The sequence below is a fragment of the Nematostella vectensis genome, chromosome 8 (assembly GCF_932526225.1).
Source record: "Nematostella vectensis chromosome 8, jaNemVect1.1, whole genome shotgun sequence".
Classification (NCBI taxonomy): Eukaryota; Metazoa; Cnidaria; class Anthozoa; order Actiniaria; family Edwardsiidae; genus Nematostella; species Nematostella vectensis.
The window spans coordinates 2989613-3041867 of record NC_064041.1 but is presented as its reverse complement, the minus strand read 5'-3'; the positions used below and the strand labels follow the sequence as shown (position 1 = coordinate 3041867).

Sequence of the window (52255 nt, the reverse complement as noted above, 5' to 3'; positions counted from 1 at the left end):
AAAATTAATACATTATAACATTAATGAAAAAAGTTCCTGTTCAATGTTTTCTTCCAAAAGAAACAATTTTTTCTTCATTGTAAAACAAAAGATTAAAGAAAATATTATTTACACAGTTCACTCTGTAGCAAAGTTAATATGTAAAGAATTGAAATGTTATTAGAAATCATAATTTATTATTATTTTAAATAAAAAAAAATCGCTTCATCTGTAGTAAAAGTACTGTTTGAGTGCTTAAGAACCAAAGCAATATATACTATCAAAACAGCTTCAATAAAGCTGTTCAATTTTCAAGATCGAACAGCAAATTTATGACATGTAAATTTGTCCCGTTTCCTACGCTTGTTAGCTCGTATCCCATCAAGTAGTCTCAAGCTCAGTAGAATGATTTCCATAATCCCATGGAACACATTTTGGCTCCTTTGTTCCCTTTTATGGATTATAGAAATATAGAAATTATAGAACATATCCTCCAGTCATCGAATAAAAATTTAATGATCTCCTGGACATGACGGAAAAAATATGACGTGACGCTTCAAATAAGCCCATTTCACATCGAATAAGGCGGAGAATTTCTCTGAGTACTAAGTAACTTATAGCAAACAAAATATCAAGTGCGACCTTTTTTAAATTGATGCGACTTTTTGTAAAGTGTCATTGAAATTTGAGCTTTTCGTCCCTGAACTGATACACAGGGCAATGATGAACCAGGAAAAATTATCTTAAAAAGCCAAAATCCGGTTATGTGCACTTCGGCCTCACGTTATTTGTGTTTTGAAAATCAGTCCGTAGTACAAGGAACCTATAGCCATTGTAAGAAATTTTGTCCTCTCTCTATCTGGAATTGCGCGTTTTCCAGGTTTTTCCGTCATGTCGATCTCCTTGTTTTTAGATAGAACGATTTCATTTAATCCGATAGTTAGTGTGTACTAGTGAGTGATATACAAAACACAACAAAATAGAAAACAAAATACTATTTGGAATTTTACTATATGCTAGCGTGTAGTACGCCACAAACTGTTTCACGGATTAAATGAAGTAGCTTTAGTGTTTAGCAAAGTATTGAATGAGTTCGCATGCGAGTTGTCATGGCAACATCACAAATGAACTTGAAGTTCCATATGGCTGAAATCGAAACAACAAAGCCTCTTTTTTAGCCTTGTACCCATTTGGGCCGGTCAGTAGCTTCTCGGCAAAAGCAAAAGCCGAATGACGTCATAGCAGAACAAAGACCGTTGAGTAGCCTGGGGACGAGGCTAACCCTAATTCATAACAGGACTTATTTGAAACCAAACAAATATAAAGAAAAAAACGCAATTCTTAAAGCAACTACAACAGAAGAAAAACCCTTAATTTAACTTTAGTGAACTTCTAGACCAAAAATGACGGGGACAGCCTTAGTGAGAACTATTCTAGTTTAAGTAAAAGAAAATGTATTCGCGTCATTTCTATGCCTTATAAAGCATTTTTTTTAAATAAAGTCATTCTAAAAATTAAAACGTGTCTTGCTTGTGTGTGTTTGCTGCTTACTGGCTTACTGGTTTCGACTGAATTTGCGTGCGACAGAAAAAATATCTCAGTATGTTCGCTACGCTCACTCGTTCGTTTTTTTTATGCTGCGCAAGTCATGAATAAAAATAGTTCGCGCGCACCTTCCATAATAATCTCTATGAAGAGTTCCTGTCTATCCTCCATCTGATAAAAGGGCTGAAGCAGTTTTAGCAAGAGATGATAAAAGGGTTTCGCCATTTGTAAGATTACTGTTCGCGGCTAATACAATGATTTCAATAATAAAAACATAAACATGTCCGTTCGTCATTCCCCGAATATGCTTTTTGATGTGGCCATTAATAAGGAAACAATATTGACTACTTGCAAGCAATGAAGTCCTAAAATAATACTCTTTCTTTAGTATCAGGACTGTTGGAAGCCCTTCTAATCCATGACGCAAAATATGTAAGCATAAATAACTGAAAAAGTTACTATGAAAAGACATTTCATTCAAAGCCTGTAATAGCTACGACATCCATTTAAACAGCATATGTTTTCTAAATGTCTCGTTCACTTCTCTCTCCCCAGCCCTCAGCATCGACCTTGTAAAAAGAGGATTATATATATGTCGTTCCGTGCAGCGTTCGGGTATCTATAGTGGAACATTTTTGAAAAACAGGCAGTTTCCCAGGATTGCCGAGGGGGGGGGGGGATGCGCAGTCAAATGAGCCAGTTTTTGGCGGCCAAGTTGTTGACGCCGTACCCTGGGAACCAGAGGCTGGGATCCTCTTTTGGTTAGCATATAACTCTCGCTTCACTCGAACCTCTGGTTTCCAGGGTAATGCCGGTGATGAGTTGGGTTGAGTTATAGTTCAATCAATCAAAATGGTTTCGGCAAAGTTGAATGAAACCTAATGAATGTCAAGGAACAACTCCTCGATGTCATTTTTTCCCACTCAAGAGTCCCATTCTAAAAGGAACGTTCGATTGCACGCAGGGACATTGTACTGGTTTATCCCTTGAAATTTTTCTTTCAGAAACTAAATGAAGGACTTTAACCTAACTATAACTTATATCGGCCAAAGCATGAATACGTCTTCTCTCTTTTTGGCTTTCTTCGAAATTTTTCACTCTCTACAAATACTCGACGCCGGCGTATGCGACTCTTTCAACTGCTATATAAATAAATATAATTTTCATGTATATCCTTCAAACTGTCTTTTCGATGTTTTTCCCGTTAGCCAAAGTGCATTAATTTTTTAGCATATTCCATTTCTATTTCATTCTTTTGTTTGTAAACAGGTGCTTTAATAAATACTAGAAGAAATTGATTATAACGTCCCATTTTCCAATGAAAATCTATCTTTCTTACGGGAATTATCATCGTCATCACATATGGGTTTTTCGGCGTCCAAAATATGATGCCAGAATGTTTTCAACTTCAACCCAAAATAAAAAAATAACGAAGCATATAAGCTAGTTTTGTATAATAATATAATATTTTTCATGCATTTGTCGTTTTCTGACTTTTTTTGAAAATTTGTGCTTGATGGTCGGTTCTTGGTTCTTTTTCGAGTATCTATAGTAAAACATTTACAAAGTCTGCACCTTGTGGTTTAAACAAGATTGTTGATTGATGTGTTGGATTGAGTCCTCAATGCTGTTGCCGCTGATGAGTTGGGTTAAGTTGTTCAATCAGAATGACAAATGTTTCGGCAAAGTTGAATGAAATTTAATGGTTTTGAAGAAAGGCCTTGATGTCTTTTTTTTGCAACTCAAGTGTCCCATTCTATAAGGATCGTTCGATTGCACGCAAAGACGTAAGATTAAACTTGATTTATATACCTTGATATTTTTGTTTCAGAAACTAATGGCAGTACTTTAACCTCTATAACTTATGTGCTTTAACTTATATCGGCTTAAACATGTATACACCTTCGCTGGTAATACGCCGTTTCTCTTTTTGGCTTTCTTTGAAATTTTACACTCTCTACAAGCACTTGACGCCAGTATAAACGTCTTTTTAAACTGCTATATTTTTTAAATATATATTTTGTATGTGTATCCGTGAAACTGTATTTTAAGGGTTTCCCTTCAGCCAAAGTCGCATTATTTTTAAGCATATTTGATTTTTTTTATATCATTGTTTTGTTGTGAATAGGTGCTTTAATAAAAACTTAAAGGAATTGAGAGATTATACAATTTGGGTCTAGATAGTATCGTCCCATTTCCCAATGTCGACTATACATCTTTCTTGCTGGAACTCTAGGAAATCGCATATGGGTATTTCGACAAATTAAAATATGATGTTAGAATAATGTTTTTAACTTAAACCCAACTAAAGAAATAAAGAATCGTTTTAGCCCATTTTGCATGATAATACAATATTTTCCATGCATTTGCCGTTTCCTGACCAGTGGCTAGCTATTTTAGGACAAGTGTTTATTTGAATGTTTGTTATCGATGGTCGGTTCTCAAAAAACGCAACAACAAATTGCGTTGGAGGAATCTCCTCAGAAACGTCATTAGAGGGAAAAAATGTTAAACGGATCACATTTTCGTGCCGTTTTCTTTTTTTGGTTATATAGGTGTTTCTATGTTGTTCATTCTCTTTCTTTTTTGATTTCAACATTTCAACATTCCCCTATTAACAATGTTTTAATGATTGCATAAACTTTTCTACTCTTCTAGCTATTTTATTTATTTGCCTTTATATAATGAGTAGTTTAAAAAGTCCACGGAAAAAGAGGGCACAGCGCATTGCATTTTGGGTTATTCAACCACCAAACGATGACTTGAGTTTGCAAGTCTCGAATTTCGAATTCAGTTTCGAATTCTACTGTACACGCTGGTCATATGCACTAAGTACAAATACGTAAAGCGTGAGCCTATAATCTGCGTTCTTGCTTTTGTGCAAGTGGAAAGGATTGTGTAAGAGTTGATGGTCGGTTCCCAAACTCATTAAAAGATTTTTCAGAAGAGACTATTTAATATCATTATGAGCCTCCTTGAAGAAAATGGACCGTTTTACAATGCCGAAAAGAATCATGCGTCAATAAAAAAACAGCATGAGAAATAGTAAACCAATGCTAAACACACCGGCACCTTAAACTTCATTTTACTCAGAATACTTTACTCCTGAGTAAACATTTTCAGCGAACTTTAGGCGGCCGCGCGCCTATAAAGAAACAAACAAAAAAGTTTTCATCAGTCAGAATAACCATTTATTAATGAACGTTCATGAGCATATACGTAAACGGCCATAAGTACATCTTGAGACGTGGGGAAAATTTCAAATGGATATTCCTCCTCTTTTTGAGGCAGATGTTCTGTTCTTATCCCGTTTGCTGACGCACATTCTGTTTTGCTGGGGTACATATATAGCGCGCCCTCCGGCATCTTAGTGCTGGACTTCGAGGCGCCTCAAGGTAGGTAACGACTGCACCTTTCACCATGTTTTGCACCAAGATCTTGTCTATTCCTTTTGATAGATACCTATTCATAACGAATAGATATCGAATTTTGAATTTTAACCTTTAATTAATTTTCTCGCAGAGATCAAAATTTTCCTTTTCCTTTTTACAAATACTTATTTAAACAAGACATTAAAAAAGTGTTGAGCGACCGACATCTTCGACGTACTTATTGTAGCTTTTGGCTGGTGCGAGCTCGACTGCCCCAATTTTGGGAAGAAAAAATCAGTACCTGAATTGGAAACTTGTTCCCAATAGTTTTTTTTATTTAATCTTTGAAGAAACCTGGCTGTGACCAAAAACTTGTATCCTCTAAAAAAATTCTTCAAAATGTTGAATCATTTATCGAGTGTATTCTGTCTTTTAAATCCATCATATACATTGTCTTGATCAGACTGGTAAAATCACAAAAAAGAAAAAATAGTGAGAAATAATAGGTGCTTTTTTATTTTAAGTTTTTCTATGATGAAAGGTCAGGAAAAAAGATAATGTTATTCTGCAGAAGTGGAAATTATGAAACAAACCCAGTAACTCTGTCTCCGGACAGATCTGTAGACTCAAAGATGTATTTTGTTATTATTTTAAGTTCTTGGCTGAATTTACTGATATATCCACAAACATTGTAAAAGCTGCCGAAAAACATATCAGAAGAATATGCCTTTTGCAGCTAGTTCGTCCATGATTGTACTGAAGGGCATACATAAATTGGTTTGTTTAATTCTTTCCTGTTTCAAATCAACCAGAATACGGCTGGATTTAGGTTAAGATCTAGGTTAAGCACAGCGGCGTAGCCAGGATTTTTAACAGGAAGGGGCCCAAAAGGCCATTTCTAGGTATTTTCTCCAGTGGTTTAGATTAATACATTTACGGTATTTTTGGCTGCTAGAAGGGGGGGGGGCTTGGCCACTCCCTGGCTACGCCCCTGAAGCACCTTCGCAATTTTGTAAACAAGTTTGTTTGCTCTTCAGTGATAGTCACTTGATTTTCACTTATGAATCTAGATGTCTATTCATTTGCAATGAGTAAAAGAACAACTACATGACTGTTTAGCTGGAGAAGGCCAATTGCCTATCAACACGATCTGACAAGAACAACTTCATTTCACCCAAAATGAGAGCAACTCAGAGCAGCAGGCAATAGGTGCGCTAGAAATAAATAGGTTCATGACAGGTGTCAATTCACTGTGCTTGAGAACAAAATCCTGTCATGGCTTACACGCATCACTTATCCATCACGTATCTGGCGATGCTTCACAAGGAATATTTACCTAAAGATGATGATCTATCTTTTTGCTAATGTGGGGTTTTACACCTTTCGGCATGTGCTATCCAAATGCAAATCAACACGAGAACTCCGCATCTCGTATCTAATAAAGGTAAAAACGAGAAAATGGGATGGGCCTTCATTTCCAATACACGATTTGCATTAATGTCAGATGTTACTTGATTTCCAAAGAAACACAAACATTATTTTTGAGAAAAATCATATAATCATAGGTAGCATATACTGAGTTTAAGTGGCCACAACTCGGGCTTTTGGATGATGTCCGCTAAATAGAGGGTGTCCACTTATATAGAGGTTCGTTATATAGAGGTTCCACTGTATTGGATTAGATTCTTTGTCTGATTTCCACGTTAATAGAGGTCGGTTATATAGAGGTCCCACTGTATTGAATAAGAATCTTTGTCTGATTTCCACGTTAATAGAGGTCCGTTATATAGAGGTTCCATTGTATTGAATTAGATTCTTTGTCTGATTTCCACGACAATTTTCGGTTAAAATCCCTGTCTTTTCCTTATTTATATAACATCTCAATTGGCAGCCCGTAGATCTGCTCCCCTCCCCCCCCCTCAAGGAATATACTCCTTGTTCCAACAAATCTCTAGCAATTTGATTCAGGCCCGTACCCCCCCCCCCCCCCCCCCCACAACTACCGAAGTTCCACTTTCGGTTCAATAGGCCTGCGATTTTGCGAAACTATAAAGCATAAGCTAGATCACTCTGGTTTGTAGCCAAATCCGGTAATAAATGTCCAGTGGAGATACTGCAAAGGCATAAAACATCCCTCTTTGTTCTTTCGGGAGAAGAACAAAGAACTGACCCCCCCCCCCCCCCCAGTGGAAAAATTAGGTCCACTTTTTCGGATTCCGCACCCCCCTCCCCACGAAAAATCCTGGGTACGGGCCTGCTGATACTTATTATACTATTACTTCAGACTAAAACAAGATTTGAAAAAGAAATTCACCAGCTCTCTTTTCTATTGTAGTGTTTTTCACTGATTCGACAAGGCTTCAAAAGCGCGTTTAGAAGGCGAGTATAAGATTCACCACTCATGTCTGATTAATGAATCGTTTGTACAGGCCTATTCCCACATTTTGTTTTTACAACGGTTAACCGAATCGCTCTATAAAATACATTTTACTGTGCCATTTTGTTCCAAAAATTATAGCATATTATTTCCTATTTTGTTTTTTTCTCAATAATGAAGATTGCCAATTTATAAGTTTTAGCATAATTGAAGTAAGATGGGAAATTGCTAAGGGAAAAAAAAGTCAGTTTAACTAAGAATAACGAAACTTTAATTCAAAAAGGTATTATCATTTTCAGCTGCTTTTATGCAAGTGATTAACTACAACCGCGAAAAAGTAAAAGCAAAAGCTACGAAAAGAACTTCGCGACTCGTATCTAAAAAAGGTAAAAACTCGATAGTGGGATGGGCCTTCATTTTGCATCTGCTTTGCAGATGCTTCTTGATTTCCAAAGGAACACAAATATGATTTTTGAGAAAAAAGTAATCGTGAACTGGTCGATTCTCGGTGGCTTTTTGAGAAAGAGTATGTGCTAGGGTCACTGAAAGTATTTTTTTTTCGTTTGTGGTTCATAGCACGACCCGTCTCACTTCAGCATTAAACAGCGGAGACGAACTTGGGTAGGCGTGCAAGGTATGTAGCGAACAGATTTTTTATAGATCTTTTTTAGCATTTTTAAAGTCACATTTGCCATCTACTAGAACACGTTTCCTTAATATGTCGGTAACAGTTTTCTTTTGTGTATTCTAATATAATGTATGTAATATGTATCTATATATCCATATCTGGAAACGCGTTAAAAACATTTCCAACAAGTCTTTTACAAAACGCCGTTGTTTGTAAGGGAACACAATTTTACTACACAAAAACAAAACTAGCGTCACAATTTCAGTCTCAGGTAAGCTAAAAATACGGTGTTTCCGATAACGTTTGCTATTTGTATATTATACATTTTGTTGTTGCCAAAATGACCCACCTCTCGTACAAAAATCCTGACAGTACCCTCGGGGAACATACCTTTTAGATGAATTTTCCTTTCTCCCTTTTTTACAGCCGAAAGCGTTGTTGCCTGACTGAACCCAAGAGGTTCTGCATGTAACGTGCAGATGTGAAATTCTGCGGTGCTTGACAGTTTCTACTCTCCTCGACAGAGATACAAAAACAAAGGTGATGGCCAACGCATCAAACACGAATCACTCCCGCATCTACAAGCACAGCCCATTGCCAGTCCCTACAAAAGCTACATTCGCGGCTGTCTTCTTCCTCTGTGGAGCAATAGGATTTATAGGCAATACGTTAGTGTTAGTTTTCGAGAGGAAAAAACGCAAAGCTGCAGACACACCTTCAAAGCGAAGGGCCTTCGAGCGATCGCTTACTCTGTACTTATTGAAGAGCTTGGCGCTTACGGATCTTTTGTGTTCGCTTATGGGCCCTCCTCTATATTTAAATATGTTGTACGAAAACCACACAGAAAATTGGCACTGCGTTGTTAATAGTATCCTTATATTTTGTTTTCCTATTATAACGATCTTGAATCTTGTTGTCATAAGTCTTGATCGCTACATGGCGGTTTTCCACCCGTTTCGAACATTCACGCGCGCCTTCGCAAAAAAGCTTGTGATGGCTGCGTGGATCGTGGGTGCAATTCTAGCGGTCGTACTAGCCCTTCCGGTCAAAAACATGTACACAGAGCTAGACGAGAGTGTGTATACGTTCTTATGTATAGGGAGCAGCAAGGAAGTGTGGGAAAAAGTAGTTATTGGTGTCATTACCATACTAGTTTACTTGGTGCCAAACGCCATTATGTTTTACGCGGCTGTGACCGTATCTAGGTTTCTACGCAAGAGAAGCCGTGAGATTCAAGACTCCGCAAATATCCATTCAAATAATTCTCAGGGCCGGCGTTTTAAGCATACCAAAATGTTCATTAATGTCATTTTTGCATTTTGTATACCATACTCATTTTTTTTCGTCTATAACTTGGTAAAACGCTTTGCAGGGTTAGAATTAAGTTATGAGCTCGATTTTACGATAAGGATGTCAGGTGGTGTACTAGCGACATCCAATAGTTGTATTAATCCAATGATTTACCTCTTTTTTTATAAAGATTTCAGAAGAGAGCTTAGGAATATAATATGCCCTCGGCAGGTCGTGTATGATGTAAGTAGACAAAGGCAAGACCTTTACATGGCGGGCAGATCAGAAGGGCGCAATAGAGCCGGTCCGAATTTGCCAAATATACCCGAACAAAAGAACACTATTGAGACAAGGCTCTGAGTATGCATGAGGCTTAAGCTTTCCAGAAACACAATAGGGTAGATACAACCTTATTGTGTATAATGTTATTCTCATAAATAAAATACGTCGCTTCACTTGTTTGTGTGTGATCTTGTGCGATTCTTAAAAGAAAAAAAATTGACAACTAGTACCAAATAAATTGTTCAAAGCACTCGGCTATAAGTCATACAAGCATACCACCATAATCATTATAACCATCATTAGCATCATAGCGGAGCCCCTGAGGAGCCCCATAGTCATAGGAGAGTGGTATAGCTATACGATAAGGTTCCCGTGGTCACGATGGGATTCCTGTGGATTTTTCCCGTGTCGGTGCCTCGCTCTCTGACTGGTCGGAAATTGAATGGCGCCAAAGTTAGGACGCGCGCGTACAGAAAAAAAAAATTCTAATTTCCTTCATTCGTCGACAGTCAGCACTCATCTCCATATTCCAAAATGATGTGACGTCATTCCCGATCTTCGGGTTTATTTCGTCAATACACTTCGGCTTATTTACAGTCACACACCTATTGCCCTTCCTTCAGTTTATTCTCCTCAGAAATGCAGGAGTTTGCTATTGTACGAATAGTAATTATAGTAAAGTGTTCTCATAAGAATAATATTTACATTTTGACTGCGCCGAACAAACAGTCTTTCAGAACATTTTATCTTCAAGTTTATCTCTTATGACTTTGGAAGAATACTTAAAAAATAATAACTGAAAGTCTGACCATGTCTAAAAATCCTGGGTTTATCCAAAGTCATCAAACGGAGGAAAAAAGTATTGGATATTTTGAAGTATGGAATGGCTCCATACGTGAAACTGACGTTCGTGAGGACGTTCGTCAGGTTACGATAATTTCCGAGCGACCGACGACTGCATACCGAATAGGCGAAGTTTATTTTCCGCCAACCCAAGAGACACTGCAGGTTTTTTCGAGGGCTATTTCGAAACAGTGTATGTTCAAGTCCCGTTTGTTAATCGAGGTTCTTCATCGACTTTTCATCATTGTTTACGACATACGATTTCTACTTAAAACTTAAAAGTCTTCTTAAAACTTAAAAGGCTTTTTGCCATGGATACATTGGAACAGAAATCTCTGTGGGTGGAGGGGACAATGTTGACTCTACAGACCCCGAGAGTCCTGAGGAGAATACATGGCAGGATTTCTTCAAAAGCTCTACAAACCAACACCATGGATATGTTAAGTCGATAGAGGAAGCCATGGTTTAAGTGAAGAAATACGAGCTAGAAACCACGACAAAATTTTCTTGTTATAAATCTGACAAAATGTTTGGGTCTGGAGGTAAGCTAAGGCAAAGTTTATATAACAAAAGTAATGCAACTGACTCCATTCGAGAATCAATCAATCCCCAAACTTCCCTCCCTGAAAAAATAAATTGCCCCCGTCTTCCCCTCCCCTCCACCCCCTCCACGCATGCACACATGCAAGATACAAACATGAGTACCCCATACCCCAGAGTATGCAATTTGAAGAGAAGTGAAATATCCAGGAAGGGGGGAGGGAACCTTTGACCTTTATTTTTTTAAATAACATATCAAATGGTCTCCTGTGGGGGAAGGGGGTGAGTGGAAATGTAAAAATTGAGACCATTTTATTTTAGGGTTACAAGGTGAACTTTATTTATTTCACAGAGTATTTTTCAATTGCCACAGCAGATAAACATACAATGGTGGTACAAAACAGTAAAAGACTTTTATAGATAATAAATTTAAGCAGTAATCCTCCTCATTAAATCACTTTGGATAGAATTCCTTTTTCAGACAATATGAACTGGAGGTGATTGCATGCATAACTCTTTTTATTTGAAATATCTTGCATGCATAACTAAAATTACCTTTTACATATAAAAATTCCTAGTCAAACTAATGGTTTAGGCACTAAGAAAAATTATCGATACTTACCATATTTCTGTTTTGTAGATTGCAGATAACAAGACATCAAGCGGAACATTTCTGATTTCAGAAATGATGTTAAAAATGGTCTGAGGCCTCAGTTTGAAAGAAGAATTTACCTTTGAAGAATTTACCTCAGTTTGAAAGAAGAATCCAACAGGCGTTATCACCCCAAAGATGTGGATATTCGAAACCACATGTATAAGGCAACTGTAAAACAGATGCTTTCCAAAGTTGAACAGGAAAATCTTGAGGACAAGATTAAGGGTAGGAAAGAAGAGAATCCTGAGGATCTGTTATTCTTCAGACCTTGCTCCCTATCTCCTACAGAAGCTGTTTTTGGAAACACCTCTGACACAGATAGCAACATTGAAGCAAATATAACCGAAAAACTTTTATTTGCTCATCAAACAGCTTGGCAGAGGCATTTGATGGGCAGATACGGAAATGAAATCATGCTTCTAGATGCCACATACAAAACAATGAGATTCGACCTCCCACTTTTCTTTCTTGTAGTTACAACCAAAGTCAACTACACAGTGGTTGGGTCTTTTACAACCCAAGATGATAACCCTTACCGCCCCTGAGCCTAAATCCGCAAAAACCGACCAATCACTCCCAACTTCCCAGGACCCAAGAATGTTTATCACATTATTGGCTTTGATCTGATTGGTTTTATTAGCAAAAGTCTGTGTTAGGGACGTTACACTTTTGGGTTTGGAATTTAATATACTGACATCTTTGCTGTTTATTGTCAATTAAAGCATATGTATTATTGCATGATGATAACAATGCAAAATAAAGCAGACAAGATGTCGTCGTCCCTAAGTGCAAGCCTAATACAAAATAAATTCTGCTAAATAATACTATTGCTTTTTCGTTGGTCAGCAGCTTCTAAATGAGGGACGTGCCCGCTGAATTCACATCGCATGCTTAGCGTATAAATACTGCTGAACATGGGATTATTCCTTCTGTACTAGCTCTGTTATAAGCCCAGCAAAATCAGAATACCTCTGTGGTCAAGGATTTATTGAAATCAGTTGCGTCAACACAAAGAAAATTTGATGTTTACAAATGCAAGAGAAGAAAAAACCAAGGAAAATCTACTAAAACTTTAAAGAAATAACAAAAATAAAGAAGTCAGGCTGAGACAGGGGTAGAGAATTTCGCTTGATGAAAAAGGGAAAGAAATCAAAGAGCTGCTTCTGCATCCCATATATCCCATATCACACAGGGGTATATTGCACAACTTAAGCTTTGGAAAAGACAGTGGCAAAAGTGAAACCAAAGGAAGAATAAAAGCTGTAATTGTGGAGCTTCGAACTGCCCACAAGAAAAGCAAAACCTCTGGCAACAAGTGCACTTCTGCAGAAACAGCAGCAAGAGTTAAATAACTTGTCTTAGTTAGCTCTGACTAAGAAATGATTTTTGTTCTCAATCAGGAGCTTCGGACGGATGAGGAGAGGAAGCCCGAGAAAACATGGTAGGCTTGGCAACAGATCGCAAAGCCTGGAAAGACGCCTTAAAGAAAGTGTAAGGCATGAAACTCACAGACTATACTATGTTTGCTAAATTTTTAAGAAGATTTGCTTTCTGAAGTAGAATAATGGTAAATCAGTTGACTACCAGAAAAACAAAATGAAGACAAGAATAGTATGGTGCGCGCATATATTTTATCATGTAATTTGATTGACATCTCGATCTACAGCACAAATGAATTAGGCAGGGTGTTTCTAGTTCACGGCCATTTTTCATGCTAATGAAGGCAGCATTGCCGAAAAACGTCGAGATAATGCAATCCAGTGATTCAAGTATTTATATATATATCTATAGGCCTCTTTTAGGAAGGTTGACCAAAATGCCTCAATATTGCAGATTCGAGCAATTCGCGCGAACGTGCGTTTTACAGTTATATGTTATCCATACGAACCACGTACCATTTGGAAGATAAAAATATAGAGAATAGACCAAATCTATCAATTCTTAAAGGTTAAACGGACTTTAAGTTGCAAAATCGTTACGTTCAGTGGCGAAACCACGCGGCACGCTTTGTCTTCTAATAGTAGGGTCGTATCGCCCATTAAAATAATAACACTCATAAATGTTATAACAACCATAAATGTAATATCAGTCACCCATAAATGTAATAACAACCAAAAATGTAATAACACATCGCCCATAAATGTAATTAACAGTCAACAGCCTTATTCGATGTGAAATGGGCTTATTTGAAGCCTCACGTCATGTTTTTCCGTCATGTCAAGCCTGCTGCATATACCGCTGTACAGCCAATGGCCACGGCCTGTCGTCAGTTCGGGCACGTAACATAGGGGTGTAGATGTCCACTAAGCAACTAAGAAGCACCTATCATTCAGTGTTGATTTTAGGACTGATCGATTTAGGCGGTGTCATTCCAGTTGAACAAGTGTGTTTTTTTGTCATGTTAGTACAGCCCCGCCCCTGTGACTCAATGTTATCAGTGTTCAAGTTATAGATGATATTTGAGAAAACGTGTTAATGCTTTATGGAAATATATTCACTGAAACTCTAAATGCAAATATTGGCACTGTTCAGTCCATTAATGGTGGATAGTGACCGGCTTTTTCAAAATTTGTTTTTTTCAGATCTCAGAGCCGAAGAGAGGACCTCGTCGCCTTCTTCTATCACGTTGGACGCGCCAGGCCTAACACACCCGATCTCCCTACCCTATATGCCACGACGATATCTCACGCCTAAGCGCCTCGTCGATGTGGTGGAAACTGTGGCTCAGTCAAATGCAAATTTTGTACTGGACGGTCGCTTTTCTGTGCGCGTGTACCGCACCCACATGCCACATGGTGGTAGCTGGAAGGTCCACAGCAGGTCCCTGGGGATCGCAGATTTGCAGACGTGGTTGCGGGAAAAGAGGACGATTGTAAGAATAAAGAATACAGATGAAATGTGTGCCGCTAGAGCTATCGTGGTGGGGTTGCCGCACAAGACAGAGGATATACAGACATATCGACGGTTGTACCATACCGGGGATGGTGGGCGTTATCTGCTCGAGCAGGGCCGGCGTGCCAGGGTGCTCCACGAGGCCGCGGGGGTCCCTATTCGTAAATGCGGTCTCGAAGAACTGGCGGAATTCCAAAAGCATTTGGCGGGTCAAGGTATTGAGATTAACGTGATCTCCCGGCAGTACCTTAACGTCGTAGTATACTCGGGTGACTTGGTGGACCCCAAGCATCACCTATGGCTATATTATATCGGTGACCACTAACACTATGTGACCAAGGTACCAGGGGTACTGGGGCGCGCTTATTCCTGTTTAAAGTGTAAGAAGCCCTATTCAAACCGTGAGGTGCATAGCTGCGCGGAGCTGAGTTGTGGCCGGGAGGGATGCTCACCTACCCCTACTTCTAGAGGAGATGCCCCCCGTTTGGATTGGATGTATTGTGGGGAATGCAATAAGTATTTCCGGACATTGACTTGTTACCAAAATCATAAGGAGATCCGGGGGAGGCGGGATCAAAAATGGACGTTTTGTCAGCGGTACTATAAATGCAATGACTGCGGAAAGTCTGTTGACAAGTCAGCGCAGCGGGAAAGTGGTGATGAGCATGTTTGTGGGGAGAACCGCTGCAATATCTGTAAGCAGTTGGTACCCCAAGACCACCAATGTTTTGTGACGGTGGGGGAGGCGGTTGTACCAGCGCACAACGACGAAAACATGGATTCTCTCATTTTTGATTTCGAGGCTATGCCTTTAACAGACGAGCATACGGTGAACTATGCAGCGGTTCAGAAACTCTGTAGGCTTTGTAAAGATGCCCCAATGGATGTGATGGAGTGTATGAAGTGTGGCCGAATTCTGCTCCTGGCTTTTTTCAGGGGCAAACCAAGGATACACAGGTCTTGCCCATAATTTCAAAGGGTACGACTCATACCTTGTGCTGGAGTGGGTGTTTGCCAACAGGTACAAGCCCAGTGTTATCTTTAACGGGGGAAAGACATTGTACATGAACTTTTCCGCATACAAAGTGGACTTTAAAGACACACTAAATTTTATGCCTTTTGCATTGTGCAAAATGCCAAAAACGTTTGATTTCGAGCACATTGCATGCAAAGGCAGTTTTCCACACCTCTTCGATATCCCCGACCACCAAGATTATGTTGGAACCATCCCCCCTTTGGAATATTACGACCTCCCTGGAATGAAGGATAGGCGCTGAGGACCTGGCACGCTGGCGAGGTGGCCAGGGGCGCTGTGTTCGACTTCCAACAGCAACTAGCAAGTTACTGCCACAAGGATGTCGAGGTGTTGACTGTAACGATATCCGGTTTATACAACTTCCGGTGACGTCACACACCACGTGCGTAGACACGCTTGTACGAGTTTCGTAGACTTGTAGTTGTTGTTCTTTGAAATAAAGAATATAGTCGTCTCATATGTCTCGGTGTTCTTTCTTCGTTCTTCATCGTTCCTTCAGCTAAGAAACGATACATGGTGTCAGAAATAGAGGATTCACAATCTCTGTAAAAGAATACAGTGAGAAGAGAACCCAAAATGCCAGACGAAAGCGGAGAGTCGACGAGTGTGCCTGGGTTTGTACAAACCAACCTCCAACTACCGCAAAAGTTAGAGACGAGAGGCAACTTAGCTAACAATTGGAAGACCTTTAAAAGGCTCTGGATAAACTACGAAATAGCCTCGCAACTGGATAAACAGAGAATGGAGGTGAGAACGGCTACTTCAGACCTCCCAAGTGACCCGCATCTGGCGGGTCAGACCCGCAAATTAACCACCAAACCCGCGGACCCGCCAGCATAATAAAAAACCCGCTTATGTGAAAAATTTTTTGATGAAATCTTTTTCCCTCCGTGACACGGTGTTACCGTGTATATCAATCGAACGAAACCGCAAACAGCTGTTCCAGAATAATTTTAGCAAAACGAAAACGTCACTGAGACCCTCTTGTATCAAGCCGTTTGATTGGCTAATGTCAGAAGGACTGTCGCTAAGAGGCACTGTGGCTAATGAAGAGTCAGAGCCAACCAGGAAAGCTTTTTTAAATGCTGTATTTGGCGGAAACACATTGCTTTGTAACTTGTTTACGCTAGTTTCACACATGTGTTTAGTCTCTTAATATTTGCAGGTATTTTGACGTTTTTTCCCAATTTTCCACAACTTCATAAGTCTAGAATCTGTTAATATAAAGTTGATAACTAAAGTTGACAATGTCTGATAGAATAAAAGAAGGGTCAAGTAGATCCAGTGTCAGTAGTGAGTGCGATCGTGATGTAGACTTTGAGGTTATTGACTCCGACATTGCTGAAATTGAAGATAATGATTATGCTGTAAATCACCACCGAAGAAGAAAAAAAGGTTGCATTCCAAAACGGATTTTAATCGCGAATGGTCACGGCTGTTTCCTTGTATCCAGAGTGTGAAAGGCCAGCCACATAAAGCACACTGCACGGTTAGTATAATAACATACAGGCGGCAGTAGTAAACATAGAATCTACTATTTACTCTAGATCTATTACAATGTCAATTATGGTCAGGTCTGTTATAGGCCTGTCAGAGTGTCAAAGCATATATCTACATGTAGATCTATATATATCTTAAATTTATAATTTATAAATAAACATTTATGTTTATAGACCTGCAAAAGTAGATCTAATATTATACAGAAATATACAACATGTAAAATAAAAAATCCAGTACAATATTCCTATAGACAGGTCTTTTGAAGTGAAATAATTGCTATATGTCTTTACATAATATTTATGCAAATCAGTGATAAAACTCTGAATCTACACTGAAGATGCAAGCTCTTTCATTATGAACATTAAGTGTAAAAGTGATATTATAATATGTGGAATATATTTTTCAAACAGGGACATTCACAGGTAGAAAGAAAGGTTATTTTTTTTGCTATTTCTGTGTCAAGAATTTCTTTCTGTATTTTTCTCATTTTATAAATATATAATAATATGTACCTAATATGGGAGTAAGTATTGGTCCAGCAGGATATTCATTGTAAATATGTGGTTATTGGGTTATTTACAATTACATATATTCTTTCATCTTATTTTTTCTATAAATTGCTTATAAAGGTGATGGGAAAACTGGTTTTAATGTAGAAGGTGTGAGATAGTAGAATCCTTAGAGCTTATTTATTTCTCTCATCTGAACTTATTCAGAAACTGTCAGGCATTTAGATATATATGGTGTTTGTCAGACGATTTTTAAAAGTGTTGATATTGAAAGTAACTGAATATTTTTTGACAATACATAAATATGATAAATAGTAATTTATTACAATAAATTAATTCATACACTTTATGATTATACATTCAGTTATAGTTTTAATAATTACACAGACTGAGTAACTATAAGTTGCATGAAAATATATATATGTACATGTATACTAGGCGTATATAAAATTTTATATAATATTAAAAACATAATTTTATAACTGAATCACTTCAGGTGATTATCATATATAGCATGTCTTTTACTCATACATATTATTATTACAGGTGTGTGATGCAAGTTTCTCTGTCTGCCACCAGGGAAAGAGGGATGTGGATCGCCATCTTGCAGGGACAGAGCATAAGCGTGCTTCAAAAACAACCTCAGAACACAAGTCAGTAAAGTCATTCTTTGTGGCCGACAAGCAAAAAGATGCTGTAACAAACGCAGAGGTACTCTACACAGGGTACATACTAGAGCACAATCTGCCATTTGAGTCAACTGCACATGCTGGAGAGTTGTTTAGAAAGATGTTTCCAGACAGTGAAATTGCCAAAAAGTATGGTTGTGCTCCAACGAAAACAGCTGCCATTGTAAACTATGCCCTGGCTCCTGAAATGTTGGACCCTGTGGTACAGTACATCAAGACACAGCCATTCAGCTTGGCTATTTATGGCAGCAGTGACACAGGAACAGCAAGCATGTATCCTCTTGTGGTGCGCATATATGATGTAAATCGAGGTGAAGTGGCATCTCAGTTCTGGCATATGTGCCTGATATCTGACTGTACTGCTCAAGGTATTTTCAATTCTGTCAGTGATGTATTTCGAGATTATGAGGTTCCATGGGAAAATGTGATTGGACTTAGTCTTGACAATGCCTCTGTCAACATGGGCAAGCACAATGGCCTGTACAGACATTTTGAAAGAAAAAATGCAAGTGTTTACACTTTTGGATGCCCATGCCACATTGTGCACAACACAGCCAGCTATGTAGCCAAGGCATATGCGGAGGCTGCAGGGTTTGACCTTGGTGATTTCTTGGTGGACATCTACTATTACTTCGACAACAGCACCAAGCGTCAGGCCTCCCTGAAAGATTTTTGTGACTTCTGTGACCAAGATTACAGGAAGATCCTGAAATATGGGGCCACACGGTGGTTAAGCAGGGAGTTGTGCGTATCCCGGGTGCTAAAACAGTACCCTAGCCTGCAGAGTTACTTTGCTAGTCAGCCCGAATTAAGATCAGACAAGCGATTGTGTAGGCTGAGGGAATACTTTGCTGACCCTAAAACAGAGATTCATCTCATGTTTTTTCAGTCAATTCTGCCAGTCTTCAGTGAGCTCAACAAGCAGTTGCAGGGGGAAGAACCTCAGATTCACTGCTTGCGGCAAGGCTTATCCGATTTCCTGCAAAAGCTCCTTGGAAGGTGCATGCTGGCAACATCGTACAAGGACAAGGACCTGGATGATAGAGCTAGCATGAACTTCGAGAATGAAGACTTATTCCTATCACCAAAAGATGTCATGATTGGCTTCACCACAAGGACTACCATGCAGAAGCATAATCTTTTGCCAGAAGAGGAGAAGAAACTTGCACAAGATTGTCGAAAATTCATGACAGCTTCATTACAGTATGCATGCAAAAATTTTCCATTGAAAGATCCTTTGCTCAAACATGCTGAGTTTCTGAACTTTCATGAACGTGCAAACCAAACATTTGACAGTGTTCAATTTTTCATTTCTAAATTTCCCACACTGGAAGCTGCCATGGAAGGAAAAATGGATGCTCTGTATGATGAGTTTTGTGCGTATCAGGCTCTGGGCAATGACAGTCAGCTTTCTGATCTTTCACGTATCGATCACATATGGATGTATCTGGGAAAAATGGAGGGCAAAAATGGCCTCAGGTTTGGTCTGCTGGCACAAGTGGCACAGTATGTCCTTGTTCTGCCTCACAGCAATGCTGCTGAAGAGCGTATTTTTTCAACTGTTGAGAAAAATAAAACTAAATATAGAGGCAGCTTGTCAAATACAACAACACTGCCCTCCATCCTTACTTGCAAGACCAATTATTTCAACCACACCCATTGCTATAAGTTTAAGCCAACTAAATCTGTGCTTCAGAAGGCAATAAAAGCTGCCACAACCTACAATGCTGACCATAGCAGTACTTCTAAGTGAAATTTTATGAGAACTGGTTTATTTGTTAATTTGACTGTTCATCTAGGTCTATAAACTGCATATTTTTAGGTATTCATCTATTACAAAACTGTACAGTCATGTATATATGTATGTGTAAAATACTATATAATTATAATATTATGAGTCAATTCAGTACCTTTAACAATCTCTAGATTAAATGCTCAGAACAAGAATTAGTTTGACATCTACATGTAATTTTATATAAAATAAATATATTATATATCCTGGCAGATGTAGACTTGAGATTACAGTACTTATTATTACTTATTAGTACTTATTATTGTGTTGAAGTAGACTGCTGAAATAATGATTTTGTGAAATTTTCAAAAGTAATATATTTTATTATAATTCAGTTATTATAGATAAAATATTGATTTTAAGTATTATCAGTTGAAATAACTACTGTTATATATATATAAATATATATATCTTTAAAATTCATATAAATATTCTAAAGAATCTAAATATTTCATGGACGCTTTAATTTTTTTGTTTTTTAAAATTACATATCATATATGGATCTATTGTAAACTTGTTAATAAACTGTATTTTGGCACATATGACATCTTATGATTTTGCCTTTCAGAATGCATCAGAAGTCATGTTTTCACAACTATTTTTCAAAAATTTTATGGGGGGGATCCCCCAGACCCCCCCTGTGGGAGGGGGATACCCCCTCCCACACCCTCCCCACGCTCCGCGCACCTCTGGCGCAAAGCGCCAGAGGTGCTGCTCCGCGCCCCGCCGGCTACGCCGTCGAGCTCGGCTGCTTCGCAGCCCAGCTACCGCTCCGATGTGACCAGCACAGCCTTTTATAAAACTTGGGACCTATGCTACTTTCATTTCATGCATTGGTCCCGAAGCACTTGAGATCTACGACGGTTTGCCCTTTGCAAACGAAGAGGACAAAACAAATATCAATCGCATTATGGAGCTCATGGAAGCGCACTGCGTTGGAGAAACGAATGAGATCTATGAAAGGTATTTGTTTAACCGAAGAAACCAGGAAAATGGTGAGTCAGTAGAAAGCTTTATCGCTGCACTTAGATCACTTGCTAAAACTTACGGCGAATTGCAAGATGGAATGATTAGGGACAGAATCGTAGTCGGAATAGCCGACAACAGTATTAGGAAGAAATTGCTGACGGAAGCTAAACTCACCTTAGCAAAGTGTGTTGACATACGCCGTGCAAATGAAGCTACTGCTAAAAGGCTAAAGGAAATGTCCCAGCAATCCGGCGAAATAAGCGCTATTACCACAGGCCCCCGCGCAGAAAACAGGGTCAAAAGGGAGTAGAAGGCAGGAAACCAGAAAACCGCCACATATGGATAGCAGCAAATCAAATCCTCACCCCAAATGTAAATTATGCCATAGATTACACCCTAGAGCTAAAGAGAAATGCCCTGCTTGGCAGAAAACATGTGATACATGTGGAGAACTTAATCACTTCTCAGTAGCATGTAAGGCTCTAAAAGCAAGCAAGAAGGGTAAGAAACCAATACACAATCTTGATTATGAAAGTGACAGTGACTATGGTGCATTATTTACTGTGGAGTCTGTGGACACTCTGAACACAAATCCACTCAGCCCTATCATCTGAGTCATCAACTAGACCTCTTATTGGGTAATATAATCCCAACCAACCAGAAGCGAGTACCCTTAACCACTAACCAATCAGAAGCAACCCCAATGACTTCATCGGCGTCTGTAAACAATTTGAAGGGTATAAAAGGTGGCGCTAGCTGCTAATGCTCCACAGTCAAACCAAGACTCAAAAAACAAGATGTCCGACCAACCTACCACCTCAAACACCAATACCGAAATGGTTACCCTATTTTGGGGTAGTACGGTTAACGATAACCTAAAATCCATTAATAATTCGGTTTGCTACCACATGGAAGCAGTCAACGAAGAGGTTAGCGGCTACCTGCAATCCATTGCCTCGCAAGTGACCGCATTAGAGAAAGAGCGTGAGGGGTTCCAAACATTGTGCGAGGACAACGCCACATAAAACTCCAGTCTCTGCACTAAAGTGTACAATCTGGAAAGAGAATTACTGGACGAAAAGTCCATCAATGTGTCTACAATCCTAGAAAATGCAAGTCTCCGACACCAAGTCGGCTCCCTGGAGGACCGTGAGGAGAATTTACGGATGGACAACGACGACCTCCGCATGCGTTTAGATTGCGCTGACTACGCTGATTTTAAAGACACTAGTGATAAAGGAACACAAACCCCATCACCCGATGACGACGACGACGATAGCCACCACCCTACCGATTACGAGTTGGGGTACAGCGCCGCCGTCCGTAGGTACCAACCTATGCTGCTCAACCTAGATGCCCAAGTACACAAGTTCCTGCGAAAGAGGGGGCTCTACGAAAAACTCAACCGTGACGAACGCCGTCACCACTCAAAGCGAAATATCCGCCGTAAGCACGTGTACGGGGCTAGCAGCAAGTTGCACAATGTTTACCAACTCTACGACTTCGAGTGACTTTTCACACCTTGGCTTTTTTAAATGGAAACTATTAAATGGCGGATAAAAGATAAAGCAACACCTTTCAACAAACACTTTTTTATTACTCTATGTAATCACTAAATACACCCTCTACTAATAAAACTGAAAAACGGGACCAGTCTCTCTCTCTTTTTTAAGCCTTGCCGGGGAAGAGGTGGAATTCCTCCCCTATCCGGTGCGCAATGTCTCTGGTTACTTCCCAAACCTCAGCCTCTTTTCCTTGTAACATGCCAGGCAGCTCTTCGTCACGACACAGCTTTATCATATCCCTAGGGTCAACCCCACCTTTCACCAGCTCTTCCATAAAGGTAAACCAATGGTCCCACCGCATGGTAAGCCCCAGTGCTTTACCTAACCTTTGCACGCCAGTCCACATCAACTCAAAGTTGTCACCGACGGCGTCTCTGACGTCGTAGAAGCTCCTTATCCAACCCCCCTTGCTGGAGTACTGCTGGTACCGCAGCAACTTCCCCATTAGGTCCCACACCACTTTCTTGACAAAATAGTCCACACCGTGCAGACCCTCGACGGCGTCCACCACATCGTAGGCACCCAACCCGCCGAGGGGGGTGTCGAAGGCAGTCAGATCACAGAGGGGGGTGTGCCACTCTCCCTCTACGTCGTCGTCGTTGTCGTCGTCGTCACTGTCCACCACCACTACTTTTTCTGCTTCTTCGACATCGGTGTCACTTCGACGTCTTCACTTGGCGACGTCACGCCATAAAGGGGATATAAGACGGAACCTCTAGTAAGCACGCCATCAACGTTTTTTCCAGCGATGAAGTGCTTTTGCAACGTAGAGGTTAAAGAAGCAGGGCCTGCCCTAAAGTGCGGAACACCCATTGACTTCAAGAAAGACCAGTTGGGCTGCGGATTCTATTTCAACCCCGAAGACGCTTGTGCCATAAAAGAAGCCATCCCCGACGGGACCACCATTTCCGACTTCCCAGTGTGCGACCACGGACTGGTTTGCAACGCAGGGGTTAGCGGTGGCCAGTTCTCCAAAGGGCGTGTGTACTTCCAGTGTCCAGTAAAACCACCTAATAAAAAATGCGAACAGTTTGTGTGGGCGGAACCACCCAAGGAAACCGAGAAGAAGAAACCAGCACCGCTATGGACACCACCTTCCATGAAAAAGAAGAAGGCAGCGAGGAGCAGGAAGCAAGCCCTCACCCCACGCGTGGACGTAAACGCAAACGTCCCACCCCCACCGGCGAAGGGGGTGTACGTGGAGGAGGAAGAGGAGGAGGAGGAGGAGGAGGCACACACCTTCCCTTTCCCTAAGCTGAATAAAACTTATAGATAAGTGTAACTCTGAGGCTCAGCTTAGGGAAAGGGAAGGCCAGTGGGCTTATCGGCTTAAGTCTATCTACCCGCGGGGTCTTAATAGTGATGACTTTTTTTGTAGTAGGAACCCACGTAGAGATGTGTAAATTCTTTTTATCAGCGCGCGCTATTCTAGAAAATGTGCGTTTTTGTCAGTTGTAATGTTTTTGCGTCTCGCTCCACTATTCTGATGTAAATAAGCTTGTAACGATTCACCTTCTTCAGTCTGCCCTGAAGAAGTCTTATTAAAGACGAAAATTTGGCAGAGTCGATTTCCAGTTTTTGGTGTATTGTAAACCTAAAAATGATATATAATAATACAAGCTTGTTGTTTTCATTCCAGCGGCGAGGCAAACTCGCTGCACTTTTCAAGAAATCCACAAAGGCTGGCACCAATAACGGTCGTGAAACCAAATACTTTTTTAAAGACTAATTCAAAGACCATTAGAAACTATAATCGGATTTGTCTGCTATACTTTTAGTGACCATCAACATACACCATCACTTAATCTACTGAACTGTAACATGGTGGGGAACTTTATCATTTTAGTTTGAAGGTGTTAATGGCATTTCCGCTTCTCTTTCCTATGGCATAACATATATAGATTTTAAGATGAGCTTTTTGATCCACATTCTCTATTAAATGGTGAGGGATAGTCAACAAAGTTAATTGCTTGTTTGCAGTTCTAAAACAGGTGAAGTTGTGCATTTGAAAATGCTTACATACAACTAAGCTTTGCATCTCAAATGGAACTGCCTTTCTACTGGTGTAACATTCAAAAGATCTTTTTTTAAATTTGAGTTGCTTGAACACTCGCTAAAGATTTCATCATTACTAACACCGCAATTTAGATTTAGTGATTGAGGGTGTGATAATTGTTCGTCTTCATCATGAGTCGACCCTTCGTCAGATTCTCTGCACCATTCTTTAGTGTCAGAGTTAAAATTTAGGGCCTGGGGACCTCTGTATGTTCATGGATCTACCTACTGATCGCAATGTTCGCAGTACTTTCTATTTCTATTTCTATTTGAAGACTTAATAATGCTTTCCTACATCTTAAATTGCATCAAAGGGGTTTATCACGTTTTTCCCGCCATTTTTAGTGTTAAAGATATCTCTAAATAGATCTGTAGATCTTTTGGAGGAAAAGTAAACTAGAAAAAAAAAAAGTTTTATCAAAATAGTGATAAAACTCACTCAAGATAATAATAGACAATAATAGACAATTATTAGTTTGCAGTTTGATCGCGTGGGGAGAACAATCGCCTCTAAAATTAAATAAACAGTATGAAGGAAGATTTGAGGGAAATAAGGGGGGATTCTGAAGGCATTGGCGTTGTTGATTGTGCCATATCAATCAGAGAGAAGGCGGGGCGGTTTGCGGATGTCGTCGCCGACAAGCTGGACGACGGTTGTCTCAAGAGTCTGCGGGAGGAGGTGGGGACCGAGTTTGCCAACATCCTCACCATCATGGGCGGTGTTCTGGCCCGCCTCGAGGCCATCGAAGCAGGCTCTGCCTGCTGCGGCGCCAAGCAAACCCCCGCCGCGCTCGAGAACATGGGGGGGCCGCAAGACCCTCACCAAGGAGCAGAAAGAAGGGGTGCGCGCCAAGTACTTGGCTTGGAAAGACAAGCGCAAGAAGGAGGCCCTCTAAGAGCTGCTCACAGCCTAGGCCGACGACGAGAAGGTGCCCCACCAGAGGTAGACTGCGGTCTTTTGGATTGGAAAGCACCTTAGTATGTGAAAACAATCTGGAGGGAGTCCCCCATCCTCTTCCTCACTCCCACTTCCCTCACTTGGCTCCGGTAACACTTCCAACAAACGTCTAAGCCACTCATCATCATCATCATCACCATTACCATTATCATTATTACTTCCGTTGTAAGCCATGGCTGAGTCAGCCAAGGGAAACTGAAACGCTAGTGAAAATACATCCTCTTTTATAGAACTCACTAACCAATAAAACACTTCTTTAAAAGAGCCAATCACAGCCTATGTTCTATAGAGAACTATGACGTCATACACTATCTAGACCTCTGATTGGGTAATCCATCCAACAACCAATCAGAAATGACTACCACCCAGCCAATCAGAAACCTCCTGATGACCTCACTACTACTGTCTAGACCTCTTATTGGGTAATATAATCCCAACCAACCAGAAGCGAGTACCCTTAACCACTAACCAATCAGAAGCAACCCCAATGACTTCATCGGCGTCTTTAAACAATTTACCCCCCTTTGGGCACCTAGCTTAAAGGGATTAATTGCTCAAGCCAGCATATTGTATTTCAGTTATCTCTAGTCTTGATTGCTAGCACACGTTCACAGCTTCACTCTATAATTCTTTGTTCCTTTCAACGTTTATATATCAAGCTCATATTGTTTTTTCCACTGTTACGATGCCACGAGAAAAGAAATGTCCAGGCTGCAAGAAGCCAGTAAATGATCATGATTTTGGCGTGCCAGGGAAACATTGTGGCAATTCTACTACACGGAACGACGAACTGTTGAATTCTCTCGCCGCCGCTGTTCAAACTCTCACGGCCGAGGTTCAAAGTTTGAAGGCCGATCATGCTAGCAGTCGTCAGTCCCATTCCTTGCCGCCCTCCGACGTTGCTTCGTCGTCGCGATCTTCTAAAGATGTATCGCCGCGCCGTGCGACGACGGTTACTTTGCCCGAGCTTAGAGCCATGGATGACTTGGCCGACGCGGCGGATCGACGTGTGGCTCATGTTCTGCCCATTGCATCCAGTGAGTCCGATGAGGAAGCTGATATGGGTGCGTTGGCTTCCTCTCCGTTACGGAAGCCAAATAAAGCTGGTAAGTTGAAGTCTGGCAAGGAAGACCGTCCAACTTCAGAAGTTGTAGTTAAACAGTTGTGGCCGCAACGTTTTCTTTCCTTGACTCGTGCTAGTCAGGAGATTACTTACGAACGTCTTACCATGGCAGAATTCGTGGCGGGGTATGCACAGATTCTACAATTACGAGAGATCAGTTCGTTCGAGCGCGCCGAACGACACAAACATTTGGTAACGCTGATGTACCACGCACAGCTATACGAATGGGAGGCGGTGCTTGCCTTCCATGGAGCGGTTTTGCTTGAAATCGAACGTGGCTTATTGAAGTGGGGTGATTCCTTTTCCCACCTCGAAAGCAGAACCCTCCATGGTCAGCTACTTTCACCGCCGAAAAAGCAGTCTTACAGTTCAGGGCCGACATTGTTTTGTAGAGATTATCAACGCGAGAAGTGCATTCATACCAAGGATCATTATGGTTACGTCCGAGGCGAACGTAAATGGGTAAAACATATTTGTGCGGCTTGTTGGGTACAATCGAGAAAACAGGAATCACATAGAGAGGATTCATCTGATTGTCCGCTTTCAGGGGAATCAAAAAACTAATAAACTTCGCCCTTGGTCAAGACATTGGGGGCGTTCCTTCCGTTACTGTTGCTTCATTTCCGGATATGTCGTTTTGTGCTTTGAATGCTGATGCTTGCTCCCAGCCGCTAAAGGCTGCAGTTCCTGACTGTCGTGGCTTTTCCACGGGCGCTGATTATATTCATGATGTGTGTTTTCCTCAGCCGGTGGAGGCTGGTGTTCTAGACTGTCGTGGTTTTTCCACGGCCTTTCCTCGTGACTCTCAGCAGGCGAAGGATTTTTATTTGTACGCACATGAGTTAGTTTTTCGTTCTGGTCGCCCGAACTTTGTGGTTTCTCGCCTGCCCGTTCCAAGTTCCCTAAAGATCAATACTTGGAGGACTTTGTTGTATGATTATGACGACCAAATGATTTGTGATTTCCTGGAGTTTGGTTGGCCGGTTGGTTTCACTGGCGATACTGTTCCTATTTTTGATGCTCGCACTCACCGGGGTGCGCTCAATTTTGCGACTCAAGTTTCAGAGCATTTACAACGTGAAGTCTCGCTTGGTCGTGTCGCTGGGCCGTTTACGGATCCTCCCTTCGGGGGTGGATTTGTTACTTCACCGTTGAACACGGTTCCCAAGCGAGATTCTGAAGAACGTAGGGTAATTGTGGACTTGAGCTGGCCTAAGGGCGGTTCAGTAAATGATGGTATTCCGTGTGATAGTTTTCTGGGAGATCCGTTCGTGACTTGTTATCCCACTATAGATGACATTGTGGAAGCGATCGTGCAGTTTGGCCCGGGTTGTTTTCTCTATAAGAGGGATCTGCGGCAGGCGTATAGGCAGTTTCCTGTGGATCCCGGCAATTACCGTTTACTTGGGTATATTTGGAATGGACATTATTACTTTGACACTGTTTTAACTATGGGGTTACGCTCTGCTGCTCAGGCATGTCAGCGCGCCACCTCAGCGGTAGCTTGGATTCATCGACAGCAAGGAAAAGTTTTATTTAATTATTTGGATGATTTCATTGGGGTTTCTGAGGCTAGCTCTGCGACTTCCGATTTTGAGCAGTTGGGGACTCTTCTCTCCTCTCTGGGACTGATCGAATCTGTTTCCAAAGCTTGTCCGCCTTCATCGCTCATGCTGTGTTTGGGAGTGATGGTAGACACGAATTCATTTACGTTGTCAGTTAGTCCTGAGCGGCTAGCGGAGTTAGAGCTTCTCTTACATGATTGGAGGAACAGCAAAACTGCTCGCAAACGGGAGTTACAATCCCTAGTTGGCAAACTTGTGTTTGTTTCAAAGTGTGTTCGTCAGAGTCGGGTGTTTATCTCGCGCTTATTAAGTCTGCTACGAACAGTTCAATACAATCATCTTCACGTTAAGTTAACCGCGGAATTTCGCAAGGATATTATTTGGTGGTGTCATTTCCTGCGGGAATACAACGGAGTATCTATGATTAAAACTACCTCTTGGAGTTCTCCGGGGGAAGTTTTTTCTACAGACGCTTGCCTGGTTGGTTGTGGAGGCGTTTGTGACAATGAATATTTCCACGCTTCATTTCCGGATGTGGTTGTTGCTCAGTCCCTCGATATAAATTGTTTGGAACTTCTCACTATTGTGGTGGCGCTTAAGTTGTGGGGTCAACGGTGGACGGGACTCCATTTAACCGTGCGCTGTGACAATCAGGTTGCTGTCACGGTATTGAATTCTGGTAGAACTCGCCATCCCTTCCTGAATTCCTGTCTTCGCGAGATTTGTTATTTGTCAGCGAGTTATGATTTTGAGATCAGAGCGGTTCACCTACCGTCTGTGTTGAATTGTGATTCAGATTTGCTTTCAAGATGGGGCTCCGTTGCCTCCACTGTTAAGGAACGATTCCTGGAGAGTGCTCGTTGCGCCAATCGTAGGGGTGTTACAATCTCATCGGACCATTTCACATTCACGACTCCTTGGTAATTCGCCTTCCAGTCGTAACTTATTCGCCCGCTCTTTCTTGCAGATTCCTCGGCTTTGGCCTCTCTGCAAAAGGATCTACGACAGACATTACAAGCTGCTTATAGCACAGGGACATATAGTAATTTAAAGACTCAATTTAAGGCCTTTTTTCTATTTTGCTTATATTTTGACTTGACTCCATTACCAGCAGACATAGATACGGTCTGTCTTTATGTACAGTTTTTAAGTCGTTCGATTGCACCACCTTCGATTCGTAATTATTTAAGTGGGGTCAAGTTATTACATCTTTTCGCCGGTTATGACTATGCATTTACTAAGGATTTTAGTTTATCCCTAGCCCTGCGGGGAGTTTCCCCTAGGATACCACATGTACCTCAGAGGGCTCCACCGGTAACTCCTAGCCTTTTATTGCTAGTTGCGCGAACAGTAGATTTTCAACATGATGCTAACTCTTCTACATTGTATTGCGCATTTCTCTTTGCATTTTTTCTTATGGCGCGTATAGCTAATATCGTACCGCTTTCTATTAAGGCATTTAATCCTACCCGCGATCTCACACGGGGTGATGTTTTGTGTAACGAACACGGGCTTATCGTCACGTTTAAGCATACAAAAACTATTCAGTTCGGTCAGCGTCGATTACACATTCCTCTGTTACGTATTCCAGGCTCGTTATTATGTCCGGTCGCTGCCTATAACAACATGATTCGCCTGGTACCCGCTTCTGCACGCAAACCGCTGTTTTTATTGCTTGGTCATTCAGGCCCGTTTGCTTTGACGAAGTCCCGTTTTGTTACCGAATTTCGGCTGGCGCTTTGCTCAGTGGGGGTTGCTCATGCTGACTCATGTCGGGGTCACTCATTTCGACGCGGCTGTGCCTCTTGGGCGTTTAACCACGGAGTACCAGGGGAATTGATACAGTTGTATGGTGATTGGGCTAGTGACTCTTACAAATTGTATTTAGAATTTAGTAATCAATCAAAATTGGCGCTTGCTTCCCAGCTACGTGCTTCCATTCAGGCCAGTAGTTAGGCCTTCTGCACTGTTTTGTTGTTTGGCCGGTGGTTTGGTGGCAGAGAGGTTTATTATTATTATTTTAGTTTTTCATTTATCAGTTTGTAGTGATTTTATAATAAACTTCTCTTATGCCAAACACAAAACAGTGTCAGTGGTTTATGTTGGGTTGAGGAAGCGCACCCCTTGTGGTGAGCGCAGGGTCGGGGCCGCAGCGGGATCGGCCGCCGCCGCCGACGACTGCAGTAAGATCAAGAACATAGCGCATTACTTCCGGCACACATTGGATCAACGAAGAGGACTTTCGTACCGAGTACTTGAGCGACGACGTGGCCGCCGCGTTTGAGAACATGGGGGGGGGGGCGCAAAAAAGCACCCCGAGGGCTCCAAAAACCGCCTCAACGCTGAGCAGGCTGTCGCCTGGAAGGCCCTCACCAAGGAGCAGAAAGAAGGGGTGCGCGCCAAGTACACGGCTTGGAAGAGCAGGCACGAGAAGGAGGCCCTCGAAGAGCCGCTCACAGCTGGTGGGGACCGAGTTTGCCAACATCCTTACCATCATGGGCGGCGTGCTGGCCCGCCTAGAGGCCATCGAAGTAGGCTTTCCCTGCTGCGGCGCCAAGAGCACCCCCCGCGGTGAGCGCAGGGTCGGGGCCGCAGCGGGATTGGCCGCCGCCTCCGACGAATGCAGTAAGATCAAGAACATAGCGCATTACTTCCGGCACGCATGGATCAACGAAGAGGAGTTCCGAGAAACAGTAAACAGTAAAGGCAAGGATGGAACGATAGAGAAAGTATCATCGCCGCAGTGTTTTGTCACCTACAACAAGCACTTGAACTTCATTTGAAGTGAATGGAGCAAATCAGAGCTTACAACAATGGCGGAGCGTAGTTTGAATCTGGCCATGAACACTAAACTCTGAAAATCAACCTATTTTTGTGAAGTTACACTATTGATATCTAGTTGAATCAATTGAGCAATATTAGTAGGTTACATGTTATATATTTTGTGACTTGAAAATGTATTGTTTAAGGAAAAAGTTTTAGTATAAAACAACAATTGTAATATTTATCAATTTTGTTAAGGAACTACTTCCCAAATACTTTTCTTAGCTCATGAAGTGGACTTCAAGCACTTATCACTAATCTCATGAGTCACTGTATTTTTTGTGTGCACTTCGGTGGTATATTGAGAGACACATAAAGAAAAGGCATAGATCCTCTGCCAATCCCCAATTAGCACTGGTCATACAGTAGGGACCACCCTTGCGCATTGGGAACCCGTGAATGCGAGCGACATCAAGATATATCTCGCGATAAGACTGCTGCAAGGAATAAAGTCTGTACCATCAGAGCGTGATTACTGGGCCACAAGCCTGTTTCTAGGGGTGAAAAGAATCAAGGATGTAATGTCAAAGAACAAGTACGTGAAGATAAACTAGTATCTTCAACAAACAGGAAAGAGTTTCCAGCTGAAGTCAAGTCCGCCAAACTCACAAATCACGGCGATGCCTATGTGATGCAAAGGCAAGGGGATCCACGCCACAGCATGGAAAGACAAGAAAAACATTTATTTCTTAAGCAGTGATAGCCAGCCAGAAGGCCAAGAAACTGTTAACAGGAAAGGAAAGGATTGCACATCAGAAAAAGTGTCTGCGCCACCGTATGTTGTCACCTACAACAAGCACATGGGTGACGTGGACTATGCGGACCAGAAGCGGGGAGACTACAAGATCCCCATCAAATCTCGCTAGTGGTATCCCTATTTGTTTATATTTCTGTTCGAGACAGCGGTGGTAAATTCACATATTCTACGGAATTTGTCCCCAAACCACAAGAAGATAATGCAGCTGGACTATCGGCTAGAACTTATCAAGGGATTGATCGGCGAACTTGTCGAGAAAGCGCAAACGTGCTTCTACAGAGATTGAAGTAGTTGACGGAAAGTCACATTTCCCAGTGGAAGTGCCAATAAAAAGATGTGTGCACTGTGCTGCTGGATCGTAAGGAAAGCGCTCAACCTGGGGATGTGCTTTATGCAACGTCACGTTTTGAGTTGGCTGTTTTGAGCCTTTTTTTTTTAAGTGAGTGGAGCGAATAGGAGCATACCACAATGGCGGCGTGAAATTTGAATCTCGCCATGAACACTAAACTCTGGAAATTGACTTATTTATTTGAAGTTACACTTTTGATTTCTAGTTGAATGAATTGAACAACAGTGTAAGAATACATGTTTGATATTTTGAGGTTTGAAAATGTAGTGTGTTAGACAAATTGTTATTAGTGTCAGGCCTTTCAATAGAAGGCGGCTAGCGGCGGTGAACCGCCGCCTACTTCGGCGTTGACCGCCGCCTACTTCAAAACACAGTAAAAAAAGGTTGGGCAATCTGCCCTAAAACTTGCTCTAGAAACGTTGTCAAATGAAAATGAAATACTCACTAGTATGTTGTTGTATCATTTTCTTATTTAGCAGGGTCTTTTTAGCAATACTTTTCTTCGTTCAATTGCATTCTCGTCCAAATAACTCAAGTCGCGTGTTGTTTTGTTTACGACCGCCATCTTGGATTCGCATCGATATGGATTATGGGTAGTGTGAGCCTAATTGTGTACAGCGGTATTTCTCTTCAAACATGGCGACGTCCAACAAGAGATCAAAGAGAGATGCGACCGCGAGTTCGGGCATGAATATTCATGCTTTCAGAAGCTATTTTGTAAATGAAAATAGATCGGGTAATATATCATTTCTTTATTGAGGTTTTGAAATTATTACAAATGCGTTGTGTTGTTTGAACCAGTTAGTTTGAACTTTTGAACTACTAAATTGTGAACATCTATCATCGATCACTTATCCTGTGAACGAGCTTTCTCCTGTGAGGTCTGTTTCATTTTGTAGCAAGTCGGCGTGTCTGAGAGACGACTGCTTACGAAAAGATCAAAGACTCACAGGAGAAAGCTCGGCTCGCAGGGTATCGATCACGAACAAAAACTACAAGTTTTTTTGTGTCTTGTGCCTATTATTTTCGGTTTCTTGTGTGCTCGCAAGAGAGACCTCTGCCGAGGTTGACTGTCTTGGACAGTCTGGTGACGGCCTGATGGGTTTCTAGATTCGTCAGATTCACGTTTTTTTTTTCATCATCTACAATACAAACTCTCCTGGGAAACGAAAGCAGTATCTTAGTAGAATTCGCCTTGTTCGAGGTTTTCTTGAAACATTCCATAAGAACTGTCTAGATATTCATTTGAGTGAAAGCTATTTAGTGCCCGTTTGATCGGAAACTCGGCGGGGAGGGGGGCTCGCATATATGATATCCATATTGCCCATGTTGATATCCAGTTAGTCGATGTCCTAAATCATGGGCGTCAAAATGAAACTACGCGCGCTATTAGGTTAGAACAAAAAGTCACCACTGTCCGCGGGACAGTCCCGCGTTCATCGCGCGCGTTGCACAAGCATATCAGCCGACTGTTCTTGTGACGGCCAAGCAAAAAAGAAAATATGGTGTACGTTGATAAGGGTATGTTCTTTTTTCTCGAATCTGTTATATATTTTTTCGATTTTGTTTCCCCTTGGTTTAACAATTCTGGTAGGAGTACAGTCCCTCGTTTCCCCCGGGTTTTGGCACTTACGCACATAGGTGCGGAAATCAATTTTCACGCTATTTCTCGCATCTGCCAGAAAAATGATTATTTGTCAACAGAGCTATTTTGGGGGGTCAAAAAACACAACAGACAGAAGAGTAATTACCATGAGACACAAAAAATAAAAGTAGAAGCAGAAAAAAATTGTTTTGCAAGAAGGGAAAGTTATAATTGGCAGATTTAACAAATTTCCAGGGGTTGAGCGTGGTATGTACTCTTATTTCCCACGCTACACGTCATCTTCGAGGTCAAAATGTTGTGGACTCACGAGACGAAGTCGAGTGAGTCCACAACAAATTTTGGCCTCGAAGATGACGTGTAGAGTGGGAAATAAGAGTACATACCACGCTCAACCCCTGGAAATTTGTTTTTTACCACAACAACAACTTCACTCATTTCACAATTTCACTCATTTTCGAGGAAGCACGTGCGACTTTCCGTTGCAAGTACCGCACGCGTGCGCGCGCGTGGTATGGACTCTTATTTACCACGGCGAATTGACCAATCAGAGCGCGAGATTACTAACAGTTGTGGTAAAAAAGGCGATTTTTGTTTGGGAACCAAATTATAAGAACGGTCCCATATCAATCAGATTTTTAACTGAATTACATAAAGACAGTATGTGGCAGAAAAACAGTATGTCAGAAAACGTTTTTCAAACATAGCTTTTTATTTCAAATAACATAACTTACGTGGTATTTTCCAGCCAAACCAAACGAAGAGACTACATTACCATCGCCGAACTCTGCTTCAAGCATTACTCAAGAGGTTCAAGATGGCACGGCATCAGGTGCCAATCTCATAGTGCATGGTGGCGAGACAAATGAGGCAAATGAAACACCTAGCAACCCGACCCCGCAAAACAGAGCAAAGGGCGAAGTTAAAAAGGCATGGACGGCAGAGGATGAGTCGAATTTCTTAATCTCTTCATTTGTTGATGACCCTCAGGTTATTCATAGCTTCCACACGTGTAGAAGCCGGAGGTGCATCTCTCTGCGCCCCACTGAAACGCGCCGCCTGGCTACGGGGGCTGCTGATCGCTTTCAGCATCAGTGGATAATGGATGAGAAGTTGTCATTGTCCACCGCCACTGATGTCAACTGGCTTATATATGTTGAAGGCCAGGGAATGTTCTGCTTGCTTTGTCGAAAGCATGGGACATCAAACCCCCAAAACAAAAGCAAAAAATACAGCCTCGATCCTGCTGTGCGATTTAAGCGAGCGGCTCTAGAGGATCATGCACAATCACAACAGCACAAAGCAGCAGTCGAGGCGGAGCTACTCAGCAGAGTATCAAGCTTTGAAGTAGCAATCAAAGAAATCCAAAGCAGTAAGGACGAGGTGTACTATAAGACATTTCTGGCCATGTACTGGCTAGCAAAAGAAGAGATGCCTAATAAGAAGTTCACTAGTCTGCTGTCAGTGCTTGAGCAACTAGGTCTCGACAACATCAAGTACTTTCAACACCGCTCTGCAGGATCAGTCCGAGAAATGTTCCTCCTTATTGTCAGCGTATTGAAAGAGCAGCTCACGACTAACTTGTCTCTCGCAAACTGCTTTGGAATTCTCTCTGACGAGGTATGCGATGTTTCCAACATAGAGCAGCTGGTAACATTTGTAAAATATGTTGACCCCAATAGTGGCAAAGCTCACACGACATTTCTGGCCGCCAGCGACCTGTTAGAGAGTTCTACAACAGGATCACCAGACGCCAAGTCCATCACAGAGGCCATTATTTCCCAAGTCACAGATGCTGGTCTGAAAATGGAAAATGTGTCAAGTTTCTCAAGCGATGGGGCATCCGTGATGACAGGCCGAAGATCCGGAGTAGCAACAAGGTTGAAAGCGGATAACAAGGCCATGCTTAACATCCATTGCATCTGTCACCGTTTGGCCCTTGCGTGCGGAGACGCCAACGACACAGTAGATTACATCAAACAAGTGGAGCGTATCCTTATTCAACTGTGGTCTTTCTTCGATAACTCAGCGAAGAAAACGGCGGCGTACGCGAAATCCGTACTTGAAGTCAAGAAGATAAATGTCAGCGCGAAAGGCAAGAAACAAATTGGAAAGCGGTTCAAAAAAGCCTGCAGGACAAGATGGCTTTCAACGGAGAAGGCTATCGAAGGGGTCTTTGAAGATTACGAAGCATTACTTCAGACCCTTAGATTCTTCAAAGAGAGCAACGATGCAACAGCAACTGGCCTTTTGAAGCAAACTTCGAAGTTGAAATTTATAGGAACTGTGTATTTATTGCATGAGGTCCTTCCTATCCTCGGGCATCTGAGTAAGGCCTTCCAAGAGGGTGAAGTGTGTTTTGCTTCAATCGCACCAGCCATCGACTACACCATGGATCAGCTAGATGATGTCGCTAAGAACCAAACACACTTAGCCAGAATGACGGAAGATCTGATCGAGGGAGGGAGACTTTCAAGGTGCGACCTGCCAGATTTCACACCGGAGAAGAAGAGCATGCTGCAAAGCCTAACAAGGCAATATGTCCAGGCACTGAAAGACAACATCGTGAACAGGTTTTCTGGCAACCTAGAAGTCCTGACAGCCTTCAAAATCTTTGACCCATGCGCCGTCCCAGAGAAGACAGATCCTGGCTTTAAGGAGTACGGGAAGAAAGAAGCAATAGTATTGGCCGACTTCTTTTACAATGGAAGCAACGACCAGGCTGAAAAGAAGGACGAGTTACTGGCGGAGTGGACCAAGATCAAATACAACATCTTGAGTTTAAAGAGCGAAGTCCCCCCAGACGTCAGACGTCCTTCAAAGAAGCTGACCAACCGGAAGACCCCGACAGAATGGCTGCTTGAGCACATGATGGCCATGAAAGCCACCTACCAACACATGTGTCCATGCCTCCTACAAATAGTAGAGATATGCCTTTCTCTGCCCGTTAGCAATGCTTGGCCAGAGCGAGGTGCCTCTGCTATCAAGCGTCTCAAGACTCGCCTCCGATCGTCAATGAAAAACGACATGCTCCAGGCCCTCATGCACGTAACCATCAATGGCCCTAGTACAAGTGAGTGCAAGCCTATCATAGAAGAGGTGACAAGGCAGTGGTTGGCCAAGCCCAGGCGCAAATTGGCAAATCCTCCATCAAAGGATCATCAACTGCACAAACCCACAACAACAGATGCAGGCACTCAAGTCGACCCAATCCCCATGGACATCACAGACATCGAGCATGTGTGGGAGACTGCCAGGGCGCTAGAGGCGGATGTGGTTGCACTGGAGGAAGAAATGGAGGCAACCGCAGCGCTTTTGAAGCTCCCTCCTGATGATCTGTTTGGCGATTACTCAGACAGTGACTTTGAATACAGCGACTCTGAATGTGTCTGATGCTTTTGACAACAGCTCAGTGATCATTATTAATTTACAGTCAGGTGTTGTGCCATGAGTTGTTGTTCAAAACACAGCTGGATCTTGACGTTGTTATTTCAGATAGTACAATAGTGACAAAATTTCACTCAGTGAGCTTTTGTGCCGAGGTTGTAAAAAGCACAGCTGTATCTTGCGTATTCCGGTAAAATTTGGATACATTATTATTTCATTAGTCAGGTGTTGTGCCGTGAGTTGTTGTATAAAACACAGCTGGATCTTGGCGTTGTTATTTCAGATACAATTTCATTTCAGATAGTACAATAGTGACAAATTTTTGACATCAATCTTGATATTAGCAATAATGATACCTTGTGTCCCGGGGTTGTAAAAGACATCAGTTGAGTCAGAAAATACTAAAGCTATGGAACACGTCTCAGTTGTACTTTTTGCCCTCAAAAATGCTGAATAAAGGGCTGTGTTGATCACATATAACAGCCAAATTTTCAGCCCTCAGAATGCTGGAAAACGCATCCCTTATATACTAAATTGCAAAATTTCCCGGGGGGGCATGCCCCCGGACCCCCCTAGGTTACTCGGGCCTTACGGGCCTCGCTACTCACTAACAGCCGCCTACTCTAAACACACAGCCTCCTACTCAAATAATTATTGAAAGGCCTGAGTGTACAACAACATTTGTAGTATTTTCAAACTTGTTAATAAACTTTTCATTCTTTAGATATTTATCATAGTTCATGAAGTGGACTTTTTGCACTAATATTTGCTGTAAGTGAAAGAATAAACATATGTGAGTCATTGTATTTTTTTTGTGTTCACTTTGTTGGCATATTGTAGATATAAAGAAAAGAAAACTATAAGGCATGGATCCTCTGCCAATCCCCAATTAGCACTGGTCATAGGGACCACCCTTGGGATTTGGAGTCTGGTCTATAAAGGGTTATTAACAGACCAAACACGCTTTTTTGAAATGGCATCATTCAGGTGCACAGCAAAGAAATATTAAAAAAAAAATTTATGTAAAGAAAATTATTGCTCTACAAACAAAAGCCAATAGATTACTTGAAAAATTTCTGAAAAACAGTTCCAAAGAGAACAACACTAGTAGGACACTATTGCATTAAAAGATACGAAATAAGAACGCAAACAACATTGTGCAATTTTCCATTCAACCTGAGCTCCGTCACATGGGTTCTATCTTGGCCAATATGCAGAATGTTTAACAGCATCAATTTCCAAGAAATCCAATTGGAAGAACATCATTCCAGAAGTAAAACATAAGAATAGAATAGGTTTATGCTTCACACTAGAAAACCGCCGCATACAAGCCATCAACCACAATAAAAAGCAGCAGCTTCAAGGGCTGAACACCAGTTACTATATACTGTGCTATCCAGTTGAGCGCCAGTAGCTTTTTGGACAAGTCTTAGCGCAGAAAGAAATAGTTATGACGTCACTTGATGTATTCAAGGTGCCAACTATAATTTCACTTAGGGTGCACCTGTTGAGGAATGGTAAAATAAAAAAGGCTGCACATACAAACCAGCTTGTCCTAATGGTAATAATTCAAGAACATCGATTATTGATGATGTAATTCAGGGCGGATTGACTCAGCCACGATTTATTATCTTGGGAAATTGACTATAGTCAAACAAGTATATTTAATATTCAAAATCTTGGTCATATTGTCTTTAGCTTGAGTTTAGTTCATTGTTAAAGTGTATAGAACCAAGCACAGGCTAAATGCTGCAAAAAGATTAAATGAACTACCAGTTGTTGGAAGGACAATGTCTGGGAGTAAAGAATTTACTATAGAGTAGTCAACCTTTTTTATAGTAAAATATATATAATTATTGTAATTTAAGTTTTATTTTATTTTGTGGTTTACCTGTAAACTTTTCCAACTAGAATAAATAAAGTATTGTATTGTCAACTAATTATTGTTTGTGTTGTATTGTTTAAAAAAAACAATGATTCAATGAAAACTTTTCATATTTTCTGTAAATATTTCTTAACATATTAAATATGAATACTGTAGATAGAACCTCTCATAGCTGTTAGTGTACACAATATAAAAATAACCCTAATGCTTTAAGTTTATTACCTCTGATTAGAATTCTCACTGATTTAATCATCCCGTCTAGTATCTGCAAGTGTGAATGAAAGCATATACAGTACCTTATGTAGCCCATGCTTTAAAATTTTTTTACAAGATCAATTTATTCTCAGTCTTTTCATTAACCTCATGTTAGCTATTTTGCGGTAGTTTTACTTTTTTATTTATATAATTTTCTCAACCTCTGCTAAAATTAAACCAATGTGCAAATGCCAAGAAACAGTTAGGTAAGTGAGAAATAGACATTGCTATCCCTTTACCCTGAAAATTGCATTTTGCTTGATTGAATTAAAATGAATGTGACAATTTTTTAAATCAGCTCATTGTACCATGTGTTATTTAATCTTGTCTTTATTGAAGACTTTATTGTTTTCAACCAAACATACAGTAGTTCCAAAAATTGTGACATTTATTATCTATTATTTCAATTTTTTTTATACATGTTGCGCCAAAACATCTTTTATATTCAAATCTCATGTTTGTTGTATGCTGTCTTTTTCCAAAAATATATTTTAAAATTATACGATGTGAGATACTTGAAATATGGCTTGCTAATTAGTTATCAATATTCTTTTCTTATCTAGATGCAAAGGACAATACATCAGTTTTGGATGAAAGCTCTTTGGGGCTTCTGCCAAACTATTTATTAGAGGATAAGAATTCATGTATGCGTTTTGTTTTCTTTCAAGCCAGGGTTTCCCAGAAATGTCCATGATGATTCAGATAATTTATTATCTGTGATTTCAATATTTTTTATACAAAAAGTTGTGCATACATCTTGTTGTATGCTGTCTTTTTCCAGAAAAAAATTTGAAAATTATAGGATGTGAGATGGTTGAAATATCATTTGCTAATAAATTGTCAATATTTCTATCTTATCCTGGGGATGCCGATGGGCAATACTGTTCTTTAGATACTGTAGACGAGAGGTCTTTGGGGCTTCTACCAAAGATTTATTACAGAGGGTAAGAATTTATGTATGTGTTTTGTTTTTTTTCAAGCCAGGGTTACCAGAAATGTCCATGATGATTAGGATTATGTGTGTAAGGTTACCAGAAGGCTGTGAAGACCCTGTGACATTGAAATATTACGTGACTTTTTCCACAGGTGTTCCATGCTGAACTGGATAGCGCAGTATAAAATTTAGAAAAGCAGTTATAATTTAAGGGCAACAAAACTTCTGTCTCTCCATAAAAAGTAAAGCACAAAGCACAGGCTAAAAGCTTTCTGTTATTATGCTGCAAAAAGATGAGATAAACTACCTTTTGTTGTAGGTACAATGTCTGGCAGTAAAGAATTTATCAAAAACGTCAGAAAGTGATTTCAAGACATAATGTGAGAATTATCTAATGTAAATATTGTAAATAACACATTGTATTTATTGTAAATATTATATCTTCTTATATAGTATAGAATAACTTTAGACTTTAGTGCACTTTATTATAATAAACATATATTACTGTAATTATATTTTGATATTATTTTGTGGTATACCTGTAAACTAGCTTTACAGCTAAGTATTTCAGCTATAATAAATAAATTAATTGTATTGTAAACTAGTAATTTTATTTGCATTGTATGAAAACAATGATTCTATATTTCTGGAATTTTCTATGACTTTCAGAAAACCGTCCATATTTTCGTTCATATTTCTTATACCCTGTTTAACAAATATAAATATTGTATATATTATTAGTTATTACCGTAGTTGTAAAACAGTACCGTAAGGTACCGCCATAAAATTACCGCTTTGTAATTCGTTGTATCATATTTCAAGTATTGAAAAAAGCAGGACTCCTCCCCCATAGTATAAAAAACTAAATGTGTTCAAATTCACCCACCTTCACAGGCTCCTGTATTTCCATCGCACTGAGCCGATGCCATGGTACTACCTTTATACAGGAAGATGTAATAACCCAGAGATGACTGAAGGAGTTTGAGTCGACTTCGCACGTGTTTCTAGCTTTCGCTTCGTACCGATGAATCCATCCATGACGCCAATTTCAAGCCTCCACTCGCGGATAGCCTCTACTTCTTAGCCTGTTTTGCTTATAAATACTGTAAAATTGGATATAATGACAGTAAACGGAAGTGTTAACGCAAAATCTACCGTTTTGTTGCACCGTTTACTACAAATTCACCCCGAACACGGCGGGATCCTGGAGGTACTCGTTTCGCAATGCATTGTGGGATTGATTCATCCTTCTCATGGTGCATCGGTCGACATCGGGTGAGGTAGTCCGAATATTTTCCGAAACCCGAACATTTGAATGACGTCATGTTGTCATCGGGAAATTAATATAGCCTGCGTGCAGCCGGAAATAGTTCCATTATTACCGTCTGCGAATTACTGACTGAAAGCTTGTTTAGAAAATGGTAATGTACGGCACTGACAAGATCAGTGAGCTAATTAAAACAGCATTGTTCTCGCGATACTAAATAGAAAACGACCAAAGAAAAAGCAATAGTATTATTTAGCAGAATTTATTAGGTTTGCACTTAGGAACGACGACATCTTGTCTGCTATATTTTGTATTGTTATCATCATACAATAATACATATGCTTTATTTGACAATAAACAGCAAAGATGTCAGTATATTATATTCCAAACCCAAAAATGCAACGTCCCTAACACAGACTTTTGCTAATAAAACCAATCAGATCAAAGCCAATAATGTGATAAACATTCTTGGGTCCTGGGAAGTTGGGAGTGATTGGTCGGTTTTTGCGGATTTAGGCTCAGGGGCGGTAAGGGTTATCATCTTGGGTTGTAAAAGACCCAACCACTGTGTAGTTGACTTTGGTTTTAACTACAAGAAAGAAAAGTGGGAGGTCGAATCTCATTGTTTTGTATGTGGCATCTAGAAGCATGATTTCATTTCCGTATCTGCCCATCAAATGCCTCTGCCAAGCTGTTTGATAAGCAAATAAAAGTTTTTCGGTTATATTTGCTTCAATGTTGCTATCTGTGTCAGAGGTGTTTCCAAAAACAGCTTCTGTAGGAGATAGGGAGCAAGGTCTGAAGAATAACAGCTCCTCAGGATTCTCTTCATTCCAGCCCTTAATCTTTTTAAGATTTTCCTGGTCAATTTTGGAAAGCATCAGTTTCACAGTTGCCTTATATATAGTGTTTCGAATATCCACATCTTTGGGGTGATAACGCCTGTTGGTGATTGGTGGAGGATTCTGACCAGCAAAAAGATCATTCTAGATGTAATGTCGCAGGTGCCTTTTCATTTCATCTACTGTTTTTACATCTTCACCAACAAGGGAGTGGATTTTTTCAATCAGGCTCTTGTCAATGGGTTTTAACATGCCACCAACCTATGAGGAAGTAAAGAATTCTATTAACAATGTTATAAATTAATAAAATATTATAGCGGAGCCAGCGCGGCCGCAGGCCGCGCGGAGCTCCATAGGTATAGAAATATGGTATAGCTATGCGACTTGGTTTTGGTAGTCATCGCGCGGGTACCCTGTGTGTCACAATCCATCCATCCAGTCAATCGTGCAACTCCCAGGCCCCACTCGATCTTACGCTGTTGTGTGTTTTTTACCGCCTCGCTTTGTGCTGCAAAGTTCGTATGTTCACAGAAGAAAGGCAGCTTGAAAATGGTATTTAATGAGAAAATAACCGGATTCAAATGGGCTGAAGTTTTTGAGGAAACATTTGTCTGAAGTACGAGCCGATGGAAATTCCCGCCCGTGGCAGCAGCAGCAGCAGCAGCAGCTGAAAAGAAGACTAAGAGGAGAGGCTCTACACTTTTTCACAATTCTATAATCACTCACGTCTATATCTATGTAAGGAGATCCTGAGAGGAAAAGGCCTTGGATTGATGTCTGTTTTCAGCTATAAAAATCATTCACTTGTGTTGACGAGTTCCTTGCTAGCAGAAAGATCACGGTTTACAACAAAAAGCGAACACAACCACTAGGCGACAAACATAAAGCGACAAAAAAAGGTGAGTTTTTGACGATGATTTGCATTTTGAATATTACATTTTTTCATTTATTGTTGTGCCAAACCCAATCGCTCAAACTAAAACACCGTGCCAGCTTTAGTATGACGTCAAGATGACATATCAATGTCATCTATCCTTGTTTTGATTGGCTAAAATACAATCTACTTGAATTCCGATTGGTTTATCATTTTGGCACTTGAATGGCGTTTATTCAACTGACAATCGCCATGAAAATGTTAAATTCGTAAATACTTACTTTCAATGTCTATAAATTCAGACGTATATTCCTCACGGTAAGTAAGAATTTAACGACAGAAATACGTAGTAGTCTAGCTACTGTATCAATGACACTTAGCATGTTCAGTTTATACATATGTTTTTAGAGTACAGATGTTTACAAGCTTTCATTTTTCCCCAACACTATTCCAGATTGGAACAGCCTTCCAGCACACACCGCTAGTGCCAGTTTATTACTTTTAAGACCTTAGTTTCGAAATAGAGCTGTATAAATTATTATAATGTACTGTTTTAGTCTTATTTTGTTTATGTATATTAATTTATCTTGGTATAATGCAACTCAGCTTACAGTAACCGAGCATTAACCCATTGACTCCTGGCTATTTTTTATCTGAATTTACAAAAAACAGACTGAAAACAGATACCTCCCCCCCTATTCTGAGTTTTATACAGCCCGTCAAAGTCAAACACAGCTGCACCTAGTCAGCGGTATCCAAGCTTTCCAACAGTGCTTTGCGCTCCCCACTTTTAATCCTTCGTCGTTGCTGAAGCAAGCACAAGTTGATGGTTGCTTGTATTTTTCATCAAAAATACAGCTATGAGCATATTAGGAGAGTGTCTCAGGACATCATGAAGTCTATTGGGGCATAATTGAGTGCTTTGCTTATGGATATTTGCAAGCAAAGGTGGATTCGTGATGATTTTTCTTGTTTGGCTTTGCCTGGATGAGAAAATAATTTTCTAATGAATCTAATGAGGGGTGATTCTGCTTTTCTTTCCTTGTTCGATTTGAAATTTGTCATATAACTTGTGCTATTATTTGGCTTAAGAGTAGTTGACAACACCTTGGTTGGATGCATATCTTCAAGACCATTTATCCCTTAGACTGATGCCTGAGTATCTTCATCTTGTTGTGTTTATTTTGCATTTATGAATTTTTTGGGTTGTGGGTATTTCCCAAAGCCTGTACAGGCCGGTTGAGGGGTCAATGTGTTAAAACTGAGAATTCGTGGTCTAACAAGCAATTTGAGCATAACAACATCCTTTGATATTCTTCGTTCTCTCTTTACTTTATTGACAGCGTTGAGATATTTTTAATCAAGGCTGACAAATATAATCCTGTCATATATTGCTAAAGAACACCTTTCTTGTCTTTATATCCTGTGTATTTAGTCTTTTTGAAAATACAGCAACTTTTTCAACATTATCATAAATACTTTACAGTTACAAGATAATTTTTTCATCGTTTATTTATTTTTATTCAAATAGTTATGGAAAATTAGTAAGGTTATAAATGGAATGATAAAAATATTAATTTGAAAGAAAACAAATACCCAAGTTAATTGTTTTCACTTTTATTTAGGTTAAACCAACCGGACTACCTGAGGGTCATGCTTGATGCTAAAGGCTGGAAGACATAAGAATAGGCAAATGTAGCCGGGCTTTCTTACTTTGGTACAGTAGTATAAGTGTTATAGGGTTTTTAGAGAAAGATTCTTTGTGTCAATGATACTGTAAATCTGTAAAACATTTTTTATCAACCTGAAGATAATGAGGAAAGGGGAAATGATAGGAAAGTGCTCAATCAAGTTGTTGCAATACTGTTAAAGTTTTTATCAAAAATATAGTCCCAGTTTCTTTTTTCTCTCTCTATTGACTATTTTTATATGCAATTGATAAATATTTCCTGTTTACCCTCTGCACCCTGAATAAATTAAAATAGGTTAGGTTTGAAATTAGACATTTTCATTTAGCACTAATCAGTAATATCAAGAATTTGTTTTTAATTTGCTTCCCAAGTCAATTTGTTCTCCTCCATTTGATTGCATTTAATTTTCTAGTAGCATTAGCATGTGTGGATCCAGCTGCAGGGTTTCTATAAAAAGAAATAAAAACAGCAGGCCACCATGCTAAAGGGTGGGTTCACCAATATGTAATGCATGACTGAGGTATATTTGTGGATTTTAATTTCCTTGGTGATGGAGTATCACTAGTAAGTGGCACCTGAAGTGTATCTAACTATATCATTCTATATTTGGAATGCTGTTTCATCCATTATTTGTTTCTTTGCAAGGGCAAAGCCGGTCAGAATGTACCTAGTGCTAGTGTAGTAGTGTACATGAATGGAACTTCTATAAAAGGGTTTTTATTAGGGCAAGGTACTTACTTAATAAATTATATAAAGATAATAACAAACTTGTGCTTTTTAAATAACAAATCTATAAAGAAAACAGTTTTATATCAAACCTAAAGGTAATAGGGAAAGGGGAAAATGTTAGGAAAGTGCTCAGTCAAGCTATTATTGCATTTTTGTCATAGATTTTTTAAAAGTAGATTCAAATTTTTTTAAAATAGAGTCACATTTCTCCCTTTCAACTCCCCATTGACTTTCTGTTTATTTGTTTATTTATTCCTCTCTACCCCAAACATAACTCAATGAACATGGTTTGGTTTGAAATTAAAGAACTTTAAGTAGTTTATTATTTTTCTCCATTGCATTCATTTTTGAGTAGCTAGTATGGGTGGATCCAGGGTTTCTAAAAACAACTGGCCAAAGGGTGGGTGCACTAATATGTATTAATTTCAACACATTCTTCTGAATTATCAGTTGCAGTACATGGAAACTACAGAATGGCATCTAAATCTTTGAAATGCTGTTACATCCTTAATATATTCTTTACAAGGTCAAAGATTGTTATTATGCTGTTTTGATAAAAAAAATCTGCATGGTGGAACAAATAAGAATTGACCATTAGACTCTTGAAAAACATGGTCATCAACTAAGGCAACTTGAATTTTGACAGCTTTTTTACACCAGGATTAGTACTTTCATACTGCATATTTAATATTATTGAATGAGTGCTTGCTTGATCCACTTGGAGGGGCCAATACAATTCATAATAACATGGCAGTAAAAATTGCTTTTTTAATCTCATTGAAAAACATTCTTTCAATGCTGGCTCCGCTTTTAGGCACTGCCTGAATCTATATATTAATTTTTATTTTTATTCTTATTTTTGCTCAGTGAAGTGTGAACCTTGTAGATGAGCATTCTTGTGTTCAAAAAAAATAGTTTTTGCAACCCACTCCTTTGCTTTTCCCTGAAATATTGTTCTGACAATTCACAACAAAAGTAAGCAAGTCTTATGTGCCATTCTGATAGATACCTCTCAAATGACATTATCTTTGTGGTCCTTCTCCATGGGCAAGTTAAGGTAAATTCTTCTTTCAAACTGAGGCCTCAGACCATTTTTAACATCATTTCTGAAATCAGAAATGTTCCGCTTGATGTCTTGTTATCTGCAATCTACAAAACAGAAATATGGTAAGTATCGATAATTTTTCTTAGTGCCTAAACCATTAGTTTGACTAGGAATTTTTATATGTAAAAGGTCATTTCAGTTATGCATGCAAGACATTTCAAATAAAAATCTTTTACTGCTTTGTTCCACCATTGTATGTTTATCTGCTGTGGCAATTAGTTGACCTTGTAATCTGGATAGTTTATAACTTTTGACATCACGATCTTTGTAGGACAGCCAAACTTTATGGTGTCTTGAGGTAAAAACCTCCTTGTTTTTGAAGGGATGATCACTCTCCTGAAAAGCCAAGTTAAATTTCAGGCTTTATAAAACAAGTATTATTTTGATTGCATGAGACTGATAATACTGTCACTCATGAAAGTTGCTTTAACTTTTAAAATGGCACGGATGTCATTAAGGGCTGGCTCCCGGCTAATTTCACTAATTTCACATGCCCTCCTCTGAGTTTCTCATGTATCCCCTGTGTATGTTGTGTAGCCCTAAAATAAAGGGGTCTTAATTTTTACCTCACCACTTACCCCCCTTCCCCCACAGGAGACCCTTTGATATTATATTCCAAAAAAAACATTCATAAAAGGTCAAAGGTTCCATCCCCCCCCCTTTCTGGATCTCTCACTTCTCTTCAAATTGCATTTTGACTTTGTTCTTTCCTTTCATACTCTGGGGTATTCCATGTTTGTATCTGGCATGTGTGTGTGTTATTGTCAGATTTATAACAAGAAAATTTTGTCGTGGTTTCTAGCTCGTATTCCTTCAGTAAAACCATGGCTTCCTCTATCGACTTAACATATCCATGGTGTTGGTTTGTAGAGCTTTTGAAGAAATCCTGCCATGTATTCTCCTCAGGACTCTCGGGGTTTGTAGAGTCGACATTCTCCCCTCCACCCACAGAGATTTCTGTTCCAGTGTATCCATGGCAAAAAGCCTTAGAAGACTTTTACGTTCTAAGTAGAAGTGGTATGTCGTAAACAATGATGAAAAGTCGATGAAAAACCACTATAAACAAACGGGACCTGAACATACACTGTTTCGAAATAGCCCTCGAAGAAACCTGCAGTGTCTCTTGGGTTGGCGGAAAATAAACTTCGCCTATTCGGTATGCAGTCGTCGGTCGCTCTGAAATTATCGTAATCTGACAAACGTCCTCGCGAACGTCAGTTTCACGTATGGAGCCAATTCCATACTTCAAAATGTCCAATGCTTTTTTCCTCCGTTTGATGACTTTGATGAATCCAGAATTTTTAGACACGGTCAGACTTTCAGTTATTATTTTTTTAAGCATTCTTCCAAAGTCATAAGACATAAACTTGAAGATAATATTTTCTGAAAGGCTGTTTGTAAAGGGCCCGTAAATAGCCGCCTTCTCGGCGCAGTCAAAAGGTAACATTATTCCCATGACAACACTTTAATATAATTACTATTCTTACGATAGCAAACGCCTGCATTTCTGAGGAGAATAAACTGAATAAAGGGCAATGCACACAGGGTGTGTGACTGTGTGGCGTTACTTTTTTAAAATAAGCCGAAGTGTATTGACGAACCGAACCCGAAGATTGGGAATGACGTCACGTCATTTTGGGATATGGAGATGAGTGCTGACCGTTCGACGAATGAAAGAAATTAAAAAAAAAAATTTTTTGGTACGCGCGCCATTCAATTTTCGACCAATCAGAGAGCGAGGCACCGACACGGGAAAAATCCACAGGAATCCCATCGTGACCACGGAAATTTATCGTATAGCTATACCACTCTCCTATGATTATGGGGCTCCGCAGGGACTCCGCTATGATGCTAATGATGGTTATAATTATTATTGTGGTATGCATGTATGCATATGTATCTTATATGACTTATAGCCGAGTGCTTTGAACAATTTGTTAGGTACTAGCTGTCAATTTTTTTTTCTTAAAAGAATCGCACAAGATCACAAACAAACAAGTGAAGCGACGTATTTTTATTTATGAGAATAACATTATACATAATAAGGTTGTATCTACCCTATTGTGTTTCTGGAAAACTTAAGCCCCATGCATACTCAGAGCCTTGTCTCAATAAGGTTACTCTCTTGTTCGGGTATATTTGGCAAATTTGGACCGGCTCTTTTGCGCCCTTCTGATCTGCCCGCCATGTAAAGGTCTTGCCTTTGTCTACTCTCATCATTCACGACCTGCCGAGGGCATATTATATTCCTAAGCTCTCTTCTGAAATCTTTGTAAGAAAAGAGGTAAATCATTGGATTAATACAACTATTGAATGTCGCTAGTACACCACCTGACATCCTTATCGTAAAATCGAGCTCATAACTTAATTCTAACCCTGCAAAGCGTTTTACCAAGTTATAGACGAAATAAGTTGAGTATGGTATACAAATTGCAAAAAAGGCATTAATGAACATTTTGGTATCCTTAAAACGCCGGCCCTGAGAATTATTGGAATGGATATTTGCGGAGGCTTGAATCTCACGGCTTCTCTTGCGTAGAAACCTAGATACGGTCACAGCCGTGTAAAACATAATGGCGTTTGGCACCAAGTAAACTAGTAAGGTAATGACACCAAAAACTACTTTTTCCCACACTTCATTGCTGCTCACTATACATGAGAACGTATACACATTGTCGTCTAGCTCTATGTACATGTTTTTGATCGGAAGGGTTAGGACGACAGCTAGAATTGCACCCACGATCCACGCAGCGATCACAAGCTTTTTTGCAAAGGCGCATGTGAATGTATGAAACGGGTGGAAAACCGCCATGTAGCGATCTAAACTTATGACAACAAGATTGAAAACGGTTATGATAGGAAAACAAAACAAAGTAATGTTATTTACAACACAGTGCCAATTTGCTGTGTGCTTTTCGTCCATCAAATTCAAACGAAGAGGAGGGTTTATTACCGAACACAAAAGATCCGTAAGCGCCAAGCTCTTCAATAAGTACAGAGTAAGCGATCGCTCGAAGGCCCTTCGCTTTGAAGGTGTGTCTGCAGCTTTGCGTTTTTTTCTCTCGAAAACTAACACTAACGTATTGCCTATAAATCCTATCGCTCCACAGAGTAACAAGACAGCCGCGAATGTAGCTTTTGTATGGACTGGCAATGGGCTGTGCTTGTAGATGCGGGAGTGATTCGTGTTTGATGCGTCGGCCATCACTTTTATTTTGGTATCTCTGTCGAGGAAAGTAGAAACTGTCAAGCACCCGCAGAATTTCACATCTGCACGTTACATGTTAAGAGATTTTATTATAGCTAAAATCGCTGTTGTGCAACCTCTTGGGTTCTAGGAAGTCAGGCAACAACGCTTTCGGCTGTAAAATAAGCATAAAGGAAAATACATCTAAAAGGTATGTTCCCCGAGTGTTCTGTCAGGATTTTTGTACGAGGGGTGGGTCATTTTGGCAAAAAAGCAACAACAAAATTTACAATATATAATTAGCAAGCGTTATCGGAAACACCGTATTTTTAGCTTACCTGAGACTGAAATTGTGACACTAGTTTTGTTTTTGTGTAGTAAAATTTTGTTCCCTTACAAACAAGGGCGTTTTGTAAAAGACTTGTTGGAAATGTTTTTAAACCGTTTCCAGATCTGGATATATAGAATACATATACATATATATTACATACATTATATTAAAATACACAAAAGAAAACTGTTACCGACATATTAAGAATAGGTGTTTTAGTAGATGGCAAATGTGACCTTGAAATTGCTAAAAAGATAGACATCTATTCGCTACTACCGTGCACGCCTACATCTATTTGCTACATACCGTGCACGCCAAGTTCGTCTCCGCTGTTTAATGCTGAAGTGAAACGGGTAGTGCTATGAACCACAATCGACCAGTACACGATTACTTTTTTCTCAAAAATCATATTTGTGTTTCTTTGGAAATCAAGAAGCATCTGAAATTATGCAAATCGTGTCTTGGAAATGAGGGCCCATCCCACTATCGAGTTTTTACCTTTTTTAGATACGAGTCGCGAAGTCCTTTCGTAGCTTTTGCTGTGATGTCGCGGTTGTAGTTACTCACTTGCATAAAAGCAGCTGAAAATGATAATAGCTTTTTAAATTAAAGTTTCGTTATTCTTAGCTAAACTGACTCTTTTCCCTTAGCAATTTCCCATCTTACTTCAATTATGCTAAAACTTGGCAATCTTCATTATTTGAGAAAAAAACAAAGTAGGAAATAATATGCTATAGATTTTTGGAACGAAATGTCACAGTAAAGTGTATTTTATAGAGCGATTCGTGCCCGTACAAACGATTCATTAATTAGACATGAGTGGAGAATCTTATACTCGCCTTCTAAACGCGCTTTTGAAGCCTTGTCGAATCAGTGAAAAACACTACAATAGAAAAGAGAGCTGGTGAACATCTTTTATAAATCTTGTTTTAGTCTGAAGTAATAGTATAATAAGTATCAGCAGGCTCGTACCCAGGATTTTTCTTGGGGAGGGCGATGCGGAATCCGAAAAAGTGGACCTAGTTTTTTCCAGGGGGGGGGGGGTGGGGTGGTGAGTTCTCTGATAAAAATCTGTCCACCCCTGAAAGAACAAAGAGGGATGTTTCATGCCTTTGCAGTATCTCCACTGGACATTTATTGCCGGATTTGGCTACAAACCAGATTGATCTAGCTTATGCTTAGCACACCTATTGAGAACCGCAAGTGGAACTTCGGTAGTTGTGTGGGGGGGGGGGGGGGAGCAGATCTACGGGCTGCCAATTGAGATGTAATAAAAGAAAGGAAAACACAGGTATTTTGACCGAAAATTGTCGTGCAAACCAGACAAAGAATCTAATCCAATGCAGTGGAACCTCTATATAACGGACCTCTATTAACGTGGAAATCAGACAAAGAATCTAATCCAATACAGTGGAACCTCTATATAACGGACCTCTATTAACGTGGAAATCAGACAAAGAATCTAATCCAATACAGTGGAACTTCTATATAACGTACCGCTATTAACGTGAAAATCAGACAAAGAATCTAATCCAATACAGTGGAACCTATATATAACGAACCTTTATTAAGTGGACACCCTCTATTTAGCGGACATCATCCAAAAGCCCGAGTTGTGGCCACTTAAACTCAGTATATGCTACCTATGATTATATGATAACTTTTGTCTTTAAAATATTTGTGTTTCTTTGGGAATCAAGTAACATCTGAAATTAATGCAAATCGTGTATTGGAAATGGAGGCCCATCCCATTTTCTTGTTTTTACCGTTATTAGATACGAGATGCAGAGTTCTCGACTTGATTTGCATTGGGATAGCACATGCCAAAAGGTGTAAAAGGTAAATATACCTTGTGAAGCATCGTCAGATAAGTGATGATTGGATATTGCGTGTAAGCCATGACAGGATTTTGTTCTCAAGCACAGTGAATTGACACCTGTCATGAACCTATTTATTTCTAGCGCACCTATTGCCTGGTGCTCTGAGTTGCTCTCATTTTGGGTGAAATGAAGTTGTTCTTGTCAGATCGTGTTGACAGGCAATTGGCCTTCTACAGCTAAATAGCCATGTAGT

General features: G+C 40.2%; 5 protein-coding genes, 1 long non-coding RNA gene and 1 pseudogene across 9 annotated transcripts; 5 read left to right on the top strand and 2 right to left on the bottom strand.

Annotated features, from left to right (window-relative positions):
* Positions 1-7135: 7135 nt before the first annotated feature.
* On the top strand, positions 7136-9637 carry LOC125570168 (neuromedin-U receptor 2-like). The gene is made up of 3 exons (XM_048731366.1): positions 7136-7658; positions 7849-7906; positions 8327-9637. The coding sequence occupies exon 3, from the start codon at positions 8444-8446 to the stop codon at positions 9548-9550; it is 1107 nt and encodes a 368-aa protein (XP_048587323.1). The 5' UTR covers positions 7136-7658; positions 7849-7906; positions 8327-8443; the 3' UTR covers positions 9551-9637.
* Positions 9638-11341: 1704 nt separating this feature from the next.
* Positions 11342-12144, top strand: LOC125570216. The gene is made up of 2 exons (XM_048731526.1): positions 11342-11352; positions 11596-12144. The coding sequence occupies exons 1-2, from the start codon at positions 11342-11344 to the stop codon at positions 12053-12055; spliced, it is 471 nt and encodes a 156-aa protein (XP_048587483.1). The 3' UTR covers positions 12056-12144.
* Positions 12145-26546: 14402 nt separating this feature from the next.
* On the top strand, positions 26547-29748 carry LOC116601447. 4 transcript variants are annotated; one of them, XR_007312520.1, is made up of 2 exons: positions 26547-26581; positions 29131-29748. XR_007312520.1 is itself a non-coding variant. In XM_048731282.1 (2 exons), exons 1-2 carry the CDS (start codon positions 28050-28052, stop codon positions 29212-29214), a joined length of 678 nt encoding a protein of 225 aa, XP_048587239.1. In that variant the 5' UTR covers positions 27585-28049; the 3' UTR covers positions 29215-29748. The 4 variants fall into 4 exon arrangements, 1 of the variants encoding a protein (XP_048587239.1); XM_048731282.1 differs by lacking the exon at positions 26547-26581 and adding an exon at positions 27585-28643; XR_007312519.1 differs by lacking the exon at positions 26547-26581 and adding an exon at positions 28794-28829.
* A 4242-nt stretch (positions 29749-33990) lies between these two features.
* On the top strand, positions 33991-37501 carry LOC116608143 (zinc finger protein 862-like). Its single transcript, XM_048731521.1, has 2 exons — positions 33991-34018; positions 34444-37501. The coding sequence occupies exons 1-2, from the start codon at positions 33991-33993 to the stop codon at positions 37086-37088; spliced, it is 2673 nt and encodes an 890-aa protein (XP_048587478.1). The 3' UTR covers positions 37089-37501.
* Positions 37502-41698: 4197 nt separating this feature from the next.
* LOC125570143 lies at positions 41699-42551 on the bottom strand (annotated as a pseudogene).
* Positions 42552-44039: 1488 nt separating this feature from the next.
* On the top strand, positions 44040-45590 carry LOC125570144. The gene is made up of 2 exons (XR_007312522.1): positions 44040-44087; positions 44765-45590. It is a non-coding gene; the product is annotated as an uncharacterized LOC125570144 (long non-coding RNA).
* A 3073-nt stretch (positions 45591-48663) lies between these two features.
* Positions 48664-50784, bottom strand: LOC5502809 (allatostatin-A receptor). The gene is made up of 2 exons (XM_048731393.1): positions 50681-50784; positions 48664-49888 (listed from the first exon to the last, which is right to left on the bottom strand). The coding sequence occupies exon 2, from the start codon at positions 49867-49869 to the stop codon at positions 48760-48762; it is 1110 nt and encodes a 369-aa protein (XP_048587350.1). The 5' UTR covers positions 49870-49888; positions 50681-50784; the 3' UTR covers positions 48664-48759.
* Between the last annotated feature and the right edge of the window lie 1471 nt (positions 50785-52255).

What these genes read in the sequence shown, in the direction of transcription:
- LOC125570168 (XM_048731366.1), top strand. Translation starts at nt 8,444, where the DNA reads ATGGCCAACGCATCAAACACGAATCACTCCCGCATCTACAAGCACAGC.
- LOC116601447 (XM_048731282.1), top strand. Translation starts at nt 28,050, where the DNA reads ATGGGGTTACGCTCTGCTGCTCAGGCATGTCAGCGCGCCACCTCAGCG. An exon ending in TTTCTACAGACGCTTGCCTG is followed by an intron (nt 28,644 to 29,130) that starts GTTGGTTGTGGA and finishes TCTTTCTTGCAG; the next exon opens with ATTCCTCGGCTTTGGCCTCT.
- LOC116608143 (XM_048731521.1), top strand. Translation starts at nt 33,991, where the DNA reads ATGTTGTGGACTCACGAGACGAAGTCGA. An exon ending in GACTCACGAGACGAAGTCGA is followed by an intron (nt 34,019 to 34,443) that starts GTGAGTCCACAA and finishes GGTATTTTCCAG; the next exon opens with CCAAACCAAACGAAGAGACT.
- LOC5502809 (XM_048731393.1), bottom strand. Translation starts at nt 49,869, where the DNA reads ATGGCCGACGCATCAAACACGAATCACTCCCGCATCTACAAGCACAGC.